At 45.1% G+C, this 72,089-nt stretch overlaps 5 protein-coding genes and 1 pseudogene across 9 annotated transcripts in view; 3 read left to right on the top strand and 3 right to left on the bottom strand.

Annotated features, from left to right (window-relative positions):
• Positions 1–13,105, bottom strand: part of LOC138198472 (protein NLRC3-like) — a 13,176-nt gene extending 71 nt beyond the window's left edge. The window contains 11 exon segments of the mRNA XM_069149903.1: positions 1–257; positions 969–1,151; positions 1,881–2,057; positions 5,299–5,449; positions 5,452–6,141; positions 6,144–7,346; positions 7,434–7,684; positions 10,356–10,475; positions 10,583–10,702; positions 10,810–10,951; positions 13,034–13,105. The exon segment at positions 1–257 is cut by the window's left edge and continues 71 nt beyond it. Of these exon segments, the coding sequence (XP_069006004.1) occupies positions 248–257; positions 969–1,151; positions 1,881–2,057; positions 5,299–5,449; positions 5,452–6,141; positions 6,144–7,346; positions 7,434–7,684; positions 10,356–10,475; positions 10,583–10,702; positions 10,810–10,940 (3,036 nt within the window). The 5' untranslated portion in view covers positions 10,941–10,951; positions 13,034–13,105 and the 3' untranslated portion in view covers positions 1–247.
• A 3,268-nt stretch (positions 13,106–16,373) lies between these two features.
• Positions 16,374–18,314, bottom strand: LOC138198478 (uncharacterized; annotated as a pseudogene).
• A 4,813-nt stretch (positions 18,315–23,127) lies between these two features.
• Positions 23,128–38,454, bottom strand: hmgcra (3-hydroxy-3-methylglutaryl-CoA reductase a). 2 transcript variants are annotated; one of them, XM_069149904.1, is made up of 20 exons: positions 37,902–38,454; positions 37,395–37,579; positions 36,923–37,034; positions 36,758–36,845; positions 36,595–36,679; positions 36,412–36,517; positions 36,193–36,299; positions 33,327–33,443; positions 33,087–33,247; positions 32,245–32,504; positions 31,964–32,124; positions 31,251–31,445; positions 31,014–31,172; positions 30,676–30,833; positions 29,740–29,845; positions 29,469–29,639; positions 28,879–29,019; positions 28,634–28,792; positions 24,930–25,084; positions 23,128–24,250 (listed from the first exon to the last, which is right to left on the bottom strand). In XM_069149904.1, exons 2-20 carry the CDS (start codon positions 37,557–37,559, stop codon positions 24,196–24,198), a joined length of 2,661 nt encoding a protein of 886 aa, XP_069006005.1. In that variant the 5' UTR covers positions 37,560–37,579; positions 37,902–38,454; the 3' UTR covers positions 23,128–24,195. The 2 variants fall into 2 exon arrangements, with proteins under 2 accessions (XP_069006005.1, XP_069006006.1); XM_069149905.1 differs by having other exon boundaries at positions 36,923–37,031.
• Positions 37,532–52,967, top strand: LOC138198475 (tonsoku-like protein). Its single transcript, XM_069149906.1, has 10 exons — positions 37,532–37,603; positions 43,103–43,164; positions 49,475–49,669; positions 49,765–49,907; positions 49,990–50,161; positions 51,223–51,414; positions 51,532–51,627; positions 51,723–51,778; positions 52,189–52,297; positions 52,687–52,967. Exons 2-10 carry the CDS (start codon positions 43,119–43,121, stop codon positions 52,965–52,967), a joined length of 1,290 nt encoding a protein of 429 aa, XP_069006007.1. The 5' UTR covers positions 37,532–37,603; positions 43,103–43,118.
• A 451-nt stretch (positions 52,968–53,418) lies between these two features.
• On the top strand, positions 53,419–55,952 carry LOC138198476 (BRCA1-associated RING domain protein 1-like). Of its 3 annotated transcripts, none has more exons than XR_011178276.1 (5): positions 53,419–53,707; positions 53,800–53,955; positions 54,039–54,181; positions 54,386–55,386; positions 55,518–55,952. XR_011178276.1 is itself a non-coding variant. In XM_069149907.1 (4 exons), exons 1-4 carry the CDS (start codon positions 53,419–53,421, stop codon positions 54,887–54,889), a joined length of 1,092 nt encoding a protein of 363 aa, XP_069006008.1. In that variant the 3' UTR covers positions 54,890–55,952. The 3 variants fall into 3 exon arrangements, 1 of the variants encoding a protein (XP_069006008.1); XR_011178277.1 differs by having other exon boundaries at positions 54,386–55,614; positions 55,744–55,952; XM_069149907.1 differs by having other exon boundaries at positions 54,386–55,952.
• Positions 55,953–66,205: 10,253 nt separating this feature from the next.
• On the top strand, positions 66,206–70,034 carry gcnt4a (glucosaminyl (N-acetyl) transferase 4a). 2 transcript variants are annotated; one of them, XM_069149902.1, is made up of 2 exons: positions 66,206–66,508; positions 67,604–70,034. In XM_069149902.1, the coding sequence occupies exon 2, from the start codon at positions 67,728–67,730 to the stop codon at positions 68,850–68,852; it is 1,125 nt and encodes a 374-aa protein (XP_069006003.1). In that variant the 5' UTR covers positions 66,206–66,508; positions 67,604–67,727; the 3' UTR covers positions 68,853–70,034. The 2 variants fall into 2 exon arrangements, with proteins under 2 accessions (XP_069006003.1, XP_069006002.1); XM_069149901.1 differs by having other exon boundaries at positions 67,571–70,034.
• Positions 70,035–72,089: the final 2,055 nt, after the last annotated feature.

Below are 72,089 nucleotides of genomic sequence, written 5' to 3'. Positions count from 1 at the left end.
TGATAGTCTTTTATTCAGATATAAAGTCTTCCATTAGAAATCACCACCTCTGTTATTTACAGCTGACTCGTCATTGTCATCACGTTACTGAACACAAACAACAACAACACACATTAAACAAGGACATCATCATCATCATCATCATCATCATCATCGTCATCATCGTCATCATCGTCATCATCATCACCATCATCATCATCATCGTCATCTTCATCATCATCATCATCGTCCTGTCCTCCTCCACTGATCACCTCCACCTGTAGAGAACAGAGAGAACAGAGGTGAACTGAGCGTGTGCAGAAACTTCCTCCATCAGCTGTCAGTCAGTGATGCAACAAAGTCAGAATAAAGAGCAGCAGGACTTCAGTCCTGAGACATGAGACATGGACATGAGACATGGAGATGAACATGAGACATGAACATGAGACATGAACGTGAGACATGGACATGAGACATGAACGTGAGACATGGACATGAGACATGGAGGATGAACATGAGACATGAACATGAGACATGAACGTGAGACATGGACATGAGACATGGGACATGAACATGAGACATGAACAGGAGACATGAACGTGAGACATGGACATGAGACATGGACATGAACATGAGACATGAACATGAGACATGAGACATGGACATGAACATGAGACATGAACATGAGACATGAGACATGGACATGAACATGAGACATGAACATGAGACATGAGACATGGACATGAACATGAGACATGGACATGAGACATGAACATGAGACATGAAGCATGAAGGAGCTGCAACATCAGAGGACATTTTCTACACTTTCTGTAACAAACACTCGTCTGTTGGGACGACTCACTGAGTTCAGGACCAGAGAACAGAAAAGCATTCACAGCTTTAAGATGGAGGTTCTGTTTGTACATGAAGGAGCTGCAGCTGCTGATTAAACAGAGAAGATCTACAACAGGAACAGACAGTGAACTTACTTCAGAGTCTCCAGACTACAGTGTGGACTCTCCAGAAAACCACACAGCTGCTTCACTCCTGAATCCTGCAGGTTGTTTCCACTCAGGTCCAGATGTTTCAGATGTTTCTGAAGGGAGGGGTTGGACTTCAGAGCTGAACCCAGAGAATCACAGCTGATCTTTGACAACCTGCAGCTCATCAATCTGAATAAAGAATAAAAGATGGAGATGAAGATAAACAGATGAGTTGTTCCTTCAAAGAGGAACTCTGTCCTCTGTCCTCTGTGATCTGTGACTGTGGATCATCAACATGTCGGCCTTCTACAAACATCATCAGTTCCTTCCAAACTCCAGTCAAAGATTTCCTGTATCTTCAGTTTCAGCAGATCTTCACTGATCTTCTCTGCATGTTACAATAGATTTGAAATCATCAGAAATCCAGCAGAGGGACAGACGACTGAGAACAACGTTGGTTCTTTGACTTCCTGTCCCTCCACTGCAGCTCACACAGGAAACACAGCGACTGGATCTGTGATCAGACTGCTGAGGACACGGATCACTGTCAGCTTTACATGTTCACACAACACGGCTGTGGATGATGTCGTCCATCTGGTACCGCTGGAGTCAGGTGATCAGAGGACTTCTCCACAGACAGAGTGGACAGGAGGGAGGACTGTTGACACCGACACGTCTTTTCATGTCCATGTGGACATGAGTGTTGTGTTCAAACACACGTGTGAACCCGTGTGCTCAGACAAACATGCAGATGCTTTATTATTTGGTTTCTGTTTCAGTCTGAAGGTCTGAAGCTCATCTGGACTTTTCTGAAAGCTCTGAAGTTTATTCAGATTTGTGCTCAGAAATCTCCAACATGAACTAAAGTGTGACACATGAACAGAGAAGAACTGCAGCAGCAGCAGTCAATGAACTGACCTCAGAGTCTCCAGACGACAGTTCGGACTCTCCAGACCAGCAGACAGCAGCTTCACTCCTGAATCCTGCAGGTCGTTGTCACTCAGGTCCAGATGTGTGAGGTGGGAGGGGCTGGACTTCAGAGCTGAGGCCACGACTTCACAGTGAGTCTCTGAGAGTTCTCCACATCCTGTTAATCTGTGATGAGAGAATAAAGAACATGTGTTATTATAAATACAGATATCAGCTTATAAACAATTCAGTTGGATTTAATCAGCACCAGATCAGAACTTTATTCATACACAGTAAAGTTCTTCTACAGAACCGCAGAACATCCCAGAGAGGAACCCAACAGTTCAACATGAGAAACAGCTGGAAGGAAAAACACCCTTTAACAGGAAGAACCTCCAACAGAACCAGAACCAGAGGTGGAGAACATCTGTTAGCAGAACCAGAACCAGAGGTGTAGAACATTAACAGAACCAGAACCAGAGGTGAAAAACGTCTGTTAACAGAACCAGAACCAGAGGTACAGAACATCTAACAGAACCAGAACCACAATTGGACAACATCTGTTAACAGAACCAGAACCACAGGTGCAGAACATCTAACAGAACCAGAGGTGAGGAACATCTCATAGAACCAGAACCAGAGGTGGAGAACAGCTAACAGAACCAGAACCACAGGGGAAGAACAACTGTTAACAGAACCTGAGATGGAGAACATCTGGTAACAGAACCAGAACCAGAGGTACAGAACATCTAACAGAACTAGAACCAGAGGTGGAGAGAATCTAATAGAACCAGAACCAGAGGTGGACAACGTCTGTTAACAGAACCAGAACCAGAGGTACAGAACATCTAACAGAACCAGAACCAGAGGTGGAGAACATCTAACAGAACCAGAACCACAGGTGGAGAACTGTTAACAGAACCAGAACCAGAGGTGGAGAACATATGGTAACAGAACCAGAATCAGAGGTGGAGAACATCTGCTAACAGAACCAGAACCAGAGGTACAGAACATACAGGTGGAGAACTGTTAACAGAACCAGAACCAGAGGTGGAGAACATATGGTAACAGAACCAGAATCAGAGGTGGAGAACATCTGCTAACAGAACCAGAACCAGAGGTACAGAACATCTAGCAAAACTAGAACCAGAGATGGAGAGAATCCAATCGAACCAGAATCAGAGGTGGACAACGTCTGTTCACAGAACCAGAACCAGAGGTGGAGAACATCTAACAGAACCAGAACCACAGGTGGAGAACAACTGTTAACAGAACCAGAACCAGAGGTACAGAAAATCTAACAGAACTAGAACCAGAGGTGGAGAGAATCTAATAGAACCAGAACCAGAGGTGGACAATGTCTGTTAACAGAACCAAAGGTACAGAACATCTAACAGAACCAGAAGCAGAGGTGGAGAACATCTAGCAGAACAAGAACCACAGGTGGACAACATCTGTTAACAGAACCAGAACCAGAGGTGCACAACATCTAACAGAACCAGAGGTTGGGAACATCTGTTAACAGAACCAGAACCAGAGGTGGAGGACATCTAACAGAACCAGAACCACAGGTGGACAACATCTGTTAACAGAACCAGAACCAGAGGTGCAGAACATCTAACAGAACCAGAGGTGGAGAACATCTAACAGAACCAGAACCATAGGTGGATAACATCTAACAGAACCAGACATCTATTGACAGAACCAGAACCAGAAGTGGAGAACATCTGTTTACAGAACCAGAGGTGGAGAACAATTAACAGAACCAGAACCAAAGGTGGAGAACATCTGTTAACAGAACCAGAACCAGAGGTGCAGAACATCTAACAGAACCAAAGGTGGAGAACATCTCACAGAACCAGAACCAGAGATGGAGAACATCTAACAGAACCAGAAGTCTGTCGTCATAGATTCAGACCTCAATCTGAACACACATATCAAGACAGTTACAAAATCAGCCTGCTATCACCTGAAGAACATATCGAGGATTGGAGGACTTATGTCTCAACAGGATTTGGAAAAACATGTCCGTGCATTCATCTTCAGCAGACTGGACTACTGTAACGGTGTGTTTAAGGGTCTCTGTAAAAAGTCAGTCAGAGCGCTGCTGCTGATTCAGAGCGCTGCAGCTCGAGTCCTCACTGAGACCAAGAAACTGGACCACATCCCTCCAGTTCTGAGGTCTTTACACCAGCTTCCTGTCCAACAAAGAATCCACTTCAACATCCTGCTGCTGGTCTATAAAGCTCTGAACGGTTTATTTGTGCTCTGCTGCTCCTTTATGAACCATCCCGACCCCTCAGGTCGTCTGCTGCTCTCCTTTCTGTTCACAGTCACAACTAAACATGGAGAAGCAGCGTTCAGTTTCTATGTTCCACATATCTGGAACAAAGTCCCAGAAAGCTGCAGGTCTGCTGAGACTCTCAGATCCTTTAAATCAAGACTGAAGACTTTTCTGTTTGCTGCCTTTCATTGAACCAGATTTAAGGATGTTGATTCATTTCTCCTATTTCTGCTTTTTACTACTGTATTTTATATTTTAAACTGCACTGTAACTTTTATTAAATTTTTAGCTTGTTAAATGTTTGAATGTTTGTTTTTAATGTTTTAATAACTGTTTTTAAATGTTCTTTTCTTTCGCCTGATGTTTTGATGCTTTTAATGGTTTTATGTGAAGCCCTTTGAATGACCTTGTTGTTGAAATGTGATGTACAAATGAACGTGCCTTGTCTTACAGTCAGCTGAGTTTTCCACTGCGGAGGACTGAGAGGCTGCCGTCCAACCAAGAAGCCTCTGCTCCAAAAGAGACACCTTCAAGCTGGACAACACATACAAACCTCACTTCCACTTCATCAGTGACCTGAGTGAAGTGACTGGATTTCACTGAGAGTTTCTATCGTAGCTGTAGTGGTCCTGAACGCAGCTCTGTTACCACCTCACTAAATGCTGCATCACATGTTACAGCCTGTTGTGCTGCTTTCTTTTTAATCTCATGACAGACTTCACATCTCCACATGTCAGAGTTCAGCTCTCCATCCTGACACAAACTGAGCTCTCTGTTCACGACACCATGTGACAGCTGACGTAACACAAAGGATCAGAGCTGAATACAGCTCAGTGTCATCAATGCCCATCAGTTGAAAAAGGATGGATCGACCCGACTGGAACATCCCAACTAATGATCTACTGACAAATGAAAGGTTCACAGATCATGTAGAAATACCTGCAGATCAGCAGAAGAACAGTTTGATCATGTGATCAGCATTAATCACAACCAGCTAGAACAATCTCCATTTGAATCCTCACAGCTTCTTAAACAACACAACTGACCATCAGCTGTTTGAACTAAAGAAATACATCCCGTGTGTCTGTGAAGAACCAAACTACTGATCTGATTGATCACGTTAATGATCACATGTGGACTCACCTAAACGTCCTGCAGTTCCTCACAGCTGGGATCAGTCTCCGTCGTCCCTGTGGTGATGTGTTGTACTTCATCAGGTCCAACTCATCCAGAACCTCCTCTGACATCTGCAGCATGGAGGCCAGACCTGAGCAGTGGATCTCAGAGAGTTCCTCTCTGATCTGTTCTCTGACTTCAGGAAGTCTTGGATCTCCTGATGGACTGAGAGGTCGTTGATCTCCATCAGACAGTGGAAGATGTTGATGCTTCTGTCTGGAGAGATTTTACGACTGTTCATCTTCTTCAGGTTCTTGATGGTTCTCTGGATGATCTCTGGACCGTTCTCTTTCTGACCCAGCAGGCCTCCTAATAGTCTCTGGTTGGACTCCAGGATGAGGCCATGAAGGAAGCGAACAAACAGGTCCAGGTGGCCATTCTGACTTTGGAGGGATTTTAACATGACTCTCTCCAGGAAGTCATTATGAGATGATTCTCTGTTGTCTTCTCCCAGGAAGTCATTATGAGATGATTCTCTGTTGTCTTCTGCCAGGAAGTCTTCATGAGATGAGTCTCTGTCGTCTTCTCCCGGGGAGTCATCATGAGATGATTCTCTGTTGTCTTCTCCCAGGAAGTCATTATGAGATGATTCTCTGTTGTCTTCTGCCAGGAAGTCTTCATGAGATGAGTCTCTGTCGTCTTCTCCCGGGGAGTCATCATGAGATGAGTCTCTGTCGTCTTCTCCCAGGAAGTCATCCAGAGATGAGTCTCTGTCGTCTTCTCCCAGGAAGTCCTGCAGCACCTCTTTGTTCCTGGTGGAGATACAGTGGAACATGTAGACTGCAGCCAGAAACTCCTGAACGCTCAGTCTACAAAGCAGTAGACTGTTTTCTGGAAGATCACACACTCTCTCTTGAAGATCTCTGTACAAACTCCTGAGTACACCGAGGCCTCTGTGACGTCCAGACCGCACCGCTGCAGGTCTTCTTGGTAGAACATGATGTTTCCTTCCTCCAGATGTTCAAACGCCAGCCTCCCCAGCTTCAGAAGAACTTTCTTATCAGCCTTCCTCAGCTCCCGTGGACTCGTCTCGTGTCCGTCGTACTTCTTCTTCTTCCTCTTGGTCTGAACCAGCAGGAAGTGTGAGTACATGTCAGTCAGGGTCTTGGGCAGCTCTCCTCTCTGCTCGGTGGTCAACATGTGGTCCAGAACCGTAGCGCTGATCCAGCAGAAGATGGGGATTCCACACATGATGCGGAGGCTCCTGGAGGTCTTGATGTGGGAGATGATGCTGCTGGACCGCTCTTCATCAGCGAACCTCCTCCTGAAGTACTCCTCCTTCTGGGCGTCAGTGAAGCCTCGTACTTCTGTCAGTCTGTCCACACGCTCAGGAGGGATCTGATTGGCCGCCGCGGGTCGGGAAGTTATCCAGACGAGAGCCGAGGGAAGCAGATTCCCCTCGATGAGGTTGGTCAGCAGCACGTTGACGGAGGACTCGTGAGTGACATCAACCAGCTTCATGCTGCTGAAGTCCAGAGAGAGTCTGCTTTCATCCAGGCCGTCCAAGATGAACAGAAGCTTCCAGACAGCGAGCTGCTCTGCTGAGACCTTCTGGAACGTCGGATGGAAAACACGGAGCAGCGTGAGAAGACTGTACCGCTCATCTCGGATCAAGTTCAGCTCCCTGAACGACAGCAGAATCACCACGCTGACGTCCTGGTTCTCCGAGCCCTCGGCCCAGTCCAGAGAGAACTTCTGCACCGAGAAAGTTTTTCCGACACCGGCGACGCCGTTGGTCAGAACCACTCTGATGGGTCTCTGCTGGTCGGGGAAGGCTTTAAAGATGTCGTGGCACTTGATTGGAGCGTCATGGAGGATCTTCTTCTTGGTCTCCAGCTGCATCACCTCATGTTGGGTATCAACCTCTTCACTCCGTCCCTCTGTGATGTAGAGCTTCGTGTAGATCCTCTTCAGGAGGGTTCTACTTCCTCTTTCATCACTTCCTTCAGTCACATGTTCACATCTCCTCCTCACACTGATCTTATGTTCATCTAAAACCTGCTGCAGACCAACATCTGGACAAAGAAGAGAACATCTGTCAGACTAAAGAAAGAGAAGCTGCACACAAACCAAAGACAGGAAGAGGAAATGGACAGTCTTACTTTGTCCAGTGTCGGTCTGACTGTCTGTCTGCGGTCCAGGTCCGGTTCTGGATCTTTTTCCACACTGGGGACAGGAGGAGTCTCCTGATGGAGCCGACTGGTCCCAGTAGGAGGTGATGCACCGTCTGCAGAACCGGTGTCCACAGCTGGTGGAGACGGGATCCTTCAGGACGTCCTGACACAGAACACAGCAGGACAGCTGGTCCTCAGAGACACCGCTCCTCTTCATGACATCGCTCCTCTTCATCACCCTGTCAACACATTTCATGATCAGTAAAATATTTTGCTGTTGTTGTTAAAAATATCAGGATTTCAGGTTTCTGTCAGAAGTTCAGAGGACTCAGAGGACTCAGAGGACTCAGAGGACACAGAGGACTCAGAGGACACAGAGGACAGTGAAAGTGAAGCTATTCAGCCTTCGGTCTGTGATGAAGATGATGCTTCCTTCTATTTCCACTGTTCAGGAACTCATGAACTGCTCTTATTAAACACTGTGATCTGCCTGCAGCTTTCTATTGATACAAACACTTTGATTGACAGCTCCTTCCCAGCATGAACATCCCACCACAGACAGGTGATGACGTCCTTCCCTGTTCTCCAGTCGCTCTGATAGCAGCCTGGGTTCCTTCAACTGGAGAAGAGCTCTAATAAACCGGGACACAGAGCAGTGGTGCTTCTGGTTCCTGTTTCTGTTCATCATCAGGGTTCAAGCCACATCGGACCGAACACGATTGTTTCTGTGCCGGTTTATGATGATCTTTCAATCTTTATTAGTGTGAATGCTGCTCCAGTTTGTACACTTACAGAAACAATCAATCTATCAAAATGTTCAACTCTTTCAGGACGATGGTGCTTTTACTTTTCATTTGGATAGGAGTTATAAATATGAAAATATGAAGCATTTTCCATAAAATCTTTGTCTTTGGTTTATTTCCAGGTCTTTTGATTTCTGTTCTAGTTTTCTCCAAACTATACCAGATGTTTGATGAACTTCTTGGACCAGTGTTGGGTTTATAATGGGTGTGTATTGTGTCGTCTGGACTGAGTCATGTGACCAACAGTGACGACAGCTCAGGAAATATTTAGAGAATTTTCTCTCCAACTTGAGACCAGACCATCATTTTCACTCTACAGGCATCATTTGTTCAACTAATGTAGGAAAAAGGTTCTTCTTCCACACAGTGGGCCGGTCTGAACCAACAGACTTCACTTTGTTCAGGAAACACCTCAATGACAGGAACCTCTTCCTCTCTCACATTCACGGCCAGACAAAAATCAGCTGGAACTTCATCCAACAGCAGAAATGACATCTTCTTCAGTTCACCATAAAATCCTGATGTGTGCACCGAGAAACATAAAGAATGCACAGATCTGTACATCCAGAATCTGAGATACAGAACAGCTGAGGACAGTTTAGTCATCAGCTCTCTTCTGCTGTCTATCGGTTCTTCACATTTTTACTTTCTTCTAACTTTGAATCTTTTTAACCGTTGTGCATCACTTTGAAATAAACGTACCCGCTTACCTCCCGGAGAGGACGAAGCTGTCTGCTTCAAAACACCACATCAAATATACATCAAGAAAATGTTCAGAGTTAGTTTTTTTAACCAAAATCAGTCCTGATCAAAACTACCAAATGTTCATACATTTATATGTAATTACACCCTTTAAAGCTTTTCTCTTATCATATAATATTCCTGTATTGTGCTATGAGAGTGAAGGAAAAGTAGAAGATCACAAGCCAACTTCTTAAAGGCTGCTCATTCCTCCATGCTGACAGGTAATGCAGCAAACCTCAGTTCCTGTTACAATCCAGAGGGGGGCAGCAGAGCACCATTTATGATTTGGGTTTTCTTTCACAATGTGAGCAGGAACATTTTGTGTTGAAAGTGTCTGCATAGGTATGATGTGATAGTCAAGTGATTAAGAGGCATGACGACTAGACCTCTCAGCCAGAGATGTCTGGTTGGATACCAGTTTGGATCCACCGTTTCCTGCATGTTATTCCACTTTATTTCCTCCCAAGCACAACGCTTGTCTCTGTATTTTCACAGGGGCGGAGTTTAGAAGGAAATCGGCTATAATTCATGAATGATTTGTCTGCTCATCATAAATTGTAATAGATATGTTCAGACTGTGTTTGGAAATAGAACTAACAAATCATTGTAAGCTTGACCATTAGGGGGCGCCACAAATGTGAAAAGTATATATGTCATTATTGGCTGCACAAAATTGGCCAAAACTCAGCTCATGCATACAATTTTGGAATGATAAATTAAAGTGGGCGTGGCTTATCACAGGAACTATACAACTTTGCCAAATGTTTGCTCAAACTTCACCAAAATATTTGACAATACACGTGACATGATTAAAATTATGTGGGATTTTTATTTTTTTTAATCTGGTTATCTCCAACATTTTGACTGTGGGAGGCATTTTCATTTTTAACTGACAATTTATGAGTCAGTTTTATACCTTTGCTCAATTTCCTGCGAGCTATCGATATTCATTGCTCTTGAAACACTCCTTAAGTTCAGAGGGGAAAGTAAAGATGAGACCAGCATCCAGTAATAAACTATTATTATTATTATTATTATTATTATTATTAACTATTATTCACTGTGTTCGCTCAGAAATCCTGTTCATCACATCCATGATCCATACACTACAATCAATATTTATATATTTATATCCTTGGTGTAAATATTGTTCAATAAATATCCTTATTTCAACCAAGCACTTGTTTTGTGTATTTCCTGGAAGATATTGAAAGAGATCCGTGAATGTAGAAGTCACGGTTCAGACGATGTCCACTGATCACATTTTAATAGTCTGATATTAAATTTAAATCTGGAGTCTTGTGATTAACAGAAAGTGGTGCCCTGAATATGAATCTAATCTTTACAAATAAAAGTCTCTTACTGTGAGTCTGAAGGTCCTGGTTCACCACTGAAGACTGGAGGCTCCTCTTTGGACATATCACTCTTCATGGACAGACAGATGGATCCTGGAGACTCTTGTCTCCGTCTGTAGAACTGATCTCTGCAAACACAAACATGTTTCTGTCTTCATGTGTCCACTGACTTTAATCAATCTGCTCTAGTTTCCTCTCAACATGTCTAATAAGTGAATCATTAACAGTCTCTTACTGTGAGTCTGAAGGTCCTGGTTCACCACTGAAGAATGGAGGATGCTCTTTGGACATATCACTCTTCATGGACAGACAGATGGATCCTGGAGACTCTTGTCTCTGTCTGTAGAACTGATCTCTGCAAACACAAACATGTTTCTGTCTTCATGTGTCCACTGACTTTAATCAATCTGCTCTAGTTTCCTCTCAACATGTCTAAGAACTGAATAATTAACAGTCTCTTACTGTGAGTCTGAAGGTCCTGGTTCACCACTGAAGACTGGAGGATCATCTTTGGACCGATCACTCTTCATGGACAGACAGATGGATCCTGGAGACTCCTCTCGGTCCTCCTCTTCCTCCATTAAAACATTCATCTTCAGTCAGTCTGAGAAGTAAAGCAGCAAAACTGACTGTGAGCTCAGAACATCAAAATCATCAGAAACCTGAGGAGGTCTGGTTTCCTCTGTTTCTGGAGGTGTTCGCTGGTTTAGAGGCGACGGTCATCTGATTAAAAACTACTCACATCTCCTCATTTGGACCGTTATCATGACCATATTTATTTAAAAACGTACTGTGTACCATAAAAAACGTGAAAAACATATTCTCATTGTGAATCTGATGTCATCAACACGTCTCTATAAGTTGTTCCAGGATCATGTTCACCACTGAGCTGCATCAACTCTTCTTTTAACAACACTCTGGAAACCTTTGGGAACTGAGGAGACCAGTTTCTGGAGTTTTGAAAGTGAAATGTGGTCCCATTCTTGCCTGATAGAGGATTTCAGCTGCTCAACAGTTCAGGGTCTCCTTTGTTGTATTGTTCATGTCCTGATGCTCCAGATGTTTTCAATGATTGACAGGTCTGGACAGCAGGAGGCCAGTTTATCAGCGGACTCTTCTACTAGAGAACCATGCTGTTGGAATACGTGCAGAATGTGGTTGGACGTTGTTCTGCTGAAATAAACAAGACCTTCCCTGAAAGAGACGTTGTCTGGATGGCAGCATATGTTGCTCCAAAACCTGAATATATCATTCAGCATTAATGCTTCCTTCCAGATGTTCAAGCTACCCATGCCATGTGCACTAATGCATCCCTGTACCATCACAGATGCTGGCTTTAGAACTGAGCTGATAACAAGCTGGATGGATATTTTTCATAAAACAATATTATTTCTCAGTTTCAACATCTGATATGTTGTCTTTGGTATATTTTTTAATTAAATATGAGTTTATGTGATTTATAAATATAAATAAGAAATATTCATATGATGTCACGTCAGCTGTTTGGTTCCTTTCCAGCTGTTATCTTCAGGAAACAATAAATTTGGCAACTGAGACTTTCATTTTGATGTCAGTCTGAATTCGAACACTGTGACTCATAAGAAGATCATTGTCTCCGATTAATGAGGTGAACAGTTGATCCATTTCACTTCTCCAGATCATGTTCAGAGAAGACCAGGCAGGAGCCACGATAACCTCCAGAACAAGCAGCTCCACAACATGTTTGTGGGCAAGTTTTACATTTAAACTACAGATATCAAGTTAACCTCTCATGTTGGTTTTAGCTTTCTGTTTTCTACTTGATTTTCTTTTAAATTATGACAGACTAGACATACATTAGGTTGTACTGAGTATATTATAATAATATAACAATGATCATGTTGGACTAATGATAGTAAACAGATGTAGTCAGGTTCAGTTCAGTCTTCTGAGTCCACAGACCACGTGGTGCATTTATTTTAAATCTATTGAACAATCAGGAGAACGTGTTTCTTCTGCCTAAAGACCGGAAGTAGACACCTGTAGTGGTGGGATGTTTACATCCGGGGCGTCACAGGGTATTTTATTTTGAAAATGGACGTTCCTCTATCCGACTTCCTGTGGGTGACGTCAGACTGGACTCGACGTGGCCCTGTTTATCTCCAGTCAGTGAAGCAGCCCATCGGCGGGCCGCAGCCGGACCTTACCGTAACTACACTACTGCAGGCGCAACGACAATCACACGGCGGCAACCGTTACCGGCTTCCGTTCACGGTAACGCGGTTATTTTACGGTCTGCAGCTCCTCTATGATCAGAGCTTCAGTGGTCACATCCAAAAGTTTACAGTGAACAAAGAGAAGAAGGACTCGGTGGATTCAGGTCCTGAGTTGAACCTGGTAACTTCTGTTTCAGAGCAGCTGATCAGCTGGAGCCTCTGAATCCACAGATCGATCCAGATGATCAGCTGGAGCCTCTGAATCCACAGATCGATCCAGATGATCAGCTGGAGCCTCTGAATCCACAGATCGATCCAGATGATCAGCTGGAGCCTCTGAATCCACAGATCGATCCAGATGATCAGCTGGAGCCTCTGAATCCACAGATCGATCCAGATGATCAGCTGGAGCCTCTGAATCCACAGATCGATCCAGATGATCAGCTCATTCTTCCCTCCGACAGTAAAATAATCTTCATGTTAAAACTCACCGTGAATCCTGTTCAACTTTCTTCCGTCTGTTCTGTCGACTCCAAATGGAGGTTGAACTTCCTACTTTCATCAGTCACTCTCTTATCTAACGGCGTGTGTGCGCATGCGTGCATTTCACGTGATTTCCTATAAATACAAAACTAAAACTGTCTTCAAATCAAATGAAGTTCATCTATTGAGTATAAGTTTTAGTAAAAGGTGAACAATAAAAGCATCGATATGAGAACATGTGAACAACATGAGACAGAAAGAAGAGTCGAACTTCTACAACCTTTATAAAATAGTTGGGACGCTGTTTAACATGTAAATGACAATAATATGATTAATTATAAATCACGTGAATTCATATTTAATAGTAAATTACAGGAGGATTTTTTTCAGGACTACTTTTGTGTTGCCTAGCAACACTTTTCTTCCTCCAGTATCAAGGTAGTTTTGTGTTTTTATTACGCAGCAAACAAATTAGCTCTTTACAGTTTTGTTAGTTTTGCTTATAAACGAGACTTTCTCCAATTAAAACCCTTTGTTCTCCAATTAAAAACCTTTGTTCTCCAATTAAAAACCTTTGTTCTCCAATTAAAAGCCTTTGTTCTCAAATTAAAAACCGTTGTTCTCAAATTAAAAACCTTTGCTCTCCAATTAAAAACCTTTGTTCTCCAATTAAAAACCTTTGTTCTCCAATTAAAAACCTTTGTTCTCCAATTAAAAACCTTTGCTCTCCAAATAAAAACCATTGTTCTCCAATTAAAAACCTTTGCTCTCCAATTAAAAACCATTGTTCTCCAATTAAAAACTGTTGTTCTCCAATTAAAAACCTTTGTTCTCCAATTGAAACCCTTTGTTCTCCAATTAAAAACCTTTGTTCTCCAAATAAAAACCTTTGTTCTCCAATTAAAAACCTTTGTTCTCCAATTAAAAACTGTTGTTCACCAATTAAAAACCTTTGTTCTCCAATTAAAAACCTTTTGTTCTCCAATTAAAAACCTTTGTTCTCCAATTAAAAACCTTTGCTCTCCAATTAAAAACCATTGTTCTCCAATTAAAAACTGTTGTTCTCCAATTAAAAACCTTTGTTCTCCAATTGAAACCCTTTGTTCTCCAATTAAAAACCTTTGTTCTCCAAATAAAAACCTTTGTTCTCCAATTAAAAACCTTTGTTCTCCAATTAAAAACTGTTGTTCACCAATTAAAAACCTTTGTTCTCCAATTAAAAACCTTTTGTTCTCCAATTAAAAACCTTTGTTCTCCCATGAAAAACTGTTGTTCACCAATTAAAAACCTTTGTTCTCCAATTAAAAACCTTTTGTTCTCCAATTAAAAACCTTTGTTCTCCAATTAAAAACCTTTGTTCTCCAATTAAAAACCTTTGTTCTCCAATTAAAAACTTTTGTTCTCCAATTAAAAACTGGTGTTCTCCAATTAAAAACCTTTGTTCTCCAATTAAAAACCATTGTTCTCCAATTAAAAACCGTTGTTCTCCAATTAAAAACCGTTGTTCTCCAATTAAAACCCTTTGTTCTCCAATTAAAAATCTTTGTTCTCCAATTAAAACCCGTTGTTCTCCAATTAAAAACTGTTGTTCTCCAATTAAATTAACACATCCACCCAACAACACATCCACCCAAACATATCCACCCAACGACACATCCACCCATCGACACATCCACCCATCGACACATCCACCCAACGACACATCCACCCAACGACACATCCACCCATCGACACATCCACCCAACGACACATCCACCCATCGACACATCCACCCAATGACACATCCACCCAACGACACATCCACCCAATGACACATTCACCTAACAACACATCCACCCAACAACACATCTACCCAACAACACATCCACCCAACGACACATCCACCCATCGACACATCCACCCAACGACACATCCACCCAACGACACATCCACCCATCGACACATCCACCCAACGACACATCCACCCATCGACACATCCACCCAATGACACATCCACCCAACGACACATCCACCCAATGACACATTCACCTAACAACACATCCACCCAACAACACATCTACCCAACAACACATCCACCCAACGACACATCCACCCAACGACACATCCACCCATCGACACATCCACCCAACGACACATCCACCCATCGACACATTCACCTAACAACACATCCACCCAACAACACATCCACCCAACGACACATCCACCCAACGACACATCCACCCATCGACACATCCACCCATCGACACATCCATCCAACGACACATTCACCTAACAACACATCCATCCAACAACACATCCACCCAACGACACATCCACCCAATGACACATTCACCTAACAACACATCCACCCAACAACACATCTACCCAACAACACATCCACCCAACGACACATCCACCCAACGACACATCCACCCATCGACACATCCACCCAACGACACATCCACCCATCGACACATTCACCTAACAACACATCCACCCAACAACACATCCACCCAACGACACATCCACCCAACGACACATCCACCCATCGACACATCCACCCATCGACACATCCATCCAACGACACATTCACCTAACAACACATCCATCCAACAACACATCCACCCAACGACACATCCACCCAACAACACATCCACCCAACCACATCCACCCAACCACATCCACCCAATGACACATCCACCCAACGACACATCCACCCAATGACACATTCACCTAACAACACATCCACCCAACAACACATCTACCCAACAACACATCCACCCAACGACACATCCACCCATCGACACATCCACCCAACGACACATCCACCCAACGACACATCCACCCATCGACACATCCACCCAACGACACATCCACCCATCGACACATCCACCCAATGACACATCCACCCAACGACACATCCACCCAATGACACATTCACCTAACAACACATCCACCCAACAACACATCTACCCAACAACACATCCACCCAACGACACATCCACCCAACGACACATCCACCCATCGACACATTCACCTAACAACACATCCATCCAACAACACATCCACCCAACAACACATCCATCCAACGACACATCCACCCAACAACACATCCACCCAACGACACATCCACCCAACGACACATCCACCCATCGACACATCCACCCATCGACACATCCATCCAACGACACATTCACCTAACAACACATCCATCCAACAACACATCCACCCAACGACACATCCACCCAACAACACATCCACCCAACCACATCCACCCAACCACATCCACCCAACGACACATCCACCCAACGACACATCCACCCAACGACACATCCACCCAACAACACAGGAAGGGGAGGAGGAGGAGGAGGAAGAGGAGGAGGAGTAGTGTAGTTATGGCTCTGGAGGCCAGGGTCACCGAGGAGGAGGAGGAGGAAGAGGGGGAGGAGGAAGAGGAGGAGGGGGAGGAGGGGGAGGAGGAGGAGGAAGAGGAGGAGGAGTAGTGTAGTTAGGGCTCTGGAGGCCAGGGTCACCGAGGAGGAGGAGGAGGAGGAAGAGGGGGAGGAGGAAGAGGAGGACGATGAGGACGAGGAGGGGAGGAGGAGGAAGAAGAGGAGGAAGAGGAGGAGGACTAGTGTAGTTAGGGCTCTGGAGGCCAGGGTCACCGAGGAGGAGGAGGAAGAGAAGGAGGAGTAGTGTAGTTAGGGCTGTGGAGGCCAGTGTCACTGAGGAGGAGGAGGAAGAGGAGGAGGATGAGAAGGAGTAGTGTAGTTAGGGCTCTGGAGTCCAGGGTCACCGAGGAGGAGGAGGAGGAGGAGGAGGAGGAGGAGGAGAAGGAGGAAGAGGAGGAGGAGTAGTGTAGTTAGGGCTCTGGAGGCCAGGGTCACCGAGGAGGAGGAGGTGGAGGAGGAGGAGGAAGAGGGGGAGGAGTAGTGTAGTTAGGGCTCTGGAGGACAGGGTCACCAAGGAGGAGCAGGAGGGGGAGAAGGAAGAGGAGGAGGAGGATGAGGAAGAGGAGGAGGAGGAGGAGGAGTAGTGTAGTTAGGGCTGTGGAGGCCAGTGTCACTGAGGAGGAGGAGGAAGAGGAGGAGGATGAGAAGGAGTAGTGTAGTTAGGGCTCTGGAGTCCAGGGTCACCGAGGAGGAGGAGGAGGAGGAGGAGGAGGAGGAGGAGAAGGAGAAGGAGGAAGAGGAGGAGGAGTAGTGTAGTTAGGGCTCTGGAGGCCAGGGTCACCGAGGAGGAGGAGGTGGAGGAGGAGGAGGAAGAGGGGGAGGAGGAAGAGGAGGAGGAAAGGACGAGGAGGGGGAGGAGGAGGAGTAGTGTAGTTAGGGCTCTGGAGGCCAGGGTCACCGAGGAGGAGGAGGAAGGGGAGGAGGAGGAGGAGGAGGAAGAGGAGGAGGAGTAGTAGTGTAGTTAGGGATCTGGAGGCCAGGGTCACCGAGGAGGAGGAGGAAGAGGAGGAGGAGGAGTGTAGTTAGGGCTCTGGAGGCCAGGGTCACCGAGGAGGAGGAGGACGGGGAGGAGGAAGAGGAGGAGGAAGAAGAGGAGGAGGAGTAGTGTAGTTAGGGCTCTGGAGGCCAGGGTCACCGAGGAGGAGGAGGAGGAGGAGGGGGAGGAGGAAGAGGAGAAGGAGTAGTGTCGTTGGGGCTCTGGAGGCCAGGGTCACCGAGGAGGAGTAGGAGGAAGAGGAGGAGGAGGGGGAGGAGGAAGAGGAAGAGGAGGAGGAGTAGTGTAGTTAGGGCTCTGGAGGCCTGGGTCACCGAGGAGGAGGAGGAGGAGGAGGAAGAGGGGGAGGAGGAAGAGGAGGAGGAGGACGAGGAGGCGGAGGAAGAGGAGGAGGAGTAGTGTAGTTAGGGCTCTGGAGGCCTGGGTCACCGAGGAGGAGGAGGACGGGGAGGAGGAAGAGGAGGAGGAGGAAGAGGAGGCGAAAGGGGAGGAGGAAGAGGAGGAGGAGTAGTGTAGTTAGGGCTCTGGAGGCCAGGGTCACCGAGGAGGAGGAGGAAGGGGAGGAGGAGGAGGAGGAAGAGGAGGAGGAGTAGTGTAGTTAGGGCTCTGGAGGCCAGGGTCACCGAGGAGGAGGAGGAGGAGGAGGAAGAGGGGGAGGAGGAAGAGGAGGAGGAAGAGGACGAGGAGGGGGAGGAGGAGGAGTAGTGTAGTTAGGGCTCTGGAGGCCAGGGTCACAGTGGAGGAGGAGGAGATGGAGGAGGGGGAAGAGGAGGAGGAGGAGGAAGAGGAGGAAGAGGAGGACGAGGAGGAGTAGTGTAGTTCGGGCTCCAGGGTCACAGAATTAGAATCACTGCTGTGCACCATGCTAAATAACCAGCTAGCTGTAGGAGCTAATCAGGGAGGGGGTGTACAGCTGTCTTCCAGGGGACAGTCAGATGTCTTCCCGGGGCCAGAGTCAGATGTCTTCCCCGGGACAGAGTCAGATGTCTTCCCGGGGACAGAGTCAGATGTCTTCCCGGGGACAGAGTCAGATGTCTTCCAGGGGCCAGAGTCAGATGTCTTCCAGGGGACAGAGTCAGATGTCTTCCCGGGGACAGAGTCAGATGTCGTCCAGGGGCCAGAGTCAGATGTCTTCCCAGGGACAGAGTCAGATGTCTTCCCGGGGACAGAGTCAGATGTCTTCCAGGGGCCAGAGTCAGATGTCTTCCCGGGGACAGAGTCGGATGTCTTCCCGGGGACCAGAGTCAGATGTCTTCCCGGGGACAGAGTCGGATGTCTTCCCGGGGACCAGAGTCAGATGTCTTCCAGGGGACAGAGTCAGATGTCTTCCAGGGGACAGAGTCAGATCATCAACTTCCATTGTTATGCAGATGACACTCAGCTATATCTTTCTATAAAACCAGATGAAACTAATCAGTTAGTAAAACTTGAAGCCTGTCTAAAAGACATAAAGGCCTGGATGACCAAAAACTTCCTGCTTCTAAATTCAGACAAAACAGAAGTTCTTGTACTTGGTCCTAAACACCTCAGAAACTCTTTCTGTAATCACTTAGTTACTCTAGATGATGTTGTCTTGGCCTCCAGCAAAACTGTGAGGAACCTTGGAGTCATATTTGATGAGGATTTGTCCTTTAGACACCATATAAAGCAAATCTACAGAACTGCCTTCTTTCATCTACGTAATATTAATAAAATCAGGAAAATCGTTCCTCAGCATGACGCAGAAAAACTCATTCATGCGTTTGTTACTTCTAGACTAGATTATTGTAATTCCTTGTTGTTAGGATGTCCAAATTACTCATTAAAAACCTGCAGCTGATCCAAAATGCTGCAGCAAGAGTACTGATGGGATTTATCAAGAGAGATCATATTTCTCCAGTTTTATCTTCTCTTCACTGGCTTCCTGTGAAATCAAGAATATAATTTAAAATTCTCTTGATGACTTACAAAGTTCTACATGACCAGGCTCCATCATATCTTAGAGATCTTATAGAACCATATAATCCTAGCAGAGCACTTCTCTCTCAGTACGCTGGACGACTGGCCAGGTTAGGAGACAGCTGGAGAGAATCCACCAGCGCAAGGCTGCAGGACCTGACGGCATCAGCCCCGGGGTCCTGAAGACCTGCGCCGCCCAGCTGGCTGAGGTCCTACAACACCTCTTCAACCTGAGCCTGAAGCAGGAGGAGGTCCCGGTGCTGTGGAAGACGTCCTGTCTGGTTCCAGTCCCCAAGAAGACGACTCCATCTGGCCTCAACGACTACCGACCGGTTGCCCTCACATCTCATGTGATGAAGGTGCTGGAGAGGCTGGTCTTGGCACACCTCAGGCCGCTGGTGAAATCTTCTCTGGACCTTCTGCAATTTGCGTACCAGCCTCATGTGGGAGTGGACGACGCCATCATCTACCTGCTGCAACAAGCTCAGTCTCACCTGGATGGAACCGGTGACTCTGTGAGAATCACTTTCTTTGATTTCTCCAGTGCATTCAACACCATCCAACCACTGCTGCTGAGTGAGAAGCTGCAGGTGGTGGGGGTGGACACGTCCACCGTCTCCTGGATCACTGACGACCTGACAGGCAGACCACAGTTTGTCCGTCTGGGCAGTGTGCTGTCTGATACGGTGGTCAGTGGTACTGGAGCTCCTCAGGGAACTGTTCTGTCTCCTTCCTGTTCACCTTCTACACCACTGACTTCCAGAACAACTCAGAGTCAAGACATCTGCAGAAGTTCTCTGATGACTCTGCAGTGGTCGGTGTATAAGGGATGGACGGGAGGAGGAGTCAGTGGACGGTGTATAAGGGATGGACGGGAGGATGAGTACAGGGCAGTAGTGGAGGACTTTGTGGAGTGGGCTGGTAGAAATCACCTCCTCCTGAACGTGGCCAAGACCAGAGAGATGGTGGTCGACTTCAGGAGGAAGACGACGGCTCCACAACCGCTGAGAGTTCTGGGAGAGGAGGTGGACATGGTGGAGGAGTACAAGTACCTGGTGTCTCCATGACAACAGACTGAACTGGAAGACCAACATCAACGCTGTCTACAAGAAGGGGATGAGTCGACTCTTTTTCTTGAGGAAACTTCGATCCTTCAATGTGTGCAGCGAGATGTTGGAGATGTTCTACCATCTGTTGTGGCCAGTGAACTGTACTTCTCTGTGGTCTGCTGGGGGAGCAGCATTGGAGCAGGAGACACCAACAGACTTAACAAACTGGTTAAGAAGGCCGGCTCCATCATCGGCTACAAACTGGACAGCCTGGAAAAGGTGGTGAAGAGGAGGACGCTGAACAAACTATTATCCATGTTGGATAATCCTGTCCACCCTCTCCACCTGCTGCAGGGACAGCGGAGCACTTTCTCCAAAAGATTCCTCCAGCTCCTCTGTCACAAGGACAGATGCAGGAGATCATTCCTGATACAGGAGATCATTCCAGATACAGGAGATCATTCCAGATACAGGAGATCATTCCTGATACAGGAGATCATTCCTGCCCACTGCAATAAGACTGTACAATAACTCACCTCTGGCAAAATCCATCACAGTACAATAACACTGATGACTGTGTTTCTTGGTTGCTTGTATATTATGTGTATATTATATATATAGATATATACTGTACTATATGTATATATATACATATATATACATATATATGTATATATATGTTGACTGTGTTTATTGGTTTGTTGTATATAATATATATAGATATTTAATGTACTGTATATATACTGTATGTGCTGTGCAATTTATATTTTATATTTATATTTTTTACTACTATTTACTGATATTTTATTTTATTGCTTTTCTATTATATATTCTATTCTATTATTTTATTCTATTGTTCTATTATTGCTTCTGTATGTATGCTGCTGTGGCGAAAAAATTTCCCCTCGGGGATTAATAAAGTATATACCTACCTACCTACCTACCTACCTACCTACCTACCTACTTGTGGTTCCTCGAGTTTCCAGAAGTAGAATGGGAGGCGGAGCTTCAGTTTTCAGGCTCCTCCCCTGTGGAACCAGCTCCCAGTTTGTGTTGGAGGGGCAGAAACCCTCTCTAGCTTTAAGATTAGACTCAAAACGTTCCTTCTTGATAAAGCCTATAGTTAGGGCTGGCTCAGGTAGACCTGAACCAACCCTTAGTTATGCTGTTATAGGCCGAGGCTGCTGGAGGACCTCGTTACATGCTGATCTTCTTTTCTTTCCTCCTACTCTTTAACTGACTCATACCTCACCATCTTCTTCTCTCCCATAGTTTCTTCTTATTATCTGTTGTCTCCATTCAGTTCCTTCGCTCGTGTAGTTTCTGTTCTTTCTTTTCCAGATGTCCCGTCATGGAGCTGCATGTCTCTGCTCTGTGATTGTCGTCTCCACCAACAGTTCTTCTCTTCTATCTCTATGCTGTCCTTTTCTCTCTCTGCTCTCCTCTCACCCCAACCGGTCGAGGCAGATGCTCCGCCCACCTCTGATCCTGGTTCTGTTAACAGATGCTCCACCCACCTCTGATCCTGGTTCTGTTAACAGATGCTCCGCCCACCTCTGATCCTGGTTCTGTTAACAGATGCTCCGCCCACCTCTGAACCTGGTTCTGTTAACAGATGCTCCGTCCACCTCTGATCCTGGTTCTGTTAACAGATGCTCCGTCCACCTCTGATCCTGGTTCTGTTAACAGATGCTCCGTCCACCTCTGATCCTGGTTCTGTTAACAGATGCTCCGCCCACCTCTGATCCTGGTTCTGTTAACAGATGCTCCTCCCACCTCTGATCCTGGTTCTGTTAACAGATGTTCTCCACCTCTAAGATTGGTTCTGTTAACAGATGTTCTCCACCTCTGATCCTGGTTCTGTTAACAGATGTTCTCCACCTCTGATCCTGGTTCTGTTGGAGGTTTCTTCCTGTTAAAGGGAGTTTTTCTTCCCTCTGTTGGAGGTTTTTCTCCCTTAAAGAGGAGTTTTTGCCTCCTAGTTTATGTGGGAATTGATGAATTGTTGAATTATTGAATTGTTGAATTGTTGGTTTCTCTGTATAATATTGTAAAGTTTTGCTGTAAAGACTTTAATGTGTTAAGTGCCATGAAATAACCTGTGTTGTGATTTGGCGCTATATAAATAAAGTTGAACTGAATATCAGGGGAGGAGTTTCAACCAGAAGATGATAATAATCTGTATTTTATTGATTACTCTTCAACATAACTTCTACATTACATTACAAATACGACACTTATCTGAAGCACGTTTAAATAAAGAGTTGATTTTAGTCCCGTATGAGGGTTGAACTGTGATTCCTCTGTTATGCGGAAGTTTGTTTGATGTTTTAATATCCTTATTTGTTTTGTCAAAGGATTGTAAAGGAACTCTCTGTATTAATTTTCTTTTCTTTTTTCTTTTTTTTTTTTTTTTATTAAATATACAATTATTAGAAGGGAGAAGGACTAGAAAAGATGTTGAACTCTTTTGAACATGATTTCTAGCCTTTTCATTTGGTTGTTTTTTTTCTTTGGATGAGGACGGTGTGAAGAGGACAGTGTGAGGAGGACAGTGTGAGGAGGACAGTGTGAGGGGGACAGTGTGAGGAGGACGGTGTGAGGGGGAGAATGGTGTGAGGAGGAGGACGGTGTGAGCAGAACCTCCTCCTGCTAACGTGAATCCAACATAAAGAACAACAGAACATCTGTCACTGTAAAACTTTTGTGTTTATTACAAAATATATTTAAATCTTTCTGCTGTTGAACAGGAAGTTTCACTGACTGAAAATCACTTGCAGGGTTAGAAGCGGCTCTGAGTGGTGATGTCATTGTGTGATGTTACTGTGTGGTGATGTCAGTGTGGTGATGTCACTGTGTGATGTTACTGTGTGGTGATGTCAGTGTGGTGATGTCACTGTGATGTCACCAGGTGATGTCACTGCGTGGTGATGTCACTGTGATGTCAGTGTGGTGATGTCACTGTGTGATGTCACTGTGTGGTGTCACTGCGTGGTGATGTCACTGTGCGGTGATGTCACTGTGATGTCAGTGTGGTGATGTCATTGTGGTGTCACTGTGCGGTGATGTCACTGTGTTGTCAGTGTGGTGATGTCATTGTGTGGTGTCACTGCATGGCGATGTCACTGTGCGGTGATGTCACTGTGGTGTCACTGCATGGTGATGTCACTGTGTGATGTCACTGTATAGTGATGTCACTGCGTGATGATGTCACATGTCTTCTCATGTCAAACACACTGTTGTAATAAATGGACTTTGGAGCAGCAGATGTAGTTCAGAGTTGTCATGGTAACCACAGAGTATGTGAACATGGGCTGATGTTTTATATATATATTGATATGTAATCCCTTCATCAGGACTGGCACTAAACAACGTCTCTGATGTGTCCTCCCTGTTTGAAGTTCTGTCCCACAGGTGAGACCTGCAGTCTTAAAGTGCCTCTTGGATCTAAACAATCATTCATAGATTTACTTAGTAACCACCCAGAATCAACCAGAACCACCCAGAACCACCCAGAACCACCCAGAATCATCCCTCTCTGGTGTCTCTGTGGTCCATTTGGCAACAAGAGAAAAGTTTGAGCATCGTAACCGTGGAGATGAAAGAAGTCGGTGACTGAATCAAACACGACCAGGATCAGGAGATGAAAACAGTCCAACAGGAAGTGGGAGGATCTCAGATCTTCTTATGTCCACAATAAAAGACGTTCAGAGACGCTCCCGTCTCTCTGGAAGACGTCCAAGTCCGGGAGGGGGCTCTCAGGAGGCGTTCCTGGTGCACTGTCCCGGAGTCTCCTGGAGGTTGACCTTCGACCTGTAGACAGCAGTCACATGGAGCTCCGTCACCAACATGCATTGAGGTAAGATCTTCATGTTGTATGATGTCAGTATGACAGGCATGTTGATACAAACTTAGACCATCATCATCATCATCATCATCATCACTGATACTAACATCCTTCTTGTTTGCAGGATTCACTCATAAATGGATCACGTGTAATTTAATGTCTCTTGGCTGAAACATTGATATCGGTGTTTTCAGAGATCACAGTGAACCCTCCTGACTTTATAGAAGATCTTTGCAATCAGCAACAGAGCTGTCAGAGTCCCGCAAACAGACGAAGGAATTTTATTCATCATTTTGTGGCTCATCACATATTAATTCAGGTAATCAGATAGTCACCTGTTGGCCACACCCACCTCACCTCCCATAAATAAATATGATGATAATTTAAATGCCAAATCTTTTTGAAACAACATTTTTTAGTCATCGTGAGCTTTTCATCTCACTCAGGTCTTTATTTCCTGAAACTGAAGTAACCCTGCAGGAGGGTTGGAGTGCTTTACGTCACCAAACTGCTCACAGAAACTCCTTTCACATGTTTGGAACGAATAAAACATGAGAACACAGATCAGGAAGAAGAACTTTCAGCAGCAGTAGTGTTGGAAGGTGCTTTAATGTGATGACTCATATTATGGTTATTGTCTCTCACCTGTTGTGTGTCATGTGACTCTTGACCAGGTGACCTGCAGCCAGAGCGGCCATCAGAGAGAGCTCTCCGGCCAGAACGGTGGCGCACACGACACGGGCGAGCTGCCGGGCGTTCTCCCCCGGACAGTCCTGACACGCTCCCTGGACACCCAGCATCTGGACAGACAGGGGACAGGCGGGGACAGACGGGGGGACAGAGAGACACACAGAAAAAGGCATTTTTCTTGAATAAAAACGATCATTAATTATATTTGTTGCAGAGCTGGAGCTAAACTGAAGGCAAAGAGGAGGAAATATAAACCATCGGTACCGGAGATCTTAATGGGGAACGTGAGGTCGTTGGTCAACAAGACGGACGAGCTCGGCGCTGGTAAAGACCCAGAGAGAGTACCGGGAGTGCTGCATCATGTGTTTCACCGAGACATGGCTGCACTCACATCTCCCGGACCACAGCGCGGCCGTACCCGGCTTCAGGACCGTTCGGGGGGACGGAGACGTTGTTCGGAGCGGTAAGAAGAAAGGTGGAGGGATTGAAGTCTATGTGAACGAGAGGTGGTGTAATCCCGACCACGTGTTTGAAGGAACGTTTCTGTAGCCCGGACATTGAACTTCTAGCCGTGGGGATGCGTCCGTATTATTTGCAGAGGAAGTTCACGTCCGCCATTGTTATCGTTGTGTACGTTCCTCCATCAGCTGACGTAGAGGCAGCAGTGGACACCATCTACTCCACTGTGGCTAAACTGCAGACTCAGCATCCCGGTGCATTTTTGTTAGTTACTGGAGACTTTAACCAGTCTGGATAAAGTACTGCCAACTTTGCACCAGTATGTGAACTGCCCCACCCGGAACAATAAAACTCTGGACCTCCTGGATGCTAATGCCATGGATGCATACAGTACTACTGCCCTTCCCCCCTTGGTAGATCAGACCACAACCTGGTCCTGCTGACTCCCAAGTATGTCCCCCTGGTGCAGAGGCAGCCTGTGACCACCAGGACTGTGAGGAGGTGGACACAGGAGGCTAAAGACGCCCTGCAGGACTGCTTTGAGTCCACGGACTGGAATGTGCTGTGTGGACCACATGGGGAGGACATCAACAGCAGGACGGACTGTATCACAGAATACATTAAATTCTGTGAACACACCACCGTACCATCCTGGACTGTACACTGCTTCCCCAACAACAAGTCGTGGATCACCAGTGACCTGAAAGTTCTTCTTAATAAGAAGAAAGCAGCCTTCAGGTCTGGGGACAGGGAGGAGCTCAGGAGAGTGCAGCGCCACCTGAAGGAGAAGATGAGGGAGTGCAAGGACTCCTACAGGAGGAAGCTGGAGGCCAAACTCCAGCAGAACAACGTGAGGGAGGTGTGGACCGGTATGAAGGAGATTACTGGGTTCAAGGGGAGAGAGAGACAATCAGGGGGAACCTGAAGAGGAACAATCAGGGGGAACCTGGAGAGGAACAACCAGGGGGAACCTGGAGAGGAACAACCAGGGGGAACCTGGAGAGGAACAATGAGCTGAACTGTTTCTTCAACAGGTTTAGTTCACCGCCTTCATCTGTCTCCTCCACACCTCACACTGCCCAAACACCTGCGCTGCCTCCTCCCCTCCCCCCTCTGTCCCCCCTGGTGAACTGCATGGACACAGAGCCCTCAACATCAAAGGGCTCTTCCACCACTGACGCCATGAACCCCCCCCCCCCACCCTCCTCTCTGTGACGACTGGCCAGGTTAGGAGACAGCTGGAGAGAATCCACCAGCGCAAGGCTGCAGGACCTGACGGCATCAGCCCCGGGGTCCTGAAGACCTGCGCCGTCCAGCTGGCTGAGGTCCTACAACACCTCTTCAACCTGAGCCTGAAGCAGGAGGAGGTCCCGGTGCTGTGCAAGACGTCCTGCCTGGTTCCTGTCCCCAAGAAGACGACTCCATCTGGCCTCAACGACTACCGACCGGTTGCCCTCACATCTCATGTGATGAAGGTGCTGGAGAGGCTGGTCTTGGCCCACCTCAGGCCGCTGGTGAAATCTTCTCTGGACCTTCTGCAATTTGCGTACCAGCCTCATGTGGGAGTGGACGATGACATCATCTACCTGCTGCAACGAGCTCAGTCTCACCTGGATGGAACCGGTGAATCTGTGAGAATCACTTTCTTTGATTTCTCCAGTGCATTCAACACCATCCAACCACTGCTGCTGAGTGAGAAGCTGCAGGTGGTGGGGGTGGACACGTCCACCGTCTCCTGGATCAATGACTACCTGACAGACAGACCACAGTTTGTCCGTCTGGGCAGTGTGCTGTCTGATACGGTGGTCAGTGGTACTGGAGCTCCACAGGGAACTGTTCTGTCTCCTTCCTGTTCACCTTCTACACAACTGACTTCCAGAACAACTCAGAGTCAAGACATCTGCAGAAGTTCTCTGATGACTCTGCAGTGGTCGGATGGGATGTATAAGGGATGGACGGGAGGAGGAGTACGGGGGGGGGGGGGGCAGCATTGGAGCCGGAGACACCAACAGACTTAACAAACTGGTTAAGAAGGCCGGCTCCATCATCGGCTGCAAACTGGACAGTCTGGAAAAGGTGGTGGAGAGGAGGACGCTGAACAAACTATTATCCATATTGGATAATCCTGACCACCCTCTCCACCTGCTGCAGGGACAGAGGAGGACGTTCTCCAAAAGACTCCTCCAGCTGCTGTCACAAGGACAGATACAGGAGATCATTCCAGATACAGGAGATCATTCCTGATACAGGAGATCATTCCAGATACAGGAGATCATTCCTGATACAGGAGATCATTCCAGATACAGGAGATCATTCCAGATACAGGAGATCATTCCAGATACAGGAGATCATTCCTGATACAGGAGATCATTCCTGATACAGGAGATCATTCCTGATACAGGAGATCATTCCAGATACAGGAGATCATTCCAGATACTGGAGATCATTCCAGATACAGGAGATCATTCCAGATACTGGAGATCATTCCTGATACAGGAGATCATTCCTGATACAGGAGATCATTCCAGATACAGGAGATCATTCCAGATACAGGAGATCATTCCAGATACAGGAGATCATTCCTGATACAGGAGATCATTCCAGATACAGGAGATCATTCCAGATACAGGAGATCATTCCAGATACAGGAGATCATTCCAGATACAGGTAGGTAGGTAGGTAGGTAGGTAGGTAGGTCGGTCGGTCGGTCTGTCTATCTATCAGTAATGCTTTTGTCCACTTGGAGCAGCAGAAACAGACGTAACACTTCAAAGACTTCTACTGAAGTTCATTATTCCTTCTGTCAGGTTTATAAAGATCACTAATAAAAGATCACTGTGCTCACTGTGTTCAGGAGAAACACGTCTGCTGCAGCCATGTTTCTTTAACTGATCACGTCACACGGAAGAAAAAATCTTCCATCGGAAACATAAAAGCAAAATGTTACAATAAACAATTTAATACGTCAGCTTAAAGCGTGAGATCTAAATGAGTCGGACCGTTTATCCACTGTGCTGTCGGCCGTGAAGGAAACGAACTGCTCAGTGTGACTTTAATTAAAAACAACTAACTGAAGCAGTAAAAGTCCATTAAAACAACTGTTTCACTGACGACATGATGGGAGCACAACGTTAATCTGGATCCGTGTGTGTGTGTGTGTGTGTGTGTGTGTGTGTGTGTGTGTGTGTGTGTGTGTGTACCTGCAGGCAGGCCTGTTGGGGGGCCAGGTTGGTGCCCCCCCCCACAGTGCCCAGCTCTATGGAGGGCATGGTGCAGGTGATGTACAGGTCCTCCCCCGTCGGCCCGGACCGCTCCATGAGGGTGATGCAGTTACTGCTACCGACGGACTGGGCCGGATCCTGGAGGACACACACACACACATGAAGACAGGAGACAGGGGACATTGGGACCAGCTGGTGGACAGTATGTCCTCCTGATAGCTCACCTGTCCACAGGCGATGTAGATGGCCGCCACCAGGTTGGCTGCGTGTGCGTTGAAGCCCCCGATGCTTCCCGCCATGGCCGAGCCCACCAGGTTCTTACTGATGTTCACCTCCACCAGAGCTGCTGTCGAGGTCTTCAGGACCTGACGGGGCACGAGGGAACACGCACAGGTTCAATTTCATATCATATGTAAAGGTTTTTACTTGTTGTCGGTCTATTAAATGTGAGTGACAGCTGTCATCAGGACCAACAGAGGACGGTTTACTACATGAGGCCTCGTGTTACTTCATAGTTTTGATGTCTTCATTTTAATGCTGCGGCACTGAATTAACCCTGAATGGGATTTTAATGACAATTTCAAGCCGATGTCGTTGTTGTGCGTCTTGGTCTGAGTTTTGAACCTGTTTCCAACTGACAGAGAACAACCTGCTGTTGCATCATCAACAACTAACAGCTCTGTCATCTGTTTAATACCGATTCTCATTAAACTTTCATACACAGAGTGTTTCTGTTGAAGGTCTTTTGATCGGCTCGAGGTCACGGGTTTAAAGATGGGAGCGCCTGGTTACTGCCACTGAAGACTCCTCCTACCTCTCTGACCACCTGGGCGGGGATGGTGGCCTCGCACACCGCAGACTTGCCCCGCCCTTCGATCCAGTTGATGGCGGCCGCCTTCTTGTCTGTGCAGAAGTTCCCGCTGACCGCCACCACCTGCAGCTCTGGGAAATGCTGCTGCAGCCTGGTCAGAGCCTGCTCGGTGCCCTGCACACCACACAACACAGGTCAACACAACGGCCCAACCTCCTGATGGTTCACACACACACACACACACACACACACACACACACACAGGAACTGTTACCTTGGAGATCATGTTCATCCCCATGGCGTCTCCTGTCTTGGAGTGGAAGCGGATGTACAGATTCCTCCCGGCCAGACCGACCAGCAGCTTCTGGAGCCGAGCGAACCTGCCGACAGACACACAACGTCTCACACAGCGTGGACACACAACGTCTCACACAGCATGGACACAGAACAGACACACACAACAGACACACAACATCTCACAGCGTGGACACACAATGTCTCACAGCGTGGACACGCAACAGACACAACGTCTCACACAGCATGGACACACAACAGACACACACAACAGACACACACAACAGACACACAACGTCTCACAGCGTGGACACACAACGTCTCACACAGCGTGGACACACAACGTCTCACACAGCATGGACACAGAACAGACACACACAACAGACACACAACATCTCACAGCGTGGACACACAATGTCTCACAGCGTGGACACGCAACAGACACAACGTCTCACACAGCATGGACACACAACAGACACACACAACAGACACACACAACAGACACACAACGTCTCACAGCGTGGACACACAACGTCTCACACAGCGTGGACACACAACGTCTCACACAGCATGGACACAGAACAGACACACACAACAGACACACAACATCTCACAGCGTGGACACACAACAGACACACACAATAGACACACAACGTCTCACAGCATGGACACAGAACAGACACACACAACAGACACACAACATCTCACAGCGTGGACACGCAACAGACACACACAACAGACACACAACGTCTTACAGCGTGGACACACAACAGACACACACAATAGACACACAACGTCTCACAGCGTGGACACACAACAGACACACAACGTCTCACAGCGTGGACACACAACGTCTCACACAGCGTGGACACACAACAGTCACTCTGTCCCGTGATTGACAGCTCTGTGTTTCTACCTGCTGGTGCTGTCGAAGGCGTCCCTGACGGCCCGGAAGCCGTCGGCCGTCTCCAGCCAGGCTTTGACCTCCGCGGCCTGACAGGCGGAGGGCAGCCGGACCACGGGACCCCGAGTCATGCTGTCGGCCAGGATACGGCTGCTGGCTCCGCCCCCTAGCTGCAGCAGCACACAGGGAACAGGCTCAGATCAGGTACAGCACACATTAACGGATGATGTCATCACAGGAGCGTTCACAGCGCCGCAGAGGAAGCGGAATAAATCTGAATGATCCGACCTGTAGCTCCGCCCACAACTCTATGAACCGTCTTTGCTCTCACGAAACGAATCTGAACTCACTGCGATTGCTCGACATCCGCGGTTGGTGCTGGCAACTAAGCAGCCCTCCGTAGTTGCCATGGGAACCTGGAACTGCTTCCCATCCAGATGCAGCGGTCCGGCCACGCCCACCGGTACAGGCATGTAGCCAATCACATTCTCACAGCAGGTGCCGATCACCTGGAAGACAACGCTCGGTCAGACAGGAAGCGGAGCGCGGCAGAGAGGAAGTGCGGCGTGTCCGGCGTGTCGCTTCACCTTGGAGTAGTCGTAGTCGGCGTACGGCAGGCGGCTGAGAGCGGACGGAGAGGGAAGCTTAGCCGAGATCATCTGTCTGCGTATGGCCACGCCCCTCTCCGGTCTCTCCATCATGGCCTCCAGTTTGTAAGCAGGGATGTGTTTGGAGGTGACCAGCAGCATCACCTCAGCATCACTCAGACAGCGAGGACCCAGCTGGAGGACACAGACGAAAGACAACGAATAAAAGAAGTTGACATGGTGGTGGATGTTCGTCATGCCACTGCCACATAGCTGTAACCTGACTGGACCACAGGCCTGTCAATCAAACAGACACGCCCCCAAAAACAGGTCTTCTTGAATCTTCTTTTCTAATGAATGAGGGATTATTTTCATTGATGACGTATCATCTATAAAATGAAAAAGATGCTGCAGTGATACAACATGTCTTCATATTAACAGCTCACCTCTGTTGTCTCCATATTTTTATGTCTAACATGTCTTTACGTCTCCTGTGTCCAACCTGCTGAGTGAGTCAGGCCTCACCAAGACGATGCAATCAGTGCAAGTGTCTTTTCTATTGCTGTCGAGCTCTAATTGGTTCAGTAAGCTCATTACAGCCCCGTTAAACCACACGAGACGGCCGGGACACAGAGACACCTGAGGGAGACGGACAGTCGGTCGACGTGACGTAACCACCGAGAGGGAGGACTGATTCAGGTGTGATGTCTCACCTCGGGGTTCTTGAGGATGGACAAGCAGTCGTCCAGGCAACGGGGCGTCTGGGGGAGACTCAGCCGAGCGCTCTCCGGCTTCCCTTCGCTGTCCTCGTCCCCCACCACGAACACGCTCCTCGGCTGGGGGTGCCCCGAACACACGGGACGGATAACCTCATCTGGGGGGACACGAGGGAGACGGACAGGTCCATGAGCTACAGCATCATCACAGAGGACACACACATGACGGAGGACACACACATGACAGAGGACACACACATCACGGTGGACAGACACACCTCTGTCGTCCCTGAGGACAGGTGCCGGGGCATTGGCGGTGCTGTGGGCGGCGGCGAGGACTCTGGTCCGGAGAGCGGGCGTCTCCGGCCTGCAGCAGGTCTTGGAGGGACGCCGCAGGTTGAGGGACGGGGGGGACATGATGGGGTTCTTCAGGGACAGCGTGGACTCCATCTCAACCTGCTCGAAGAAGATGTACTTGATGGCCAGCAGCAGGGCGAGGGCCAGACAGATCACCTGCTCCACGTCCATGGTGACCATCCTGCAGGGGGACGGATGGAGACGGGTTCAGAGAGACGGAGACGGGTTCAGAGAGACGGAGACGGGTTCAGAGGGACGGAGACGGGAGGGAGATGGATTCAGAGGGATGGGACGGAGACGAGTTCAGAGGGACGGACACGGGTTCAGACGGGACGGAGACGGGTTCAGATGGATGGAGACGGATTCAGAGGGACGGAGACGGGACGGAGACGGGATGGACACGGGTTCAAATGGGTTTCCATTTTAATTTGTTTTTAATCGTGTTTTTAATTTGTTCTCCAAACTTATTTTATTTGTCTGGGCTAAAACTGTCCGTCTTCTTATTGCCATAACTGTCAATCATCTGTTGAGCACTTTGAACTGCACCAAATTGTACAAAAAGTGCTGTGTGGATACAGTTTGATTGATTATGGGTGATTTCAGAAGAGGTCTGCTTCGGTTTGTTCATTTCTATCCTTCATAATCCTGTTTCAGTTCTTCTCTTTTCAACTGACCCGCCAACACCTGCAGCTCCGGAGCAGAGCAGGAGGTAAACCGTAACCAAGGTAACCGTCACATAACAGCAGCACATCTCTACTCTCACCTGGTGAGGTAGAAGTGCCACAGCGGTTTCTCGGGCTCGATCCTGCGGGGGGACAGCTGGTCCAGCTCCATGCCCACCTGAGGGACGCCCACCGTGGTGTTGATGGACAGGGGCTCGGCGATCCAGCGGCTGTGGGCGTGAACCATGACGAGGCCCAGAGACTGCACACGGAGCGGAGAGGACACATCACACCGGGGTTCACATGGAAACAGAGACGTGTCGGAGCAGGAGAGGAGTTACCATGATCATCTTGACCCGCTGGGTCACCGGGTTGGGCTTGTTGTCCTCCTCCTCCATCACTCTGGAGAAGTGGCTGAGCTGCCAGATGGGGTGGCCCTCCTGACTGTCACGGGACAACTGAACACAACACAACACATGCTGTGAGGGTGGAAGAATCAAAGCAGCAGAGTTTCGCCGTATTTTGTGTCAATATTACATCATTACATAGATGAAAAGTATATTTTATGATATAAATGAATAAATTTGTCATTTTATCTAGTTTTTGTGAACGTTATGAATCCTCCAGTTCAGATTCTGTCCGTCACCATCTTGTTAGTTCGGAGCGGTTTGGAGCAGGAAGTGACCATATTTGGACGAGCTGGGGGAGGAGCCAGCGGTGGATCTGAACAATCTGATTGGAAACCTGACGATACTACGTCCCGCCCACCGATAGCTGGAACCTGACTGCACCACAGGCCTGTCAATCAAACAGACACGCCCCCAAAAACAGGTCTTCTTGAATCTTCTTTTCTAATGAATGAGGGATTATTTTCAGATGGACCTCCAGAAAACTAATAAGAAGGAGTGACTTTAGCTAACAACACCAAGATAACTGATGGACACATTTTATTCACTTTGGATTTGATGACAGAAGTTGAATGGGAGTCTATGGAGCCGGAGGCTTTTTGGAGCCGACCTCTAGTGGCACTCGCTGGTATTGCAGCTGAAGACACTTCTGGATCAGAACCATTTTACAGACCTGAAACTACGAACTCTTTTATATCCAGTCTGTAGTTTTATATCCAGTCTGTAGTTTTAGATCCAGTCTGTGGTTTTATATCCAGTCTGTACTTTTATATCCAGTCTGTGGTTTTATTTCCAGTCAATATTTGTATATCCAGTCTGTAGTTTTATATCCAGTCTGTAGTTTTATATCCAGTCTGTGGTTTCATATCCAGTCTGTAGTTTTATATCCAGTCTGTAGTTTTATAGTCTGTAGTTATATATCCAGTCTGTAGTTTTATATCCAGTCTGTACTTTTATAAAGTCTGTAGTTTTATATCCAGTCTGTAGTTTTATAAACAGTCTGTAGTTTTATATCCAGTCTGTAGTTTCATATCCAGTCTGCAGTTTTATAAACAGTCTGTAGTTTTATAAACAGTCTGTAGTTTTATGAACAGTCTGTAGTTTTATAAACAGTCTGTAGTTTTATATCCAGTCTGTAGTTTTATAAACAGTCTGTAGTTTTATGAACAGTCTGTAGTTCTATATCCAGTCTATAGTTTTATATCCAGTCTGTAGTTTTATATCCAGTCTGTAGTTTTATGAACAGTCTGTAGTTTTATAAACAGTCTGTAGTTTTATATCCAGTCTGTAGTTTTATAAACAGTCTGTAGTTTTATGAACAGTCTGTAGTTTTATATCCAGTCTGTAGTTTTATAAACAGTCTGTAGTTTTATGAACAGTCTGTAGTTTTATATCCAGTCTGTAGTTTTATATCCAGTCTGTAGTTTTATAAACAGTCTGTAGTTTTATATCCAGTCTTTAGTTTTATAAACAGTCTGTAGTTTTATATCCAGTCTGTAGTTTTATAAACAGTCTGTAGTTTTATGAACAGTCTGTAGTTTTATAAACAGTCTGTAGTTTTATATCCAGTCTGTAGTTTTATGAACAGTCTGTAGTTTTATATCCAGTCTGTAGTTTTATAAACAGTCTGTAGTTTTATGAACAGTCTGTAGTTTTATATCCAGTCTGTAGTTTTATAAACAGTCTGTAGTTTTATAAACAGTCTGTAGTTTTATATCCAGTCTGTAGTTTTATAAACAGTCTGTAGTTTTATGAACAGTCTGTAGTTTTATGAACAGTCTGTAGTTTTATATCCAGTCTGTAGTTTTATATCCAGTCTGTAGTTTTATATCCAGTCTGTAGTTTTATATCCAGTCTGTAGTTTTATAAACAGTCTGTAGTTTTATGAACAGTCTGTAGTTTTATATCCAGTCTGTAGTTTTATAAACAGTCTGTAGTTTTATATCCAGTCTTTAGTTTTATAAACAGTCTGTAGTTTTATGAACAGTCTGTAGTTTTATATCCAGTCTGTAGTTTTATGAACAGTCTGTAGTTTTATATCCAGTCTGTAGTTTTATAAACAGTCTGTAGTTTTATGAACAGTCTGTGGTTTTATATCCAGTCTGTAGTTTTATAAACAGTCTGTAGTTTTATATCCAGTCTGTAGTTTTATATCCAGTCTGTAGTTTTATAAACAGTCTGTAGTTTTATAAACAGTCTGTAGTTTTATAAACAGTCTGTAGTTTTATATCCAGTCTGTAGTTTTATATCCAGTCTGTAGTTTTATAAACAGTCTGTAGTTTTATAAACAGTCTGTAGTTTTATAAACAGTCTGTAGTTTTATATCCAGTCTGTAGTTTTATGAACAGTCTGTAGTTTTATGAACAGTCTGTAGTTTTATATCCAGTCTGTAGTTTTATAAACAGTCTGTAGTTTTATATCCAGTCTGTAGTTTTATATCCAGTCTGTAGTTTTATGAACAGTCTGTAGTTTTATATCCAGTCTGTAGTTTTATAAACAGTCTGTAGTTTTATATCCAGTCTGTAGTTTTATATCCAGTCTGTAGTTTTATGAACAGTCTGTAGTTTTATATCCAGTCTGTAGTTTTATAAACAGTCTGTAGTTTTATATCCAGTCTGTAGTTTTATAAACAGTCTGTAGTTTTATAAACAGTCTGTAGTTTTATATCCAGTCTGTAGTTTTATAAACAGTCTGTAGTTTTATAAACAGTCTGTAGTTTTATAAACAGTCTGTGCATAACATACATGTTGTGTTATATGTGGTTGATAGATAGTGATGAACAACAACGTGGTGCTCTGACCTCCAGCACCAGGGAGACGCAGGCAGGGAAGAAGGTCATGAAAACAAAGTAGTTGGCCAAGACAGACAAGCATCCGAAGCAGCACATGATCTCCAGCTGTCTCACACCTGGAGGACGAAGAAGAGAAAGATCAGAGCTGCTGTGTGCACACAGAAAGGTAACCTGAGGCTCCTCCTTCGCTCCTGGTCTGTTACAACAGGTGTGATTTAGTGAAGGTACCTGACATGGTTCCTACTCCGATCACTAAACACTCCACCAGAGCGTCCAGAGTGAAGGTGGGTCCCAGCACCGCCATGCCCCGGGAGATGTTGTCCCGCACCTCGTCCTGAAACAGTTGAAATGAATCAGGCGTCCAGGCGGCTGCTGAACGCTTCAGTGCGGCGAGAGAACATTTGCTCGTACCTGAGAGCTGGAGCTCAGGGCGAACTTGGCCAGCGCGCACGCTTTGGAGAGGTCGATGAGCAGCAGGAAGAAGGGCAGCGCCTCGCTGGAAGACAGGACAGACAGAGGTTACCAGCCGCACCGGAGACACGGCGCGGAGGACACGGCGAGGACGGGGTCTTACTTCAGGCCGGTCAGCTCTTTATCCAGGAAGTGGATGACGACGGTGCTGAACACGAAGCTGGAGAAGATCGTGAAGAGGCCGGCGATGCCTGCGGGGAGGAAGAGCAGGTGTACCTCACCGCTCCGCTTTAACATCCCGTCAACAGCCCGAGCATCGGTCACTCACCCAGGATGTATTTGGACCCCAGCTGTCTCAGGTTCTGGAACTGGAAGTAGATGTAGACGATGGCGATGCAGCGTGTGATGGTGAGGATGATGATGTCGCTGCTCAGAATCTGCTGCAAAAAGAGAAGAAACAACAACCTGAGATCAAACTCCTCCGAACCGAAGACCCGGAGGAAGGAAGTCCTCCTCCGTCACACTCCTCCTCCAGCCCACTCCTCCTCCGGCCCACTCCTCCTCCGTCACACTCCTCCTCCAGCCCACTCCTCCTCCGGCCCACTCCTCCTCCGGCCCACTCCTCCTCCGGCCCACTCCTCCTCCGTCACACTCCTCCTCCGTCACACTCCTCCTCCGTCACACTCCTCCTCCGGCCCACTCCTCCTCCGGCCCACTCCTCCTCCATCACACTCCTCCTCCGGCCCACTCCTCCTCCATCACACTCCTCCTCCGTCACACTCCTCCTCCGTCACACTCACCTCCTCCGTTCTGGGGCAGTCGAAGTTCCAGCCGCAGATCTGGTCGTTGCCGGTGAACATGTTCATGGACATCATGCAGATGGTGAGCGTGACGGTGCTGACGATCACCTCCCAGGGGTGGGAGGCCACCAGCAGGCCGTGGGCCCGGAACAGACGGGTCAGCATGGTGCCGGGATCACAGGGAGCTGGACCGTCACAAAACAGAGCCGGTCAGTCAGCTTCATTACACAGCTGCATGTCCATCATGGACATTCAGAGGACGTAGTCCTCCAACAGCTGGATTTAAGGACACGATTTATGTCCATTTACATGAACGTAAAAAGAAAAATCACCGATTCAGACAGTAAACTTAAAACCCCCAAAACTTGTTTTAATGTTTGTTATTATTGAGCTCATTACCGCTGAAGTTAACGTCAACATTGTTCGTATCATTCAGGAGATATTCACTTCATTAGCCGACTTTATGCTCCAGTTTAAACCATTTAAGTAGCTTAATAGATTACAGACCGTGAAGGCTGCAGAGACTCGGTCCTCAGCGGACACTCGGTCCTCAGCGGAGACTCTGTCCTCAGCGGAGACTCGGTCCTCAGCGGACACTCGGTCCTCAGCGGAGACTCTGTCCTCAGCGGACACTCGGTCCTCAGCGGAGACTCTGTCCTCAGCGGAGACTCGGTCCTCAGCGGACACTCGGTCCTCAGCGGAGACTCGGTCCTCAGCGGACACTCGGTCCTCAGCGGACACTCGGTCCTCAGCGGAGACTCTGTCCTCAGCAGAGACTCGGTCCTCAGCGGAGACTCGGTCCTCAGCGGAGACTCGGTCCTCAGCAGACACTCGGTCCTCAGCGGAGACTCGCTTTGTCTTTCAGTCCGCAGACATCTGGAGAACTGTTGTTCCTGCTGGCGGTTAAAGCGTGATGTGAGCGGAGGGCCTTCCCTCGGTGAGGAGGATGCCAGACGGACGGTTGCAGCTGAACGGACTCCCGTTAAGAAGCGGACCGAGGACCGGGCTCACCGGATCTACGGAGACTTCACGGGGCGGCCTCCGCTGCTCAGAGAGCGCCTCACCGATGGAGCCATGGCACGCTCCGACATCATCCGACGCCTCGGCCAATCGCGTCCGTCACCTGCTTCGCGAGCGCCTTCGCCACGCCCCGTTTCCATGGCGACGGTGTTAATGGGGCGTGGCCAGAGCGAAGACGACGAATCTCACCGCTGTGCTGCCGCGCGAGGCCGTCGGAGGGGAGGAGACACCTGTCTGTCCCGGCCGGGGCTCGGACAGGGGTCCGGTGGCCAAACACGGTCACATCCGGTGACTACGTCATTAAACGTCACTGAAGAGACTCTGATATAAAACCGGCTCCGTGTCAGACTGGACTGCTCAGCAGCTGGATGTCTCCCGGGCCGGTCCACGGTAGGAGAGCAGCAGTCCCACAAACACAACACAGCTTTTTGTGTTATTTATTTAAATTATAACGCAAAAACTTCTCCAACACAGACAAACGATTTGATCACGTGAAAGAACAAAACATTTTGTGTTGTTTCATTGATTTTCCTCTTGATGAATCTGAATCTTAAACTCACTGGTTATCAGTGAAGAGCATGAAGAGCATGAAGAACATGAAGAGCATGAAGAGCATGAAGAGCATGAAGAGCATGAAGAACATGAAGAGCATGAAGAACATGAAGAACATGAAGAGCATGAAGAGCATGAAGAGCATGAAGAGCATGAAGAACATGAAGAGCATGAAGAACATGAAGAACATGAAGAACATGAAGAGCATGAAGAACATGAAGAACATGAAGAACATGAAGAGCATGAAGAGCATGAAGAGCATGAAGAGCATGAAGAACATGAAGAGCATGAAGAACATGAAGAACATGAAGAACATGAAGAGCATGAAGAACATGAAGAGCATGAAGAACATGAAGAACATGAAGAACATGAAGAGCATGAAGAACATGAAGAACATGAAGAGCATGAAGAACATGAAGAGCATGAAGAGCATGAAGAACATGAAGAGCATGAAGAGCATGAAGAACATGAAGAACATGAAGAGCATGAAGAACATGAAGAGCATGAAGAACATGAAGAACATGAAGAGCATGAAGAGCATGAAGAGCATGAAGAGCATGAAGAACATGAAGAGCATGAAGAGCATGAAGAACATGAAGAGCATGAAGAACATGAAGAGCATGAAGAACATGAAGAGCATGAAGAGCATGAAGAACATGAAGAACATGAAGAGCATGAAGAACATGAAGAGCATGAAGAACATGAAGAACATGAAGAGCATGAAGAGCATGAAGAACATGAAGAGCATGAAGAGCATGAAGAACATGAAGAGCATGAAGAGCATGAAGAGCATGAAGAGCATGAAGAACATGAAGAGCATGAAGAACATGAAGAGCATGAAGAACATGAAGAACATGAAGAACATGAAGAGCATGAAGAACATGAAGAACATGAAGAGCATGAAGAACATGAAGAGCATGAAGAACATGAAGAACATGAAGAACATTCCTCTGACACATTTATGGAGGTTTAAACTGAAGGACCATGTTGACATCACCAGATGGCCGACAGCTGCCCGGATCTTCTGTCCTGTTGTTTTATAAATGGAGGTCATCATGATCCCGACGTGTTTCTACCTCACATTGTTCAACCCGGATGTTCTGTATGTGATCTGAGAACGAGCGGATCTTTTTATTTAACCTCCTCATAGTATTCTGTTATTGTTTGTTATCGCGCATTTTGGCAATAAAGTCACATTCAAACAACAACAACAACAACACCTGATTCTAGTTCCGGTTGTCGGAGGAGTTTCCCGCCATCTGCTGTTAGCTGACCGGCCGCAGCAGGAGGAGCAGAGTCTCTCCTCAGACAGGTAGGGAGTTCAGACACAGGGGTTCTACGTGTTCTACGGGGTTCCACGTGTTCTACGGGGTTCTACGTGTTCTACGGGGTTCCACGTGTTCTACGGGGTTCCACGTGTTCTACGTGTTCCACGGGGTTCTAAGATGTTCTACGGTGTTCATGATTCAAATATAACAACATGTTTGTAAGATGGAGGAACTAATTTAGTTTTTAAGGTGCTTGTAAGTAATTGTACCTCCTTCGCACGTTCTGGTAGAGAGATGGGGCAGTGAAATGTTTTACCGTTTACATTCACTCATATGGGAACAGCGTTTTAGAGCTGCTTTTAATGTTTGATTATTCATGTTTTTACTGTTATCAGCAGATTTTAATACTTTTATGTTGTCTTGATCATTTTAACTTGTAAAGTGTCTTTGAGTGTCCTGAAAAGCACTATATAAATAACATGTATTATTATTATTATTATTATTATTAATAACTAACACAAGTCGTATTTATTTTCAGTGTAAACGCCTGTAGTTTCTCCACCAGGAGGTTCTTCCTTCCGTTGTTGCACTGATTTACTCTTGTACGCTTTATTAAGCATTCACCAATATGTTTTATCCACAGAATAAAGGGAAACTTTTTATTAAAACAAAAATATGTAGTTTAGTTTAGGACTGCGCTTCATATGTTTGTATTCTCCTCCTCAATAGTTTCAGTCCACAAGATGAGTTCAGGTTGTAGTGTGTGCTGCCATCTAGTGGGTGGTGTTCAAATAGTCCCATAATCTGGTTGACATTTTTGGTTCTCCATCATTCACAGGTTGGACTCCTTCACTCTTACATGACATCATGAGTTTCAGTGGAGTTTATTCCCAGGAAGCAAAGCAGCGTTTCCAAAGCAGTGGCAGCTATGGACCCTCAAACCATCAGGACCACGCCTACACAAAACAGCTGAGAGGGAGTGTGACTGCTAGGTTCAGGTACCGCTGGTAAACAGCTGAGAGGGAGTGTGACTGCTAGGTTCAGGTACCGCTGGTAAACAGCTGAGAGGGAGTGTGACTGCTAGGTTCAGGTACCGCTGGTAAACAGCTGTACTCATGAACACAGGAAGGCTGCTGCTCCACTCTGTGAAGAGTGATACTCAGGGCAGTAATGGTGCACACATGATTACACTAGAGAAAGAGGGAGCTCTGAACTGTCAAACAACACATAATTAAGAACTAGAATAATTTCTAACTTATTTGATAAAACAGAAATTCAACTAACTTTCTTCAAATAGGTTTGAAATGAAACGAGTCACAGTCGTTGTCTGTTGTGTTGTGAGCTCACCGTAACGTCTACACAGCTGTCTCTACACATTTGATACACAACAACATAGTACACAGGACCAAGCACTATGTCGTTGATTGTATAGTGAGAAGTGAACAACAAAGACATGTTCATTAAAAGACATGTCATGACCTCACAGTTCATTAAAAGACATGTCATGACCTCATAGTTCATTAAAAGACATGTCATGACCTCATAGTTCATTAAAAGACATGTCATGACCTCACAGTTCATTAAAAGACATGTCATGACCTCACAGTTCATTAAAAGACATGTCATGACCTCATAGTTCATTAAAAGACATGTCATGACCTCACAGTTCATTAAAAGACATGTCATGACCTCACAGTTCATTAAAAGACATGTCATGACCTCACAGTTCATTAAAAGACATGTCATGACCTCACAGTTCATTAAAAGACATGTCATGACCTCACAGTTCATTAAAAGACATGTCATGACCTCACAGTTCATTAAAAGACATGTCATGACCTCACAGTTCATTAAAAGACATGTCATGACCTCACAGTTCATTAAAAGACATGTCATGACCTCACAGTTCATTAAAAGACATGTCATGACCTCATAGTTCATTAAAAGACATGTCATGACCTCATAGTTCATTAAAAGACATGTCATGACCTCACAGTTCATTAAAAGACATGTCATGACCTCACAGTTCATTAAAAGACATGTCATGACCTCATAGTTCATTAAAAGACATGTCATGACCTCACAGTTCATTAAAAGACATGTCATGACCTCACAGTTCATTAAAAGACATGTCATGACCTCACAGTTCATTAAAAGACATGTCATGACCTCACAGTTCATTAAAAGACATGTCATGACCTCACAGTTCATTAAAAGACATGTCATGACCTCACAGTTCATTAAAAGACATGTCATGACCTCACAGTTCATTAAAAGACATGTCATGACCTCACAGTTCATTAAAAGACATGTCATGACCTCACAGTTCATTAAAAGACATGTCATGACCTCACAGTTCATTAAAAGACATGTCATGACCTCACAGTTCATTAAAAGACATGTCATGACCTCACAGTTCATTAAAAGACATGTCATGACCTCACAGTTCATTAAAAGACATGTCATGACCTCACAGTTCATTAAAAGACATGTCATGACCTCACAGTTCATTAAAAGACATGTCATGACCTCACAGTTCATTAAAAGACATGTCATGACCTCACAGTTCATTAAAAGACATGTCATGACCTCATAGTTCATTAAAAGACATGTCATGACCTCATAGTTCATTAAAAGACATGAGAGAGTCAGAGATGCTGAAAACAGGTAACGTGTTAAAACCTCCACTTCTGTCTGTGTTCATGTGTGAATTGTGTTTTTAATCTCCAGGTGGAGAGTTGGAGGAGACACGTTACAGAGTTACTGTACTGTAATATAAAAGTACTGTAGTGCAGTGGCAGACTGGTATGTCTCATCAATGGAAAGTTTAGATCAGAAAAAGATTTTTAATCGGTTAATTGATTTCAGGAACACGTCAGAGCACATGAAGCCCAGCAGAGCACCACACACAGCGGAGGACTCCCTGACAGGTCAGCACGGCTGTATCACTTCATCACTTCATCACTAGCACTTCATCACTAGCACTTCATCACTAGCACTTCATCACTATCACTTCATCACTTCATCACTAGCACTTCATCACTAGCACTTCATCACTAGCACTTCATCACTATCACTTCATCACTATCACTTCATCACTAGCACTTCATCACTAGCACTTCATCACTAGCACTTCATCACTATCACTTCATCACTTCATCACTATCACTTCATCACTAGCACTTCATCACTAGCACTTCATCACTAGCACTTCATCACTAGCACTTCATCACTAGCACTTCATCACTAGCACTTCATCACTTCATCACTATCACTTCATCACTAGCACTTCATCACTAGCACTTCATCACTATCACTTCATCACTATCACTTCATCACTAGCACTTCATCACTATCACTTCATCACTATCACTTCATCACTAGCACTTCATCACTATCACTTCATCACTAGCACTTCATCACTAGCACTTCATCACTAGCACTTCATCACTTCATCACTAGCACTTCATCACTAGCACTTCATCACTATCACTTCATCACTAGCACTTCATCACTAGCACTTCATCACTAGCACTTCATCACTTCATCACTAGCACTTCATCACTATCACTTCATCACTTCATCACTTTATCACTTCACTTTATCACTTCATCACATCACTTCATCACTATCACTTCATCACTTCATCACTTTATCACTTCACTTTATCACTTTATCACTTCATCACTTTATCACTTCATCACTTTATCACTTTATCACTTCACTTTATCACTTCATCACATCACTTCATCACTATCACTTCATCACTTCATCACTTTATCACTTCACTTTATCACTTTATCACTTCATCACTTTATCACTTCATCACTTTATCACTTTATCACTTTATTACTTTATCACTTCATCACTGTCACTTCATCACTGTCACTTTATCACTTCATCACTATCACTTCACTTTATCACTTTATCACTTCATCACTTTATCACTTCATCACTTTATCACTTCATCACTTTATCACTTCATCACTTTATCACTTCATCACTTCATCACTTTATCACTTCATCACTTTATCACTTCATCACTTTATCACTTCATCACTTCATCACTGTCACTTTATCACTTCATCACTATCACTTCATCACTATCACTTCACTTTATCACTTTATCACTTCATCACTTTATCACTTTATCACTTTATTACTTTATCACTTCATCACTTTATCACTTTATCACTTCATCACTTTATCACTTCACTTTATCACTTCATCACTTTATCACTTCATCACTTTATCACTTCATCACTTCATCACTATCACTTCATCACTTCATCACTTTATCACTTCATCACTTTATCACTTCATCACTTTATCACTTCATCACTTCATCACTGTCACTTTATCACTTCATCACTATCACTTCATCACTATCACTTCACTTTATCACTTTATCACTTCATCACTTTATCACTTTATCACTTTATTACTTTATCACTTCATCACTTTATCACTTCATCACTTTATCACTTCACTTTATCACTTTATCACTTCATCACTTTATCACTTCATCACTTTATCACTTCATCACTTCATCACTATCACTTCATCACTTTATCACTTCATCACTTCATCACTTTATCACTTCATCACTTCGTCACTTCATCACTTCATCACTTTATCACTTCATCACTTTATCACTTTATCACTTTATCACTTCATCACTTTATCACTTCATCACTATCACTTCATCACTTTATCACTTCATCACTTTATCACTTCACTTTATCACTTTATCACTTCATCACTTTATCACTTCATCACTATCACTTCATCACTTTATCACTTTATCACTTCATCACTTTATCACTTCATCACTATCACTTCATCACTTTATCACTTCACTTTATCACTTCATCACTTTATCACTTCATCACTTCATCACTTTATCACTTCATCACTTCATCACTTTATCACTTCATCACTTTATCACTTCATCACTGTCACTTCATCACTTCATCACTTTATCACTTCACTTTATCACTTTATCACTTCATCACTATCACTTCATCACTTCATCACTTTATCACTTCACTTTATCACTTTATCACTTCATCACTTTATCACTTCATCACTATCACTTCATCACTATCACTTCATCACTTCATCACTTTATCACTTCACTTTATCACTTTATCACTTCATCACTTTATCACTTCATCACTTTATCACTTCACTTTATCACTTTATCACTTCATCACTTTATCACTTCATCACTTTATCACTTCATCACTTTATTACTTCATCACTTTATCACTTCACTTTATCACTTTATCACTTCATCACTTCATCACTATCACTTCATCACTTTATCACTTCATCACTTCATCACTTTATCACTTCATCACTTCGTCACTTCATCACTTCATCACTTTATCACTTTATCACTTTATCACTTCATCACTTTATCACTTCATCACTATCACTTCATCACTTTATCACTTTATCACTTCATCACTTTATCACTTCACTTTATCACTTTATCACTTCATCACTTTATCACTTCATCACTATCACTTCATCACTTTATCACTTTATCACTTCATCACTTTATCACTTCATCACTATCACTTCATCACTTTATCACTTCACTTTATCACTTTATCACTTCATCACTTCATCACTATCACTTCATCACTTTATCACTTTATCACTTCATCACTTTATCACTTCATCACTATCACTTCATCACTTTATCACTTCACTTTATCACTTTATCACTTCATCACTTTATCACTTCATCACTTCATCACTTTATCACTTCATCACTTCATCACTTTATCACTTTATCACTTCATCACTTTATCACTTTATCACTTCATCACTTTATCACTTCATCACTTCATCACTTTATCACTGTCACTTCATCACTTCATCACTTTATCACTTCACTTTATCACTTTATCACTTCATCACTATCACTTCATCACTTCATCACTTTATCACTTCACTTCATCACTTTATCACTTCATCACTTTATCACTTTATCACTTCATCACTTTATCACTTCACTTTATCACTTTATCACTTCATCACTTTATCACTTCATCACTTCATCACTTTATCACTTTATCACTTCATCACTTTATCACTTTATCACTTCATCACTTTATCACTTCATCACTTCATCACTTTATCACTTTATCACTTCATCACTTTATCACTTCATCACTTTATCACTTCATCACTTTATCACTTCATCACTTTATCACTTCATCACTTCATCACTTTATCACTTCATCACTTCATCACTTTATCACTTCATCACTTCGTCACTTCATCACTTCGTCACTTTATCACTTCATCACTTTATCACTTCATCACTTTATTACTTCATCACTTTATCACTTCATCACTTCATCACTTTATCACTTCATCACTTCGTCACTTCATCACTTCGTCACTTTATCACTTCATCACTTTATCACTTCATCACTTTATCACTTCATCACTTTATCACTTCATCACTTCATCACTTCGTCACTTCATCACTTCGTCACTTTATCACTTCATCACTTTATCACTTCATCACTTCGTCACTTAAGCTGACACGTGGTGTCGATGTTTTCTGTCATCACAAAACCTCTTCTGGAAGTTTACAAAATCTTCCTCAGTATACGCTATTAGAATTTGAACAATCTCCACGTCTGTTATTTAAGCAATATTATGCTCGAGTGTGCTTTAACGTGATTATTGGAATGATTGTCGTTCCAATAATCATAAAGCACCATCAAGTGTAATATTACAATCATACAAGTTACCATCAAATAAAACATGTCATCTACATGTGTTCATGTTGTGGAGCAATTCACTCTAAAATATAAAACTTTTTGTTAGTGATCTCTGTTTCCATGGCAACACATGGGGTATGATTAACAGCTGGAAAACAATCAGTCGCCTCAGTAGACTCTCATGTAACGTATGTAATGTTTCCTACTCCAGGAAGTAGTCCGACCCTTAGCAACCACCCTAGCAACAGAGAGGATTTCTAGTCTCCAACTGAATAAATACAGAAAAATAGAAACACTAAACTGATCAGCTAGTTCAGTCTGGTTGGAACAAAGATATCTGATGTACAAAGATATCTGATGTACAAAGATATCTGATGAACAAAGATATCTGACGAACAAAGATATCTGACGAACAAAGATATCCGATGAACAAAGATATCCGATGAACAAAGATATCCGATGAACAAAGATATCCGATGAACAAAGATATCCGGTGAACTAAGATATCTGGTGAACAAAGATATCTGATGAACAAAGATATCTGGTGAACTAAGATATCTGGTGAACAAAGATATCTGATGAACAAAGATATCTGATGAACTAAGATATCTGATGAACAAAGATATCTGATGAACAAAGATATCTGATGAACAAAGATATCTGACGAACAAAGATATCTGATGAACTAAGATATCTGATGAACAAAGATATCAGATGAACAAAGATATCTGGTGAACAAAGATATCTGGTGATCAAAGATATCTGATGAACAAAGATATCCATGTTCTCATGTGTTTTTAACATTTTAGCTCCGTGTCATGTGTTCAAACCAAACCGGTCCAGCTAGCCTCCTCTAGGATTGTAAGTGCGTGACTATCCGTGGTGTTACGGTACGGGTGCTCGGAGCGACCAAAAAGGACCAAAAGAGACCCGACTTCACCAAATGGGTCATTTAATAGAACTATAACAAGTAGAAACTACATTATATTACATGTTATATAATATTCTATTCTAATTCTATTTTCCCATTGAGGAGGTGGAGGGATATTTCTAGTGATGAGCAGGATGTGTTGTCATGGTGATTTGTTCCAGCTGTTCAGTTGACCAATCAGATCTCTGGGGCAGAGCTACTGGTTGTGTAATATATATTAAATAAACAACAATGTAAAAAATTAAATCATAAATACCACTAATACTAAGAGCAATACTGTGAGGAGGTTGTAAACACCATCCTGTGCAGGATCTATTTCTCCTGTTAGAGCTTCTCTGGCCTCCACGCTCTCTGCTGAGTCAGCTGGGATGTAACTTTCCCTGACAGAGAATCATGTTACATCTACGTGTTACATGAATGACTGAGGAAACGTGTTACTTCAAAGGTTTGCAGACAGGTTGGATCCTGAATTTGACTTGTTGAAAGTCTGAGAACTGAAACGTTGTGAATAATGTGACTGTATATTATTGATATTGTGAAGGATTATTTTGGTTCTATTCACATCCAAGAAAAATCAGAACACATAAAAACAGAAATGAGTCTCAGATACTGAGCTGCATTTAAAGTCATCTCCAGTCAGCTTCTTCAGCTTGAAACAACCAACCTGTTTCTGTAACAGGGCAGGAAGTAAAAGACTCGACAGCACGACTCAGAAACACAGCGTTGGTTAACAGATTTTATTGAGAACAGTCCAGAAAAACCAGAGGCGACAGCGACCAGGGGATAATCCTCAAAAAACATTCATCAATCCACTCAGGCAGAAGTACAGGCAAAGAAAGTTAAATCATAAACGAACAAACTCACGGATAGGAAGCGCTGGAACGGAGAGCTATGAAAGCAGTGAGGGAGGAACAGGTGAATATACGGGAGGACAGCCAATAGGACGCAGGTGGAAACAATCAGGGCGGGCAGACAATCACAGAAGGAAAACACCAGCGACCGGAAATGACAGGAGAGGTAAGTACCAAAATAAAACAGGAAGTAGAAACAGAAAATTGCAAAAATAAGAGAGAAAAACGTAACGGACAGGACGAGATGTGACACTTTTCAACTTGAAGTTAGTTTGTTTAAGTCCTCCAGAGCTGCAGTTCACATTTGATCAAATCATTTCAAGTTATTTCACCGTGTTTCCTGACTGAGTGTTTCAGGGCGGTTCTGTGATTCCTCCGACACACTGAACTAAATGATGTTAGCTCATCTCTAACGGAAAGTGAGGCTGGATTTGTAGTCATTTTATTTCTGGAAAGAAGCAGTAAAGCTCAGTAACCTTCAGCTCAGCCACGCTGTGTTTGGTCTGTCATCATCACTGTGTTCTTTGAGAGCTCTGTAGTGGAAAGCCTTTAAAACAAACGTTGAATTGGATTTTGAGACCAACTCTGACAGTTTTACAGCAGCGGTCCAAATCAAATTTTCATTTCTTCCTGATACAAACTGCTTGAAGATAATTACACATCTGATGCTGTGCTGCTCTCCTCCTCCGTCCTGACCCTCTGACCTAATAAGGGCATAAAGGGAAGAGAGGCAGACGGCGCAGGTCCGTGGTGACCTCCAGCGGCAGGACTCTCCGTCTGCCGGCGGTGCAGCGCAGGAACAGGTTCGGAGAGAGTCTGCTTCACAGGGCGGTGATGCAGGGAGATCTTCAGATGCTGAAAGCCATCCTGCAGCTGGGACCAGATGTTAACATGGCCGACAACGCAGGTAAAATACAGAAAGGTGTTCGGGTATTTAATGACGCGTGAAGGTTGGATGTGTATTCACTGTGTCGTGTCTGTTCTGATGTGTTCTCCCTGCAGGCTGGACTCCTCTTCATGAGGCAGCGCTCTACGGGCACTACGAGGCCTGTCGGGATCTGATTAATGCTGGAGCTGAGGTCAATGCTGCCGCAGCCAATGGAGTCACGCCCCTGCATGATGTCATCAGAAATGGACATGAGAGGGTGAATAAATGAAGCTCTCATTCATTTTCACATGCAGAAAAGTCTCTTTTTAGGTTAAACGTGGGTTTTGATCGTCTTCCAGATCGCTGAGCTGCTCCTGAAACACGATGCTGACCCGCTGCTGCAGGACCGCCACGGACAAACAGCACTCAGCATCAATACAGACCCGTTTCTACGACGACTGATGGTGATGTACATCCCAGAAGAACACGCTGCTGCTGCAGAATCTGGAAACAGAGAAGAAGAAATATCAGGTTGGAAATGCTTCTTTATACTTTTCATACTCAAAGGCTTTGATTATTTGGTATCAATATAATTATATTACAGTATTATTGATAGTGAGAGTTAATACACGAGTACAACATCTGGAACACAAGTACAACATCTGGAACACAAGAACAACATCTGGAACACAAGAACAACACCTGGAACACAAGTACAACATCTGGAACACAAGAACAACATCTGGAACACAAGAACAACACCTGGAACACAAGTACAACATCTGGAACACAAGTACAACATCTGGAACACAAGAACAACATCTGGAACACAAGAACAACACCTGGAACACAAGAACAACATCTGGAACACTAGTACAACATCTGGAACACTAGTACAACATCTGGAACACAAGTACAACACCTGGAACACAAGAACAACATCTGGAACACAAGAACAACATCTGGAACACTAGTACAACATCTGGAACACAAGTACAACACCTGGAACACAAGAACAACATCTGGAACACAAGAACAACACCTGGAACACAAGAACAACATCTGGAACACTAGTACAACATCTGGAACATAAGTACAACATCTGGAACACAAATACAACATCTGGAACACTAGTACAACATCTGGAACACAAGTACAACATCTGGAACACAAGAACAACACCTGGAACACAAGAACAACATCTGGAACAAAAGTACAACATCTGGAACACAAGTACAACATCTGGAACACAAGTACAACATCTGGAACACAGCATTAGTGTACAATAATAAACTGCAGCGTGTGTTCCTGGTATAGAAGTGATATTTATATTTCGAGGCGAAGGAATAAGATTTGGTTGATTTGATTTTGAAGTGAGAAAAATACAGAATATCAGCATTTCTATTTCTTTGTTGTATCGTGGTGATACAGATGTGGTATCGTGGTGATACAGATGTGGTATCGTGGTGATACAGACGAGGTATCGTGGTGATACAGATGTGGTATCGTGGTGATACAGACGAGGTATCGTGGTGATACAGATGTGGTATCTGTGAGAGAAGAAGACTGGTATTGTTTGATAATGTGTGCAGCTGCCTCAGGAACACAGTGTGAGGACATTAGAGGACCACAGACCGGCTCTGAGGAGAAGGACGCGTCCGTCCAGCATCATCCGCACATCTGCACAGATCAGACGGGGAGGAGCGACGCTGCGAACAGCTGCAGAGGAAGAGTTGTATCTGAGAGCACCTCCTTCAGGAACCTGGCTGGAAACACCCCAGCAGGTCTGCAGCATGATGGCAGGAGGTCCTTCTGGAATAGATCTTTAATGATTAATAAATTGTTTTATATGTTATAACCAACATGGTGCAGCATTGTAGTGATCAGGGTTGTTGCTGCAGGACGGAGCCCTCTGCAGGAAGCAGACCTGTGTGGGGACCTGAGAGGCTCTGCAGCACCACAGATAGTGGAAGACAACACAGGACAGGATGTCCCAGGTGACACGTTCCCCGTCTTCCGGTTGTGTCCTCATCGTCCTCAGAGACGTCATCGTGTTAGAAACACAGCTCATGTTCTGCTGTCTCCTCCTCAGCTCTGATGCACCACCATAACAAACCAGGACATCAGGAAGACACACAGATTCACACAGTGAGTGGTTGCAGGAAACAGGGACCTGAGATTCACACAGACCATCATCATCATCATCATCATCACAACATTTATATCATACAATCCTGTTTCCATAAAAGTGTGTAAAATGTAAATAAAAACAATGCAATGATTTGCAAATCACATAAACGAATATTTAATTTAGACCAATGACAACATGTCAAATGTTGAAACGGAGAAATGTATTTTTTTATAAAACAATAACATTTCACAGTTTGTACATTTTACAGTGTTTCAACTTTTTTTTAGAAACGGGGTTTTAGTAACTAAGAAACCAACTCCATCAAAGTCTTTAATATCCCGTCTGATTAAACTCACGTCTCCCTGAAACCAGAGAGGCCGACACAAGCGCACATGTTCAGGGACAAACTGTCTTCTTAAACCGACAGCAGGCCACAGAGACGTGGGGGGCGTGTCCAACCAGCTGTCCGTCACAGGCTGTCGTCTCAGCTGATGTTCTGCTGGAGAACCAGAGGCAACCGAACACATCAGCTGACGGTACTCCGACTCAGTTATTGTTTTCTATAAAGAAAAACGTTGTTCAACCTGAACGTGTGGTTGTTTATTCGTCACGTATGCAACTGAAATAAAGACTGAACAAAATAGACTGATAAGTGTATAAAACACTAATCTGAGCGATATCGCTCATAACGCCTCACTAATAATGTTTGCTTGAGTTTGTCTTATTATTTGATTTCTGGAGCATCTGATCTGATCTGTTTTCCGTCCGCTATAATTTGCATATTTATTGATGTCATTTTCTGTCTTTACGCTTTTGAAAGAAGGAGACTTTTACTATATTAGTGAGGGCCGATGCCAGAGTCCTGCAGTTCCCCCACCGAGACGAGACTCTGAACAAACGGACTGAATGTGTCTTCATTCTTCAGTGACGGTCAGTTGTCCAGCTGTGGTTCCTCCGCCGTCCGCCCTGCCTCCCATCAGCCCCTGCGGCCGTCCACCGAGGAGGACGCCGCCGGCGTCCGGCGTGTCTCTGCAGCGTGTGGACGGAGAGGACAGCGACAGCGACCGCACGCTGGATTTTGCGGGTGACGGCTCAGATGAGTCGGTGGACTGGGATCTTAAAGCCACGCAGAACTTCAACCTGCGCCCAGCCGGCGTGGACGTGGAGGACGCTCAGGTGTACACCTTCCCCACGGAGAGGGTTTAACACGTCGTCCAGGATGGAAACGTTAAAAGCATTTTATATTGTTCCTGTTTTCTTTTTAGAACTTCACTGTACTTATGGAGTTTATAAGATGAGCTATGATTCTTACATGTTCCGTTTTATACTGTTGAAACTTTAATTTTTCACCTAATTTATTTATACACCTTTAAAAGGTCAAATCGTTTCAAATTCATTCATTTCTATTCAGAACATTTTTGCAGAATTGGAACTCTGTTGGTCTGAAATTTATGATATTAAATTGCCAATTTCTTTTGGAAAACAATGTTCATGATTAAATCGTTTCATCCTGGACCAGTGGTGAGTCTGTGATTTAAATACAGCAGGAACAATTCAAAGAGGAAAACATCCGTCCTTGTAAACATGACGCATCATTCCAGAAGCACAGACAGATGTTATACGACATTGTTATGATGTCTATCTTTAAAGTGTCCTGATGTGTCTGTCCCCTGTATGTCCTCCGATTTGTCTTCCAGAGGCTCAGGAGATGCCTGACAGCTCCAGTAAAGAGGAGGAGAAGGATGGAGAGCTCTCATCTTCAGACGATGACTCTGTGAGCTTGTTGCATGAACTGAGCGTCGGCCGAAGCAAACCGGCAGCCGAGGAGATGGACGTAACGGATGAAGGCAGCGACGACATGAAAAACAAGATGGAGATGAAGATAAATGAGCTGGACCCTCCTGAGCTCCAGATGTCCTGCTGTGAACAGTCTTCATCACGATCAGGTGAGTTTAAAGCTCCTGAAACGTCACAAATATTCCACTCGACATGTTTATCTTCATTTGTCTTACAAATCTGGTTTTATTCTTCTTCAAAGTCTCACGACAGCTGAAAATCCCCACAAAAGTCCAACTTAACAAGAGAAACGAAAAGGGAGAAAGTCTGCTGCACAAAGCCTGCAGGAGAGAAGAGCTGGCCCGCGTCAGGATGCTGATTCAGGCCGGGATCAGCGTCAACATGGCCGACTACGCGGGTCAGACACTGAACCGGGTCTTTATTCTCTCCATCTGTTCCTCATGAAGCGACGATGAATAACAAACAGACGTCTCCCACCAGGCTGGACGGCCCTCCACGAGGCCTCCTCTGTGGGCGCTGAGGAGGTGGTGGAGGAGCTGCTGCAGGCCGGAGCTGATGTTAACGCCAGGAGCTGTGAGGGAGTGACGCCGCTGCAGGACGCTGTCGACTCTGGACACTACGAGGTGACGGACAAATGTTTCATCACACGTTAAAGATGGAGCCGTGTGGCCTTTAGTTTTACTAAGTTTTACAGGCTGATTTCTTTCAGTTGAACATCACACGACTGCATCGTGTGTTTTACGTGCTGCTGCGGCATCGGCTGCAGGTTAAAAGGAGCTGACTCAGCGTGTAACAACATGCGGTGAAACGCTGGCGTGTCTCAACAGGCGGTGAAGCTCCTCCTTCTGCACGGCTCCAACCCCACAGACAGGAACCTGGGAGGCCTGAGCGCTCTGGACCTGGCCACGCAGGACGACATCAAGGAGCTGCTCGCCACTTTCCAGGAATCCTCTGACATGAATGTGAAGTGTCGTAAAGTTCGACACGGACAACGAGGTGAGACGTCAGCTCACGCAGATCAAACGGGGATCAGAGCCTTTTCATGGAGACACCCGGACGTGGTCGTACCGGGAACATTGTCCAGAAACAGCTCAGACAAACATATCTCACCTCTCGCAGCCTCCCAAACATTTCTAGTTTGCTTCTTCTTGAAGATGAGCAACCAGGTTTCACTTCAACCAGCAACAAACACAAACGAACTGCTGTCCATCATTACGCTCAGCATCCTCCCAACACTCCCATCTTCTCAACACGTCGAAGCACACATCTGGCTAAGAACTTTCTGCATGTTTAGAAACTTTCTTGGATTGGAAATGTCAGTTTTCTGTTGAAGTCTGATGGCGATGAGAGTTTCCCACGCCGTCAGTGGAGGATAACACATGATCCAGCTCCTGAATGGGCCTGACAGATGCTTCAGATCTGAGAAGAGTGATTGTAGTGGAGGCGGAGTTCAGTCTGTCATGTCGTTCAGTTTACAACGTGGTCCCGATAACGTTAACGAGATCCTGCTGTGACAGAGAGAGAGGGAACAAAACCAGAACACTAGTTTATACACAGGATCCAAAAAGAAGGCAACGTAATGGGAGCTTTTAATCTGAAAGGTCCAGGAAACGATGACAGATAGAAACCGTGTGTTCGATCTGTTTCTGACTTCCCACTGTGAGTCTCTGGTTTGTTGGAGCGGTGATGTGAGTGCAGGACTGTTTCAGGTGCTTCGTCCTCTCGGCCTGCCATCGGCTGCAGTCCAGGCTGCCGTGACACAGCAGAGCTGCGATCCAGAGAGCCTGCTGACATCCAGCCCAGAAACAGAGACACCAGCACGGATAACGTGAGAGCTCTTCACTGTGGACACATTTATAATGAGGCTGGATTTAGTGTTCAACTCTTCTTTAAACCACTGCAGTGCAGCTCTGCATCACTTTATTCATTCTGCTTTGATGTGGGACGTTTTCTTTCTAGCCGAGTCATTCAGAGGCCGTCTCAGTGGTTCTGGAGGAGGTCCGGAGGAAACAGGCTGAAATGTCCACGTGGCCTCTGACAGGTGTGAAGGATGCAGGTAAAGCAGTCGTAATGTGGATTTAACTTCTTTAATTATAGCCAATATGAGCGCAGCATTTCCAACTGACAAACACTGTCAGAAGGACACGGAGTCCGTTTCCTTTACTGAAGCTGAGCCGTGTTTCAGGCCGACATCACGCAGCTCTCACACACATCCACAGAGAGCTGACGGAGGTGTTCACCAGGCAGCGTGAGGAGAAGGACAATCTGTCCCGGGGATACCGGTCAGTCCCACAACACCTCTCACCTCTCACGATGCTTTCATATCAACAATATGTACAAATTACATCAAGTGAACTCGTACTTTGTTCTTGAAGAAGTTGGGGCTTATTATAAAATGCAATAAAAAAGTACAATCTGTGATTTGTTAATTCTCTTTTTATTTAAATGATAAAGTATTAAAAAAAAAAAAAAAAATAAAAAAAAAGCTGTAGGTGTTTTCCCTCACCAATGTATTTAAAACAAATTTAAATGCAACAACACATTTAAAGAAAGTCAAGCTTAGAAAGAGGAAAAATAAACATGAAAAGTTAACAGACTAACTTTGTTCCCTAAACTGAGCTGAGAGGCTGCAGAGACTCCACAGATCTGACTTTTAAAACAGGAAATGTATAATTTATCTTCATTCATTGCTTAAAAACAGTGGATGAAGTGCATTATTATTAAAATGAATCAATGTTTTAGCATACATTTTATTCATGTTAATTTATGTAGCACCAAACTCACGGCTCAGAAAACCAGAAGATGTATTATGATCTAAAAAGAACAAGACTGGAACAAAACAAAAGAACAAAAAGAGAACTAGACGAGAGCTGATCGAAGAAGGTCAAAGGCTCAACAACATGAACTGGACACACAAAGTGACCAGGAGGGAATGAAAACCTGAATATATACTGATTGGAAAGTGAGAGCAGCTGAGGCTGATTAGGGAACAGAGAGCAGGTGAGGTGGGCGTGGCCAGCAGGTAACACAGGGAGAGAGGGAGGACCACAGGTGAACACAAAAGGACAGACTTTCAAAATAAAACAGGAAACAACAGGGAGAGAATCACTGGTGAACACAAAAGGACAGAGACTTTCAAAATAAAACAGGAAACAGAATCACTGGTGAACACAAAAGGACAGAGACTTTCAAAATAAAACAGGAAACAGAGAGAGAATCACTGGTGAACACAAAAGGACAGAGACTTTCAAAATAAAACAGGAAACAACAAGGAAAGGATCACAGGTGAACACAAAAGGACAGAGACTTTCAAAATAAAACAGGAAACGGAGAGAGAGAATCACAGGTGAACACAAAAGGACAGAGACTTTCAAAATAAAACAGGAAACAACAAGGAAAGGATCACAGGTGAACACAAAAGGACAGAGACTTTCAAAATAAAACAGGAAACGGAGAGAGAGAATCACTGGTGAACACAAAAGGACAGAGACTTTCAAAATAAAACAGGAAACAACAAGGAGAGAGAATCACTGGTGAACACAAAAGGACAGAGACTTTCAAAATAAAACAGGAAACAACAAGGAGAGAATCACTGGTGAACACAAAAGGACAGAGACTTTCAAAATAAAACAGGAAACGGAGAGAGAGAGAATCACTGGTGAACACAAAAGCGTAGAGACTTTCAAAATAAAACAGGAAACAGAATCACTGGTGAACACAAAAGGACAGAGACTTTCAAAATAAAACAGGAAACAGAGAGAGAATCACTGGTGAACACAAAAGGACAGAGACTTTCAAAATAAAACAGGAAACAACAAGGAAAGGATCACAGGTGAACACAAAAGGACAGAGACTTTCAAAATAAAACAGGAAACGGAGAGAGAGAATCACAGGTGAACACAAAAGGACAGAGACTTTCAAAATAAAACAGGAAACAACAAGGAAAGGATCACAGGTGAACACAAAAGGACAGAGACTTTCAAAATAAAACAGGAAACGGAGAGAGAGAATCACTGGTGAACACAAAAGGACAGACTTTCAAAATAAAACAGGAAAAAACAAGGAAAGGATCACAGGTGAACACAAAAGGACAGAGACTTTCAAAATAAAACAGGAAACAACAAGGAGAGAGAATCACTGGTGAACACAAAAGGACAGAGACTTTCAAAATAAAACAGGAAACGGAGAGAGAGAGAATCACTGGTGAACACAAAAGCGTAGAGACTTTCAAAATAAAACAGAAAACATCGGACTGAAAGTCAAGAACAGAAGACAGGTTCAATAAATAGCTAGAGTAACTGTCAAAATAAAGCAGGACACAATCTTGAAATAATGATCAAACTATATGAAATGATGACACCCTTTTTAAATTCTGCAGATTATAATGTTTTGCATTGAACCAACAAAAGCTGCTTTAGATGTTAAATTGAGGATTTATTAAAAGCTGCTTCATTCAAATCTTTACAAATAGTTTAACATTCATAATTAAGAGGTAGGAGGAGCCAAAATAAAAGCAGCACAGTGCTGGGGTTCAGATATTATCTCATAGATTTCAGTTCTACACATCTTTCTTTGAGTGTTTCTCTTCAGAGAGATTTTGGTTTGATTCTTCAACATCTGTTGCGGTCCTGTTAATAATATTAATCTGAATCGGTTATTGGCAGGAGCGTGTTGGACTCCCCTCGTCACCACGTGTTGAAAAGTCGACTCTCCTCCCTCGCTACATGTCAGACGAACTTGATGGAAGTCCTCCAGCAGCAGATGCAGGTGGTGGAGACTTATGTTTCCATGAAGGCTGCACTGTCAGCCCCCCGCCGTCAGCCGGCCTCTAAACCTCCAGGAGCCCCCCGCCGTCAGCCGGCCTCTAAACCTCCAGGAGCCCCCCGCCGTCAGCCGGCCTCTAAACCTCCAGGAGCCCCCCGCCGTCAGCCGGCCTCTAAACCTCCAGGAGCCCCCCGCCGTCAGCTGGCCTCTAAACCTCCAGGAGCCCCCCGCCGTCAGCTGGCCTCTAAACCTCCAGGAACCCCCCGCCGTCAGCCGGCCTCTAAACCTCCAGGAGCCCCCCGCCGTCAGCTGGCCTCTAAACCTCCAGGAGCCCCCCGCCGTCAGCCGGCCTCTAAACCTCCAGGAGCCCCCCGCCGTCAGCTGGCCTCTAAACCTCCAGGAGCCCCCCGCCGTCAGCCGGCCTCTAAACCTCCAGGAGCCCCCCGCCGTCAGCCGGCCTCTAAACCTCCAGGAGCCCCCCGCCGTCAGAAGGAAAGAAAGGCAGCGGCCACACGGGCCGGCCCGGTGAGATCACCCTCCAAGAAGCTCCCAGAGCCCAGAGGTTGTTCTCACACTGATGGCAGCTCACAGACAGGAAACTTCAAAATAAAAGGGAAGAACGGTCTGATCCAGAGAGGAGCTGAGGAGCGTGTCCGATGTCTGTCTGAGCTCGTACATGGAGGAGTCATCCCGAGGGGAGGAGCTCTGCAGCTGCTGCTGAAGGTCTGTTCTGGTAGAGGTGGTAGCACACATTATCACATCATAAATGAATAATTAGACCACAGATGACCAGAAGTTCTACATTTAAAGGAACAACAGTGAGTGACAGGCTCCATGTTTGACCTCTGAACTCTGCAGGGTCAGTGTTACCGGGCCTGTGTGCTGCCAGACGGCTCCATCATGAGTGAAGACCGGATGCACCGGACTCCAGAGGGCTGGCTGGAGTCCATCCTGGGTCACAACATCCCCGTCAGCGCCACGTACGCCCGGGACAAGGTGAGACACCCGGGACAAGGTGAGACACCCGGGACAAGGTGAGACACCCGAGACAAGGTCAGACACCCAAGACAAGGTGAGACACCCGGGACAAGGTGAGACACCCGGGACAAGGTCAGACACCCGAGACAAGGTCAGACACCCGGGACAAGGTCAGACACCCGGCACAAGGAGACACATCCGGGACAAGGAGACACACCCGGCACAAGGTCAGACACCTGCTCGTCTTCGTCTCATCATCAGAAAGGCTGCAGAGACAGAAAATAGTTTTAAATCTGACATGAATCTACTTAATAATAATAATAATAATAACAATAATAATAATAAAAAACTTTATTTTATATAATAAATGCAGCTCAGTGCTTCACAGCAAGAAAAGCCAGCTGGTCCGGGCAGGATCAGGTGGGAGCCGTAACCAAGGCAGACAGGCAGCAGACTGGAGAGACTTGTGTGGTTCCCACGGTCCGACACCAGAGGGCAGCAGACTGGATACTTGCAACACAGGGTAGCAGGCAGGATGAAGCGGGTGGTAGTCCACGACACGGAGGAACTGGAGCCGACGGATGGCCGGTAGCACTAGCGACAGGTTGTGGGTGAGGTGACGTAGCTGACAGTATGGACCGACACCTGATGACTGCAGGACCACGGTTCATATAGTCTGAGGAGGTGATTAGTGAGATGAGCAACCAGGAGGTGGTGATCAGCAGGATTGGTGGCAGCTGCTCGGACTGATGAGGGGCGTGGCCATGGAGGTGACTGGAGGAGAGGAGGACAGAACAAAACACAAGCACATGGAAAAACACAACAAATACACCAGGGAATGACAGGACACATGAGGAGAGGAGGTCTGGGGAAACAAAGGTCAGAGCACAGGGTCAGACAGGGATCCTGACTGCAATCCCAGCGAGTGCCACTAGAGGTCGGCTCCAAAAAGCCTCCGGCTCCATAGACTCCCATTCAACTTCTCTCATCAAATCCAAAGTGAATAAAATGTGTCCATCAGTTATCTCGGTGTTGTTAGCTAAAGTCACTCCTTCTTATTAGTTTTCTGGAGGTCCATCTGAAAATAATCCCTCATTCATTAGAAAAGAAGATTCAAGAAGACCTGTTTTTGGGGGCGTGTCTGTTTGATTGACAGGCCTGTGGTGCAGTCAGGTTACAGCTATCGGTGGGCGGGACGTAGTATCGTCAGGTTTCCAATCAGATCGGTCAGATCCACCGCTGGCTCCTCCCCCAGCTCGTCCAAATATGGTCACTTCCTGCTCCAAACCGCTCCGAACTAGCAAAGATGGTGACGGACAGAATCTGAACTGGAGGATTCATAACGTTCACAAACCAACGATGACATCACTGATGGTTAATGACATCACTGATGGTTGATGACATCACTGATGGTTAAAACTGATGGTTGCGGTCAGAAATAATGATGTAAAAACCTCTGATTCTTCTGTCCAGCAGCAGTGGAGAACAAACACGTTGTGTTCAGGAACAGCTGCAGCTTCCTCACACGCTTTTAATTTGAAAATCCTTTATGTTGGTGGCCCCGCCCCCTTCCTCTACGGAGTCAAGATGGCGACCGTTTGTTATTCATTAAGCGTCCGTCAGATGTCAGTGTGGTTTCTGAGTTATGTTTCCAGGATGATGTAGTTGGATGTACAGAATCAGACGGACTCCCTCAGACTTCTGTCTCCATGGAGACACACGGGCTGTTAGCGTGTTCACTGTGGACACACGCCTCCTCCATCCGTTCCCTGTCAGTGATGATGAAGGACGTGATAGTCCATCAGGTGTCTCATAACCACCAGGACACGCTGATCCTCATTAATAAGTCATCATCGATAAACAGATGGTCAATGTTTGTCTCCAGGTGACCTTCAGAGACAGACATCTGTCCTCCCACTTCCTGGACGGAGAGGACGACGCCCACACGCCTCCTCTTCAAGAGCCTGTTGGACAGCGGTGGGCGGAGCCTCCTCAGGATCAGCTGACCTCAGGTCACTACACACTACACACACACTACACACACTCTACACACACTCTACACACACTCTACACACACTACACACACACTACACACACTACACACACACTACACACACACTACACACACACTACACACACACTACACACACTACACACACACACTACACACACTACACACACTCTACACACACTCTACACATAGTACACACACTACACACACTCTACACACACTACACACTACACACACTACACACACTCTACACACACTCTACACACACTACACACACACTACACACACACTACACACACACACTACACACACTACACACACACTACACACACTACACACACTCTACACACACTCTACACATAGTACACACACTACACACACTCTACACACACTACACACACTACACACACTCTACACACACACTACACACACTCTACACACACTACACACACTCTTCACACTCTACACACTCTACACACACTACACACACACACTACACACACTACACACACTCTACACACACACTACACACACACTACACACACTACACACACTACACACACTCTATACACACTACACACACTACACACACTCTACACATACTACACACACACTACACACACTACACACTCTACACACACTACACACACACTACACACACTACACACTCTACACACTCTACACACACACACTACACACACACACACACACTACACACACTCTATACACACTACACACACTACACACACTCTACACATACTACACACACACTACACACACTACACACTCTACACACACTACACACACACTACACACACACTCTACACACACTACACACACTACACACACTCTTCACACTCTACACACTACACACACACACTACACACACTACACACACTCTACACACACTACACACACACTACACACACTACACACACACTACACACACTACACACACACACTACACACACACACACACACTACACACACTCTATACACACTACACACACTACACACACTCTACACATACTACACACACACTACACACACTACACACTCTACACACACTACACACACACTACACACACACTCTACACACACTACACACACTACACACACTCTTCACACTCTACACACTACACACACACACTACACACACTACACACACTCTACACACACTACACACACACTACACACACTACACACACACTACACACACTACACACACACACTACACACACTCTACACACACTACACACACTCTACACACTCTACACACACTACACACACACACTACACACACTACACACACTCTACACACACACTACACACACACTACACACACTCTACACACACTCTACACACACTACACACACTACACACACTACACACACTCTACACACACACACTACACACACACACACACACTACACACACTCTATACACACTACACACACACTACACACACTACACACACTCTACACATACTACACACACACTACACACACTACACACTCTACACACACACTACACACACTACACACACTCTACACACACTACACACACTACACACACTACACACACTACACACACTACACACACACACTACACACACACACACACTACACACACTCTATACACACTACACACACTCTACACATACTACACACACACTACACACACTACACACTCTACACACACTACACACTACACACACACTACACACTCTACACACACTACACACTACACACACTCTACACACACTACACACTACACACACACTACACACTCTACACACACTACACACACTCTACACACACTACACACTCTACACACACTCTACACACACACACTACACACACACACACACACTACACACACTCTATACACACTACACACACACACTACACACACTACACACACTACACACTCTACACACACTCTACACACACACACTACACACACACACACTACACACACTCTATACACACTACACACACACACTACACACACTACACACTCTACACACACTACACACTACACACACACTACACACTCTACACACACTACACACTACACACACTCTACACACACTACACACACTACACACACTACACACTCTACACACACTACACACTCTACACACACTACACACTCTACACACTAATAATAATAATAATAATAATAATAATAATAATAGGTAATTGATGTCATGTCTCAGCTGGAGGTCCAACCCAGCTGATTGAAATGTGTCTGAAACAGAACCTTTGGGTCTGAATGATGCGTCTCCTGATTCTTCAGAATCTGCCGGCCCGAACCCGCTGATGAAGATCAGGATCATTCACCTGGTGGAGGAGGAGGAGCTTCTGCCGAACGCCGTGATGGAGCGCTGCTGGGAGGAGCTGTTAAAGAGCGACGGTGAGGACTGGACCGGAGAACCTCTGAGGCTCCACCACTGGGTTTGACCTTTGACCTGAGGAGACGCATTGGATCTGCTGTGGTTCTGGTTCTGGTGTCACAGCAGGAGGATCAGAGTGTATTCACCCATGTTTGTTCTCTCCCATCACACTGGCTGGTCGGTGTGTCAGTGCTGCTTCATTTATCACTTCATTTATCACTTTATTCATCACTTCATTTATCACTTCATTTATCACTTTATTCATCACTTCATTTATCACTTCATTTATCACTTTATTTATCACTTCATTTATCACTTCATTTATCACTTTATTTATCACTTCATTTATCACTTCATTTATCACTTCATTTATCACTTCATTTATCACTTCATTTATCACTTTATTTATCACTTCATTTATCACTTTATTTATCACTTCATTTATCACTTCATTTATCACTTTATCCATCACTTCATTTATCACTTCATTTATCACTTTCTTTATCACTTCATTTATCACTTTATTTATCACTTCATTTATCACTTTATTCATCACTTTCTTTATCACTTCATTTATCACTTTATTTATCACTTCATTTATCACTTCATTTATCACTTTATTTATCACTTCATTTATCACTTCATTTATCACTTTATTCATCACTTCATTTATCACTTCATTTATCACTTTCTTTATCACTTCATTTATCACTTTATTTATCACTTCATTTATCACTTCATTTATCACTTCATTTATCACTTTATTTATCACTTCATTTATCACTTCATTTATCACTTTATTCATCACTTCATTTATCACTTCATTTATCACTTCATTTATCACTTTATTCATCACTTTCTTTATCACTTCATTTATCACTTTATTTATCACTTCATTTATCACTTCATTTATCACTTTCTTTATCACTTTATTTATCACTTTATTTATCACTTTATTTATCACTTCATTTATCACTTCATTTATCACTTTCTTTATCACTTCATTTATCACTTCATTTATCACTTCATTTATCACTTCATTTATCACTTTCTTTATCACTTTATTTATCACTTCATTTATCACTTTATTCATCACTTCATTTATCACTTCATTTATCACTTCATTTATCACTTTATTCATCACTTTCTTTATCACTTCATTTATCACTTCATTTATCACTTCATTTATCACTTTATTTATCACTTCATTTATCACTTCATTTATCACTTCATTTATCACTTTCTTTATCACTTTATTTATCACTTCATTTATCACTTCATTTATCACTTTCTTTATCACTTTATTTATCACTTCATTTATCACTTTATTTATCACTTCATTTATCACTTCATTTATCACTTCATTTATCACTTTATTTATCACTTTATTCATCACTTTATTTATCACTTCATTTATCACTTTCTTTATCACTTCATTTATCACTTTATTTATCACTTTCTTTATCTCTTTATAAAGGTCTCAGACTGATCTTATGAAGGAGGGTTATTAGTCATTAATTGCAGGTTCCTCTGTTTGCGTTGTTAAATGATGATTTCTAATTGATCCAGCATTAAATCTGTAAAAGGTCCAAAGGTGTGTGTGTGGTTCACGTCCTGCTTCACTTCCTTTCATTTTTATTTATTCTGCTTGTGGTGATGCACAAATTTCTCAAGAAAAATATCAACAGACAACAAACTCATATTCATACATTTCATGAGCGAGAGGAAACATGTTCCCTGAACAACCTTTAAATTATTTTAACAGAATTACAGGTAAATAAACACATGGAGCTGAAGACCAAAAGTCCTTCTACATCCTCTGATTAAACAACAAACTGCTTCCGTAGGTTTCCTGGTCATATTCTGCTTTTGGCTGCACATAATTAATCATCTTTGTGACTGCATAACTAATAACTCTTTTATTTCCAATAGTCCTGCTCTCTTTTATCCACGTTATAAATCATTCTCACTTTATTTCTTTATATCGGCCCACACGATCACTGAAGCAGAATCATTGAACGCTTCGTTGCTTTACTTTGTTCAAACAGAAATATTCTTCCACTCTTGTTTTTAATAAGATGTTGAACTCTTTCGTCCATCAGACACTTCTTCAACATGAACTCCACCTGCACCAGTGAAACGTTTCCATCCTGCTTCCTGTCAGCAAAGACCATGAACTCAGTTTGGTTCAGATTCAGGAGAATCTGTTCTTATTAAACCACTTTTTAAGTAGAAACATTTCATTTTTTGTGAATTTGCAGCTGATGTGTAACAGAGTCAAAGATCCGGATCGCTGCCTCCTTCCTGGTGCCGAAGAGGTTAATGATGACTGAGTGGGAGGGAGTGTGTGTGTGTGTGTGTGTGTGTGTGTGTGTGTGTGTGTGTGTGTGTGTGTGTGTGTGTGTGTGTGTGTGTGTGTGTGGCGGACTGCAGCCCGGGACGGGACGCTGCCCCTCCGGGGAACAGCTCCAGTCTGAGATGGAGCTCCGGACGTGGCGGACGGACTCGGGACCGCTCGGCTCGGCACGCATGTGGTGAGTTTCCTGAACCCGGACGAACCCTCCAGAACCACGCTGAGAGTTGGACACGGGTTGTGGAGGAAATTGTAGAAGGATGGATGCTGTTGGACGGACCGTCTGGTTCCTGGAGGAAGACGTCCTGACCCAGATCCCCGGACCAGATCCTGTTGTTCTGCTGAATCAGCTGGATGGTGTCTCGGTCCGGTTCCTCTGCAGGGTCTGACGGCGGGAGAAGTTGTTCCGACATGACAGGCGATCAGAGACACCTTTAGAGAGCCAGGTAAGTTTCACTGGCTGATATTCAACTTCCTGACGAACACAACTGTCACAGTTAAAGTTCAGGTGATGTCCGGTCGGAGCAGATCTGTCTGAACTGAGCTCAGTAAGGACATCTTTACAGAAAGAAACGGCTTAAAATGGCATGTCAGGGAAAAATATGTCACGTGATACGCGTCATGTAAGTGGTCGTGGCATCTTTATTACAGAATTATATCCACAGACTGGATATAAAACTACAGACGATATAAAACCACAGACTGGATATAAAACCACAGACTGTTTATAAAAGAGTTCGTAGCTTCAGGTCTGTAAAATGGTTCTGATCCAGAAGTGTCTTCAGCTGCAATACCAGCGAGTGCCACTAGAGGTCGGCTCCAAAAAGCCTCCGGCTCCATAGACTCCCATTCAACTTCTCTCATCAAATCCAAAGTGAATAAAATGTGTCCATCAGTTATCTCGGTGTTGTTAGCTAAAGTCACTCCTTCTTATTAGTTTTCTGGAGGTCCATCTGAAAATAATCCCTCATTCATTAGAAAAGAAGATTCAAGAAGACCTGTTTTTGGGGGCGTGTCTGTTTGATTGACAGGCCTGTGGTGCAGTCAGGTTACAGCTATCGGTGGGCGGGACGTAGTATCGTCAGGTTTCCGATCAGATCGGTCAGATCCACCTCTGGCTCCTCCCCCAGCTCGTCCAAATATGGTCACTTCCTGCTCCAAACCGCTCCGAACTAACAAGATGGTGACGGACAGAATCTGAACTGGAGGATTCATAATGTTCACAAACCAACGATGACATCACTGATGGTCGATGACATCACTGATGGTTCTGATTGGTCAGGACGTTTGTCTGAGGTTCAGTAGTCGGTTCTGATTCTGTAGTTGGTGGGCTGAAGGTTCTGGGATGACTCAGTGAATTGTTTTAGTACAAGTTTACCTGAGCGACCGTCCAGTAAGTCTAATCAACATGTAAAACTGTATTACAGTAATAATGATGACTATGATAATAATAATAATAATAATGATAATAATAATAAAGTTATTCTTCATGTATTTTTCATTCCCAGAATGAGAATAAGATGTGGCCTCTACATCCATAGATTGAGACACCGGTGCTTCCTGTTCTGTGTGTCTCTGCTGGTCGTCTGTCTGCTGAAGCTGGTGTCCATCAAAGTGACGGTGTGGGACAGCGTCTACATTCAGCCCTATGGAGTCTCCGTCAGCATGTCCACCATCCGCGTCAACTGCACCGCCATTTACGAGCTGGATCCGGTGGAGGTGGGCCGGGCTCTGGAGGTGAAGCGGAAGGCGGTGGTGGACGTGGGCGACGACAGCACGGTGAGTCTGACCTCCGACTGCCGGGCCTTCGTCGGGGCGCGGGGGTACGGGGACGTCCCGGTGCTGCAGGCGGAGCGCGGCTTCCCGCTGGCCTACATCCTGGTGGTGCACAAGAACGCCCCGATGGTGGAGCGCATCCTTCACGCCATCTACGCGCCGCACAACATCTACTGCCTCCACTACGACCAGAAGTCCTCGCCGGCCTTCATCCAGGCCATGAAAAACCTGGCTCGGTGCGTCCCGCACGTCTTCATCGCGTCCCAGCTGGAGTCGGTGGAGTACGCCCACATCAGCCGGCTCAACGCCGACCTCCACTGCCTCTCCGACCTGCTGAGGTCAGAGGTCGAGTGGAAGTACGTCATCAACCTGTGCGGCCAGGACTTCCCTCTGAAGTCCAACGGCGAGCTGGTGTCGGAGCTGCAGCGGCTGAACGGCAGCAACATGCTGGAGTCCAGCCGACCCAGCGAGCTGAAGAAGCAGCGCTTCAGCTTCAGCCACCAGCTGAAAAACGTCCCGTACGAGTACCACCGGATTCCCGTCAAAACCGCCGTGGCCAAGGCTCCGCCTCCTCACGGGATCCAGATGTTCATCGGGAGCGCGTACTTCGTCCTGTCCCGGGACTTCGTGAGTCACGTCAGCAGCAGTCAGGTGGCGAAGGACTTCCTGTCCTGGTCGGCAGACACGTACTCTCCGGACGAACACTACTGGGCCACTCTGGTCCGGGTCCCCGGGGTCCCGGGACACATTCCCAGGACCGAGCCGGACATCACGGACCTGAGGAGTAAGACCCGGCTGGTGAAGTGGAACTACCTGGAGGGGGTTCTGTACCCGGCCTGCACCGGGACGCACATGAGGAGCGTCTGCATCTACGGAGCGGCGGAGCTCCGGTGGCTCCTCAACTACGGACACTGGTTCGCCAACAAGTTCGACCCCAAGGTGGACCCGGTTCTGATCCGCTGCCTGGAGGAGAAGCTGCTGGAGAAACGCCAGCAGGCGCAGACGGGACACTGACAGGAAGAGGAAGTGGGACTTTTACTAGATCTGATGAGGTTGTGAACCAGCAGTCTGTTTGTGATGCGTCCCGTCCCAGTGAGGAGAAGCTGATCGGTGAGTTCTCCTGAACGCTGCAGCATGAGGAGGTGGAGGAAGAAGAGGAGGAGGACGAGGAGGAGGACAAGGAGGAGGACGAGGAAGAGGAGGAGGAGGAGGCACCACAAACAGGAAGTGATTCAACTTTCATTATTCCATCATCGTCAGGTCCTGAGTTACACGGACATTAGTGATGTCACCATGAACATCGGGTTGACATCAAACAGAAACCGTCGAGACGCTTCAGAGGACGACGACATCTTTAACAACTTTCACTTCAATTCAAACAAGAACATTTAAAAACTACAGTTTGTGCTGATGTTTGTGAGGAAAACAGAAACACAACATTAAGATTCATTTCATTGAATTATATCCACACTGGAAGTCACCTGTGTTTGTGTTTGTGTGTTTCTGTTTGTGTTTGTGTGTTTCTGTTTCTGTTTCTGTTTGTGTTTGTGTTTGTGTGTTTGTGTTTGTGTGTTTGTGTTTGTGTGTTTCTGTTTCTGTTTGTGTGTTTGTGTTTGTGTGTTTCTGTTTGTGTGTTTGTGTTTGTGTGTTTGTGTTTGTGTTTGTGTGTTTGTGTTTGTGTGTTTCTGTTTGTGTGTTTCTGTTTGTGTTTGTGTGTTTGTGTTTGTGTTTGTGTGTTTGTGTTTGTGTGTTTCTGTTTGTGTTTGTGTGTTTGTGTGTTTCTGTTTGTGTTTGTGTGTTTGTGTTTCTGTTTGTGTATGTTTGCTGTCTGTTTTTTTCTGGGTGTGATGATGATGAAGATGATGATGACGAAGATGATGATGAAGGTGGTGATGATGATGGTGGTGGTGATGATGATGATGATGATGATGAAGATGATGACGAAGATGATGATGAAGATGGAGGATATTTCATGTTCAGAGGACTTGAAGCTGTTTGAAATCTGCATTTTGACAGTTGAAGTGTTTAAAGTTGATGTTGTCTGTTTCCCACTGAAGGAGGAAGAACATGTCAGCTTCAGACCTGTCAATCAAACCCCCCACACAGTGTTTATGTTTCTACTGCGTGGTCACTGAGCCTGTTAGATTATTAATAAATATCAAACATATAAGAATTTGAAAAAATAAAACTGTCCATCTCTACAGTAAAACTTGTAAACAGATTATTTGCTTGCGTTTCTTTTCTTTTTGTTTTCCGCTGTCTGACGTCTGCTTTACAGTTCGGACACAACTTTCAGGGGTGCGTCCTCATTGGCTGATGAATGTTTGAGTGACAGGGCAGGCTGCAGGTGAGGACTCTGACGGTGGTCCTGGATCAGGTGACGGCACTTTAAGATTACTTCAGGAAGTTGGTGCTGCCTGAATGATGTCATAGCTGATGTCAGAATGATGTCATAGCTGATGTCATAGCTGATGTCAGATTGACGTCATAGCTGATGTCAGATTGATGTCATAGCTGATGTCAGAATGATGTCATAGCTGATGTCAGATTGATGTCAGAATGATGTCATAGCTGATGTCAGAATGATGTCATAGCTGATGTCATAGCTGATGTCAGATTGACGTCATAGCTGATGTCAGATTGATGTCATAGCTGATGTCAGAATGATGTCATAGCTGATGTCAGATTGATGTCAGAATGATGTCATAGCTGATGTCAGATTGATGTCAGAATGATGTCAGCTGATGTCAGAATGATGTCATAGCTGATGTCGGATTGATGTCATAACTGATGTCAGATTGATGTCAGAATGATGTCAGCTGATGTCAGCTGATGTCAGAATGATGTCATAGCTGATGTCAGATTGATGTCATAACTGATGTCATAACTGATATCAGAATGATGTCATAGCTGATGTCAGAATGATGTCATAGCTGATGTCATAGCCGATGTCAGATTGATGTCATAACTGATGTCATAACTGATATCAGAATGATGTCATAGCTGATGTCAGAATGACGTCATAGCTGATGTCATAACTGATGTCAGAATGATGTCATAACTGATGTCAGAATGATGTCATAGCTGATGTCAGAATGATGTCATAGCTGATGTCAGAACATCACTCCCCATCACTCCTCCTCCTACTCCCCGTCGCTCCTCCTCCTCCCAATTGCTCCTCCTCCTCCTCCTCCCCATCACTCCTCCTACTCCCCATCGCTCCTCCTCCCCATCGCTCCTCCTCCTTCTCCCCGTTGCTCCTCCTCTTCCTCTCCGTCGCTCCTCCTCTTCCTCCCCGTAGCTCCTCCTCCCCCATTGCACCTCCTCCTCCTACTCCCCGTCGCTCCTCCTCTTCCTCCCCTTCGCTCCTCCTCCTCCCCCGTCACTCATCCTCCTCCATGTCAACCTGTTCCTCACAATAAACTCGATTCATGGTGGAGCAGCAGGGTTGTAGAGGCCAGGTGAAACCTGACACTCCCCTCCCCTCCTCCTCCCCTCCTCCCCTCCTCCCCCCTCCCCCACACCTGTCTGTCTATCTTCAGGTAGACAACGAACAATAAGCATCATTCTTCCTGAGCTCTGGTATTTCGGAGCGAGACCGAGCCAACCGGATCGTTTTCTTTCTTCCCGCTGAGCGTCTTCGTTTCAATCCATCCTGACGTCCTCTTCATCTGATTGGTTCTGATCAAATCATCACTTCAGCCTGTTTCCTTCTTAACAACACACTAATCATGACATCATATGTTTTCCATTACATCCTAAATGTACACTTTAAAGTTTTTATGACATTTTGTTTACGTCTGACGACGTTCATGTACGCTCTGATTACAGTTAAACTCCAGTTGAAGGTTTGCTCTGTTTGTGTCTGTAGATGTGGAGTCGGAGGTTTGAGTTCAAACAAGGAACGAGTCAGAAACTGAATGAGAAAACGCTGAAACGTTGTTCTGGAGATTTGATGAATGTTATGTAATCGATGTCCTCTCCAGGACAGACATGTCCTCTCCAGGACAGCATGTCCTCAGACCTGGATGTGTTGCAACATCACAGTGAGCAGCTGGTGACCAGTTACCGTCTTCTTTCCCTCCGTGTCACCGGATCGCCTCAGCAATGCAAATACCAGCCTGAACAAACAACCTGAACAAACAACCTGAACAAACAACCTGAACAAACAAACAGCCTGAACAAACAAACAACCTGAACAAACAACCTGAACAAACAAACAACCTGAACAAACAACCTGAACAAACAAAC

The sequence above is a fragment of the Embiotoca jacksoni genome, unplaced genomic scaffold, assembly GCF_022577435.1.
Source record: "Embiotoca jacksoni isolate LCO1_2020_lvr unplaced genomic scaffold, fEmbJac1.0.p SCAF_152, whole genome shotgun sequence".
NCBI lineage: Eukaryota > Metazoa > Chordata > Actinopteri > Embiotocidae > Embiotoca > Embiotoca jacksoni.
The sequence above is the reverse complement of the archived record's forward strand: the minus strand, read 5'-3'. Positions and strand labels throughout refer to the sequence as shown.

Coding starts and splice junctions, on each gene's coding strand:
- hmgcra (XM_069149904.1), bottom strand. CDS start 37,559: ATGCTGACCCGTCTGTTCCGGGCCCACGGCCTGCTGGTGGCCTCCCAC. Junction 32,505..33,086: donor TGGCACTTCTACCTCACCAG/GTGAGAGTAGAG, acceptor GTCCCCCTGCAG/GATGGTCACCATGGACGTGG. Junction 29,640..29,739: donor GGATGAACATGATCTCCAAG/GTAACAGTTCCT, acceptor TGTGGTGTGCAG/GGCACCGAGCAGGCTCTGAC.
- LOC138198475 (XM_069149906.1), top strand. CDS start 43,119: ATGAAGCCCAGCAGAGCACCACACACAGCGGAGGACTCCCTGACAG. Junction 49,670..49,764: donor TAACATGGCCGACAACGCAG/GTAAAATACAGA, acceptor TTCTCCCTGCAG/GCTGGACTCCTCTTCATGAG. Junction 49,908..49,989: donor TCAGAAATGGACATGAGAGG/GTGAATAAATGA, acceptor ATCGTCTTCCAG/ATCGCTGAGCTGCTCCTGAA.
- LOC138198476 (XM_069149907.1), top strand. CDS start 53,419: ATGTGTCTGTCCCCTGTATGTCCTCCGATTTGTCTTCCAGAGGCTCAG. Junction 53,708..53,799: donor ACAGTCTTCATCACGATCAG/GTGAGTTTAAAG, acceptor TCTTCTTCAAAG/TCTCACGACAGCTGAAAATC. Junction 53,956..54,038: donor CAACATGGCCGACTACGCGG/GTCAGACACTGA, acceptor GTCTCCCACCAG/GCTGGACGGCCCTCCACGAG.
- gcnt4a (XM_069149901.1), top strand. CDS start 67,572: ATGAGAATAAGATGTGGCCTCTACATCCATAGATTGAGACACCGGTGC.